We start from the raw sequence: 72,089 nt of genomic DNA, 5'->3' as shown, positions 1-72,089 counted from the left end.
CATACTGGTGTTATACATACTGGTGTTATACTGGTGTTATACATACTGGTGTTATACTGGTGTTATACATACTGGTGTTATACATACTGGTGTTATACTGGTGTTATACATACTGGTGTTATACTGGTGTTATACATACTGGTGTTATACATACTGGTGTTATACTGGTGTTATACTGGTGTTATACTGGTGTTATACTGGTGTTATACATACTGGTGTTATACATACTGGTGTTATACATACTGGTGTTATACTGGTGTTATACATACTGGTGTTATACATACTGGTGTTATACATACTGGTGTTATACTGGTGTTATACATACTGGTGTTATACATACTGGTGTTATACTGGTGTTATACATACTGGTGTTATACTGGTGTTATACATACTGGTGTTATACATACTGGTGTTATACTGGTGTTATACATACTGGTGTTATACTGGTGTTATACTGGTGTTATACATACTGGTGTTATACATACTGGTGTTATACTGGTGTTATACATACTGGTGTTATACTGGTGTTATACATACTGGTGTTATACATACTGGTGTTATACTGGTGTTATACATACTGGTGTTATACATACTGGTGTTATACTGGTGTTATACATACTGGTGTTATACTGGTGTTATACATACTGGTGTTATACATACTGGTGTTATACATACTGGTGTTATACTGGTGTTATACATACTGGTGTTATACATACTGGTGTTATACATACTGGTGTTATACTGGTGTTATACATACTGGTGTTATACATACTGGTGTTATACTGGTGTTATACATACTGGTGTTATACTGGTGTTATACATACTGGTGTTATACATACTGGTGTTATACTGGTGTTATACATACTGGTGTTATACTGGTGTTATACTGGTGTTATACTGGTGTTATACATACTGGTGTTATACATACTGGTGCTATACTGGTGTTATACATACTGGTGTTATACATACTGGTGTTATACTGGTGTTATACATACTGGTGTTATACATACTGGTGTTATACTGGTGTTATACTGGTGTTATACATACTGGTGTTATACTGGTGTTATACATACTGGTGTTATACTGGTGTTATACATACTGGTGTTATACATACTGGTGTTATACATACTGGTGTTATACTGGTGTTATACATACTGGTGTTATACTGGTGTTATACATACTGGTGTTATACATACTGGTGTTATACATACTGGTGTTATACTGGTGTTATACATACTGGTGTTATACTGGTGTTATACTGGTGTTATACTGGTGTTATACATACTGGTGTTATACATACTGGTGTTATACTGGTGTTATACATACTGGTGTTATACATACTGGTGTTATACTGGTGTTATACATACTGGTGTTATACATACTGGTGTTATACATACTGGTGCTATACATACTGGTGTTATACATACTGGTGTTATACATACTGGTGTTATACTGGTGTTATACTGGTGTTATACTGGTGTTATACATACTGGTGTTATACATACTGGTGCTATACTGGTGTTATACATACTGGTGTTATACTGGTGTTATACATACTGGTGTTATACATACTGGTGTTATACTGGTGTTATACTGGTGTTATACATACTGGTGTTATACTGGTGTTATACATACTGGTGTTATACTGGTGTTATACATACTGGTGTTATACATACTGGTGTTATACATACTGGTGTTATACATACTGGTGTTATACTGGTGTTATACATACTGGTGTTATACATACTGGTGTTATACATACTGGTGTTATACTGGTGTTATACATACTGGTGTTATACTGGTGTTATACATACTGGTGTTATACATACTGGTGTTATACATACTGGTGTTATACTGGTGTTATACATACTGGTGTTATACATACTGGTGTTATACATACTGGTGTTATACTGGTGTTATACTGGTGTTATACTGGTGTTATACATACTGGTGCTATACTGGTGTTATACATACTGGTGTTATACATACTGGTGTTATACTGGTGTTATACATACTGGTGTTATACATACTGGTGTTATACATACTGGTGCTATACTGGTGTTATACATACTGGTGTTATACATACTGGTGTTATACTGGTGTTATACATACTGGTGTTATACATACTGGTGTTATACTGGTGTTATACTGGTGTTATACTGGTGTTATACTGGTGTTATACATACTGGTGTTATACATACTGGTGTTATACATACTGGTGTTATACTGGTGTTATACATACTGGTGTTATACATACTGGTGTTATACATACTGGTGTTATACTGGTGTTATACTGGTGTTATACTGGTGTTATACATACTGGTGTTATACATACTGGTGTTATACATACTGGTGCTATACTGGTGTTATACATACTGGTGTTATACATACTGGTGTTATACATACTGGTGTTATACTGGTGTTATACTGGTGTTATACATACTGGTGTTATACATACTGGTGTTATACATACTGGTGTTATACATACTGGTGTTATACATACTGGTGTTATACTGGTGTTATACTGGTGTTATACATACTGGTGTTATACATACTGGTGTTATACTGGTGTTATACATACTGGTGTTATACATACTGGTGTTATACATACTGGTGTTATACTGGTGTTATACATACTGGTGTTATACTGGTGTTATACATACTGGTGTTATACTGGTGTTATACATACTGGTGTTATACTGGTGTTATACTGGTGTTATACATACTGGTGTTATACATACTGGTGCTATACTGGTGTTATACTGGTGTTATACATACTGGTGCTATACTGGTGTTATACATACTGGTGTTATACATACTGGTGCTATACTGGTGTTATACATACTGGTGTTATACATACTGGTGTTATACTGGTGTTATACATACTGGTGTTATACTGGTGTTATACATACTGGTGTTATACTGGTGTTATACATACTGGTGTTATACATACTGGTGCTATACTGGTGTTATACTGGTGTTATACATACTGGTGCTATACTGGTGTTATACTGGTGTTATACATACTGGTGTTATACTGGTGTTATACATACTGGTGTTATACATACTGGTGCTATACTGGTGTTATACTGGTGTTATACATACTGGTGCTATACTGGTGTTATACTGGTGTTATACATACTGGTGTTATACTGGTGTTATACATACTGGTGTTATACATACTGGTGCTATACTGGTGTTATACTGGTGTTATACATACTGGTGCTATACTGGTGTTATACTGGTGTTATACATACTGGTGTTATACTGGTGTTATACATACTGGTGTTATACTGGTGTTATACATACTGGTGTTATACTGGTGTTATACTGGTGTTATACTGGTGTTATACTGGTGTTATACATACTGGTGTTATACATACTGGTGCTATACTGGTGTTATACTGGTGTTATACATACTGGTGCTATACTGGTGTTATACATACTGGTGTTATACATACTGGTGCTATACTGGTGTTATACTGGTGTTATACATACTGGTGCTATACTGGTGTTATACATACTGGTGTTATACATACTGGTGTTATACTGGTGTTATACATACTGGTGTTATACTGGTGTTATACATACTGGTGTTATACTGGTGTTATACATACTGGTGTTATACATACTGGTGCTATACTGGTGTTATACTGGTGTTATACATACTGGTGCTATACTGGTGTTATACTGGTGTTATACATACTGGTGCTATACTGGTGTTATACATACTGGTGTTATACATACTGGTGTTATACTGGTGTTATACATACTGGTGTTATACTGGTGTTATACTGGTGTTATACTGGTGTTATACATACTGGTGCTATACTGGTGTTATACTGGTGTTATACATACTGGTGCTATACTGGTGTTATACATACTGGTGTTATACATACTGGTGCTATACTGGTGTTATACTGGTGTTATACATACTGGTGCTATACTGGTGTTATACATACTGGTGTTATACATACTGGTGTTATACTGGTGTTATACATACTGGTGTTATACTGGTGTTATACATACTGGTGTTATACTGGTGTTATACATACTGGTGTTATACATACTGGTGTTATACTGGTGTTATACATACTGGTGCTATACTGGTGTTATACATACTGGTGTTATACTGGTGTTATACATACTGGTGTTATACTGGTGTTATACATACTGGTGTTATACTGGTGTTATACATACTGGTGTTATACTGGTGTTATACTGGTGTTATACATACTGGTGTTATACATACTGGTGTTATACATACTGGTGCTATACTGGTGTTATACATACTGGTGTTATACATACTGGTGTTATACTGGTGTTATACATACTGGTGTTATACTGGTGTTATACATACTGGTGCTATACTGGTGTTATACTGGTGTTATACATACTGGTGTTATACTGGTGTTATACATACTGGTGTTATACTGGTGTTATACATACTGGTGTTATACTGGTGTTATACATACTGGTGTTATACTGGTGTTATACATACTGGTGTTATACATACTGGTGTCATACTGGTGTTATACATACTGGTGTTATACTGGTGTTATACATACTGGTGTTATACATACTGGTGTTATACATACTGGTGTCATACTGGTGTTATACATACTGGTGTTATACTGGTGTTATACTGGTGTTATACATACTGGTGTTATACATACTGGTGTTATACTGGTGTTATACATACTGGTGTTATACTGGTGTTATACTGGTGTTATACATACTGGTGTTATACTGGTGTTATACTGGTGTTATACATACTGGTGTTATACATACTGGTGCTATACTGGTGTTATACATACTGGTGTTATACATACTGGTGTTATACATACTGGTGTTATACATACTGGTGTTATACTGGTGTTATACATACTGGTGTTATACTGGTGTTATACTGGTGTTATACATACTGGTGTTATACATACTGGTGTTATACTGGTGTTATACATACTGGTGTTATACATACTGGTGTTATACATACTGGTGTTATACATACTGGTGTTATACTGGTGTTATACTGGTGTTATACTGGTGTTATACATACTGGTGTTATACTGGTGTTATACATACTGGTGTTATACATACTGGTGTTATACATACTGGTGTTATACTGGTGTTATACATACTGGTGTTATACTGGTGTTATACATACTGGTGTTATACTGGTGTTATACATACTGGTGTTATACATACTGGTGTTATACATACTGGTGTTATACATACTGGTGTTATACTGGTGTTATACTGGTGTTATACTGGTGTTATACATACTGGTGTTATACATACTGGTGTTATACATACTGGTGTTATACTGTACCTACTGGTGTTATACTGGTGTTATACTGGTGTTATACTGGTGTTATACATACTGGTGTTATACTGGTGTTATACATACTGGTGTTATACATACTGGTGTTATACATACTGGTACTGTATACTGTTTTAGAACACATGTCCCTTGTTAGTGATACAGCTTGGAGGCACTTCCTGTAAACAAGGAGGGTTATAAAATGACGAAGGTGCCGTGATGTCAAATGAAAACAAAGGATAAATAAACTGAAATGTTTCAGTTGCATGAATTTACAAGTAACCGGTTTCAGAATTTATAACCAGCCCAGTATTTCTCAACCTCTCTCTCTCTCTCTCTCTCTCTCTCTCTCTCTCTCTCTCTCTCTCTCTCTCTCTCTCTCTCTCTCTCTCTCTCTCTCTCTCTCTCTCTCTCTCGCTCTCTCACACACACAAGCTGCCGTCCTCTGTTCATCTCTGCATGTGTGAGGGCCGGCATGGATCTCATTCCAGGAGGTGGAATTAAAGCTAAAGACTAAAACCTAATCCTCACGTAAAACCCTCTGTCCTATTTAGAGAGGGGGGAAGAGAGGGGGGGAAGAGAGGGGGGAAAGAGAGGTGGGGGTGCAACTGGCCAGATAGTCAATGCTAGGGGTGGGGGCGGGGGGGGGGGGGTAAGTTACAGTAAGAGAAAGTTTGAGGGTGAGAGATAGAGGAGAGGGAGAGGGAGGAAGCACGTAAAGGTAGAAAGATGATGAGAGAGCTGGGCTGATAATGGTTTAAACATTTTAAATAAATAAATGTTTTCACAAAGGTCATTGATCCCAGTCTCTATTTACAGTAGGTTGGAGGCACGTGATCCTACCAGATCCCTCTAAATCAGCTTCCTAAATCCTCATCAAATGGTGTCCTGCTGTAATCCCTGCTGAATCAGCCACTATTGGACCGGTGCTAATCAGCGCTTAATTTAGCATTGTAAATATGCAAATAATATTTTATGATTAATTGACCCTTGTTGGTGGTACAGTCAAGCGGAGAGCCAGAGAGAGAGAGAGAGATAGAGAGAAAGATGGAGAGAGAGAGACAAAGAGAGAAAGAGAGAAAGAAAGAGGAAGAGAGAGAGACAAAGAGAGAGAGAGACAAAGAGAGAAAGAAAGAGGAAGAGAGAAAGAGAGAGGAAGCGAGAGAGAGAGAAAAAGAGTGAGAGAGAGACAAAGAAATAGAGAGAGAGGTTGTGTATTAGTGGGAGAAGTCTAGACAGACAGACACACACAGACACAGAAAACACAAATAAAAAACAGAGCCCCCTCGCAGCTCAAATATCAACAAGGAAGATTGGAAATGAGTAATTATTTTAAAGTGAAATAGATTGACTCTCATATATGTCCCTGAATATGACAAATTGATTTGTGGGGAGAGAGGTGAGTGCAAATCCAGCAGACGGTTTCTGCATAACACACTCCATTGTAATTGAAGTCCCTTCGCCGAAGGGGAGGTTTCCTCCTCCAAGCCTCTAATTTGTTCTTTTAACAGCCTTGAATTCCATTCAGTCAATAAAACGCTGAATTCCCCCCCCCCCCACTTACCGTATGAGAGAGAGAGAGAGAGAGAAAGAGAGATAGAGGGAGAGGGGGGGGGGGGGGGGGGGGGGGCGTTCAGAAAGGGCGTGCGAGAAAGTGATTATTCAATATCAAGCACTGGAGCGGCTGAGAGGTTCCTTAGCGATTAGAGTGTTACAGTAGCTGCTGAGAGGTTCCTTAGCGATTAGAGTGTTACAGTAGCTGCTGAGAGGTTCCTTAGCGATTAGAGTGTTACAGTAGAGGCTGAGATGTTCCTTAGCGATTAGAGTGTTACAGTAGAGGCTGAGATGTTCCTTAGCGATTAGAGTGTTACAGTAGAGGCTGAGATGTTCCTTAGCGATTAGAGTGTTACAGTAGAGGCTGAAAGGTTCCTTAGCGATTAGAGTGTTACAGTAGAGGCTGAGAGGAAAGCGAGTAGGTGTTCTTTGTGTACTGGACCCTGGACTGGCTGAGAATCTCCCTTGTGTACTGACCCTGGACTGGACGACTACCCTGAGTATTGAACCATCCCTTTTTCTGTCTGCGAGCCTGTTTTGTGTTTTTGACCACCGGACTGTACACCGGACTGTACATTTTCCACTACAATAACCCCAGCTATTAAAGACACAGTACAAAATAACTATGACCCAATAATGACAGATGTAGAAAATAGCCTTGAAAAATCGAGTAAATGACCAATATCAATGATACTGTAGGTCGAGTGAATATCATTAAAATGACAATATTGCCTAAATTTTTGTACCTATTCCAATCAATCCCGATTCCCTTACCAGAAACCCTTTTTCATAGATTAAAGACAATCGTCACACGTTTTATATGGAACAATAAAAAACCCAGGTTGAGACTGACACTCCTTTACCTCCCATACGACAGAGGAGGGCTTAGACTTAGATATGAGGCTATATTACTGGGCAGCACAACTCAGGGCAGCAATGTTCTACTTTCGATATTCAGAGATACCAGCTTGGATGGAGATAGAAAAAGAAGAGACAAAGATCACACTAGAGGCATATTTGTATTCACAACAGACTAAATTATTTATAAAACATACAAAAAACCCTTTCCTCAAAAATACAATAAGAATTTGGCACAAAGCACATTTATATTTAAATAAAAAAGATAGATTATCGGGATATACACTAATCTGGGGGAATGAAGAATTTAAACCAGGAAGAAATGATAAAGGATTTAAAATATGGGCAGAAAGAGGCTTAAGTCAAATTAAAAACCTATATATGGAGGGAGAATTGATGACCTTCGAACAGATAGTAAATAAATTTGATATACCAAGAATGCATATATTTAAATACTTTCAAATCAGGAGCTACATAGTCTCACAAACCAAAAACACAAGTGAACCACTCACATCCACAATAGAACAACTTACAAAAGATAATATGGAAGGAAGAGGACAATTATCCAAGTTTTATGATGTGTTAATTGTTATCAGGATTGGAAGAGAGCTCTTTGAGCAGTTTGCAGGCATGGGAGAGAGACATGCAGGTAGACATAACAGAAGAGGATTGGGAACAAATATGTGAAATGTCGCAGACCCTTTCAATTAATACCAGATGTAAACTTCTACAATACAAGTGGGTCCATAGAATATACATGACACCAGAGAAATTACACAGGTTTTATCCCATGATACCAGATGAATGCACTAGGTGTGGAGTAGAGGTAGGAACCCTGCACTGTATGTGGGAATGTGACAGGATGCAAAAGTATTGGAAATAGATTCTGGAGCTTATCTCCATGCTGACGGAGATAGAAGTCCCGATCGATCCTAAGTTATGTATACTACACATGTACCCAGAGAACTTTCCAGCTAAAGAGGAAATTGATAAATCTGTGTCTGTTACAAGCCAAGAGAGTGGTTGCTCTAACCTGGAAGGAGATACAGAGACCAGGATCTATTACAATGGTTAAAGGAAGTGTCAGAGAATTTGGCAATGGAAAAGCTGACCTACATACAAAGGGGAAAGACAGAGCAGTTTGAAAGGACGTGGGCGACATTTGTGAGGTTATTGAGGGGTGTGAGAATTTGAAGGAAAGATATAGGAGAAAGGAGAGTTTAGGGATGCGAAAGGAGGACAGAGGGTAGAGAGGCCGAAGAGGGTTTTTTATTTTTATGATTTCTTATAATTCATTTTACTGTGTTTTATTTTAATTAAAAAAATTGTTTATGTGAATGTCATTTTTAATTATAATTAGGGAATGGAGGGGGGTAAATGTATTTTTTTGTCATGTATTTCTGTCATATATGTATAAAAAATATATATAGATTTATCTTTTTTTATTGGAAGAATTAGTACATATTTATACATTTCAGTTATCAAAATTATACAACTTCCATTTCCTTCCTCATTCCTATCCCCTAATCCCACCCATCCCACCCAGTGAGGGCGACGACAAACATACATGAAAAAGAAAAAAATAGATATAAATAAAAAATAGACATTTAAATAATTAAACAAAAGTACAGATGTGGCAGACAAAGCTACGCAAAAGAAAAATGAAGTCAAATTAAAATAAAACAAAGATAAAACAGAGATATTTTTATATATACATACCGTAATAATAATATATAATATAAGTGTTACTCTCCATTTTAGTAGCGTAATTTCCAGATGGTAAAACAAATAAAATGGAGAGTAAATTTAACACCCTTAGCAGACCACCACAATGCCATCTCCCTAGCCATGCGTGGGCTAGCAGTGTCATGAAGGTAGATAGGGGGTGGAGGGGGGTCATGGGGTCCCAAGATTGGATGGAGTCATATGGGTTTTGAAATGGGATAGGAAGGGCTGCCATGTTTTGTGGAAGATATCCGTGTGGCCTTGTGTAGTAAATCTGATTTTCTCTATATGTATAAGAGACATGACATCCCTCATCCAGTGTAAGTGTGAAGGGGGAGTGGCTGCCTTCCAGTTGAATAGGATGAGACGTCTGGCAATGAGTGAGGCAAAGGCCATGGCATTGGATTGCCCAATAGATATTGTAGCGTTTTCCGGTGTCAAGCCAAATAGTGCAATAAGAGGGCATGGGTCAATGTTCATAAAAAATATGTCTGAATAAGATTTAAAAATGGAAGTCCAGAAAGGGGCCAGTACTGGACAATGCCAGAACATATGGATAAGTGAGCCAGGGGCTTGGTGACACCGGTCGCATGTGGGATCCATGCCAGGATTTATCTTCGCCAGTCTAGTCTTTGACCAATATAGACGGTGGAGGAGCTTGAACTGTATCAGTGAATGGCGGGCACATATTGAAGAAGAGTGTATTCGGGCAAGAGCGTTTTCCCATTCTTTGTCTGTAAATTGATGATTTAGATCGGACTCCCAGTTTTGTCTTATAGACAATACTGAGGAGGGTAGGGATAGGGATATGATGTTATATAGTTTAGATATTGAGCCTTTGATTACAACCTTCACCTCCAAGATGCGATCGATCAAAGTTTTTGGGGGTGTATGGGGGAACTGGTCAAATTTGCTCTTAACAAAATCACGTATCTGTAGATATCTGAAAAATTTTGTTTTTGGTAAGTTAAACTTTAGGGACAGTTGTGTGAAAGACATGAAAGAACTGTCTTGGTACAAATCATAAATGTTCAGAATGCCCTTCTTAAACCAGTTGCTGAAGGTTTCATCCACCATAGAGGGAGGGAAAAGGAAGTTTTTGTGGACAGGTGACGACTGTGACATGGCGTGGAGACCAAAGTGTTTTCTAAACTGGGACCAGATCCGGAGGGAGTGTTGTACTAAGAGGTTGTTGGTATACTGGGCGGTTGTGACTGGGAGCGAGGAGCAGACTAAGGATTGCAAAGATGTTCTAGAACAAGATGCCCTTTCCATGTCCACCCATGCCGGTACCCACTGACAGAGTCCGTAGTGGGAGTGACTCCAGTAGAGAATGCTGTGAATATTTGCAGCCCAATAGTAGACCAAGAAATTGGGTAGTGCGAAGCCTCCCTGTGATTTAGGCTTCTGGAGGGCCATTTTATTTATTCGGACTGGGCGTTTGTTCCAAATAAAATCTGATATTGCCTTGTCGAGGGCTTTAAAAAATGACGTTGGAATAAAGGTTGGAATATTTTGAAATAAGTACAGAAATTTCGGTAATGTGTTCATTTTCACAGTGTTCACTCTGCCAACAAGTGATAAAGGAAGTGATGACCATCTGATAAAATCCTGCTTGGTGCGCTCCAATAGAGGGGTGAAGTTGGACGCTATAAGATTAGAATGTTTATGTGTTATCGTTATGCCAAGGTAACGGAAGCTGCTTGGGGAAAGCTTGAAGGGGAACCTAGAGGGGGGGATATTTCTAGCTAAGGAATTTATGGGGAAGAGTTCACTCTTGTTTAAGTTTAATTTATAGCCAGAAAAAACACCAAACTCGTGTAGTATGTGAAGGACACGTGGAAGTGTGGCCGCTGGATCCGCGATATACAACAGGACATCGTCCGCATATAGCGAGATTCTTTGTTCCTGTCCATTTCTGATGATGCCTTGGACATGGCGGTCCTTGCGAAAGGAAATAGCTAGTGGCTCGATCGCTAGTGCAAATAGTAGCGGAGAGAGAGGGCAACCCTGTCTTGTACCGCGTTGTAGGGGGAAATATTCCGAAGTCACATAATTTGTTCGAACTGATGCCACTGGAGAGGAGTATAAAAGTTTGACCCAGGACACAAATTTCTCGCCGAAACCGAATTTCTGCAGAGTATAGAATAAATAGTCCCATTCAACCCGGTCAAAGGCCTTCTCTGCGTCTAGCGCAACAACGACCTCTGCAACGGGAGACTCGGTGGATGAGTAAATTATATTCATAAGGCGCCGCAGGTTGAAAAAAGCCATTCTATCCTTCACAAAGCCAGACTGGTCTGGATGGATAATACTTGGTATAACGGATTCCAGTCGTCGAGCGAGTACCTTTGCCAAGATCTTTGCTTCATTGTTAAGGAGAGAAATAGGACGATATGAGCCACAGTCTTTCGGGTCCTTATCTTTTTTTAAAAGCAGGGATATTGAGGCTTGATAGAGAGTCGGAGGAAGCGAGCAGGATTGAAAAGATTCCTCAAACATTGAAGCCATAATGGGACATAACTGGGTGGAATATTTTTTTTTAAATTCCACTGGGAACCCGTCTGGGCCTGGGCTTTTCCCACTCTGCATCATAGTTAAAGCCTGTTGGATTTCATCAGCGCTAATGGGCTCTTCCAAAAGAGTCATTGAATCATTGTCTATGACTGGTATATCCAAATTTGCGAAGAAACTATTCATGAGAGAGGGGTCTTTGGGGGAATCAGAGGTATATAGTGAAGAATAAAATGTTTTGAATTGACCATTTATTTCCAATGGGTCCGTATAGATCTCTCCAGTGGCAGAGTTAATTTGCGTGATCAAGTTCTGAGCGGTGCGGTGTTTTAGCTGTAGTGACAGCACTTTACTAGGTTTATCACCGAATTCAAAAAAGGACTGCCGTGATTTGAGTAGAAGCTGCTCAGCATGACTGGTGGAAAGGAGGTTAAATTCCGTCTGTAGGGTCACTCTTTCATTATAAAGTGCAGGTGTCGGAGAGACTGCGTATGAATAATCCAATTTAATAATTTGGTCTGAAAGTTCAGTGCGTCTGCTGTTGTGCAGTTTATTACGTCGAGCACAATTAGAAATAATTTCTCCACGGAGAAAAGCTTTAAGAGCTTCCCAAATGATGGACATAGGCATGCCAGGGGTAGAATTTACCTCAATAAAAAATTTGATCTTAGTGGACAGGAACGATGAAAATGAGTCCTCAGATAGCAATAGTGGATTAAGTTTCCACGGCCTGAATGATGGACATTTGTCCGGGAAGGCTAGCTCTAAGATTATTGCTGCATGGTCTGAAATAACAATGCTATCGTAAGAGCAGGAACGCACTTGAGATAGAAATGTGTTGTCAATAAACAAATAATCAATTCGAGAATATGTATGATGAACTGGTGAAAAGAAAGAGTACTGTTTGGCGGTGGGATGAAGGAAGCGCCAGACATCTGAAATACCGTATTGCTTCAGGAAGGACACTATGGCTCTAGCAGTCTGAGATTGTGGAGCTGGATTAGATGATGATCGATCTAAGGCTGGGTTAAGAGCACAATTAAAGTCACCTCCCATAATCAGTTGGTTAGAGTTCAGGTCGGGGAGTGAAGAGATAAGTTTATTGATGAAATGCGTGTCACCAAAATTTGGAGCATATACGTTGACTAGGACTACCTTTGTGGAATAGAGAGTTCCTGAAACTATAATGAATCTGCCATTAGGGTCAGAGATCACATCAGATGGAGTAAATGGTGTGTTTTTGTTGATCAGAATGGCTGTTCCTCTGGCTTTGCTCTGAAAACCAGAGTGGAACACTTGACCTACCCAAGCTCTGTGTATTCGACGGTGATCTACTCGCCGAAGGTGAGTTTCTTGCAGAAAAGCGATGCCAACCCCAAGCTGCTGTAAGTGAGTAAGGATCCTAGTACGTTTCAAGGGGTTATTTACACCCTTCACATTCCAACTAATTATGTTAGTATTGCCCCCTGACCCCCTATTAGGATTAAACACTGGCATAAGAAAGTGAAAAAATATTCATGACATTTGAGATGGCAAAGTGGTGGTCCAGGGTGCTTATAATTAAAGATGAAAAAAAGTCATAAGAATAGAAACAAAAAACAATAAACAAAAATAGACAAAGATATTCACTGTTAATATTACCAATGAAAAACAAACAAACATAAAACGCCCTCTCACGTCCCCGTGGGGCGTGACTACTCACAGCCATAGTAACACTGACTGTGCCTAGCATTACAGCTAACCTTGTGCACCCTGTGCTCTAAACGAGCACCCTGTGAGAACTGTAATTCTTAATTACACATGGCAAGAACCAAAAAAGAAAAGAAAAAAAGGGAAGAAAGAAAAAAATAATGAATAAATAAATAATTGCTCGACACGTGGCCATATATAATTATGTAACTAGCTTGGTTGGATAAGGCAGGTTTCTAACAATGTATACACCTAAACCCCTGTTTGGAATCTCATTGTAGTCCACCCCCTCAAGAGACAGGTACTGCCTATTTAGACCAGTAGAATGTGTTTTCCAAGATGGCGGAGTAACGACGCACATGAGAGTAGCTCCGTGAGAAATTAAGTTTTACTACAGCCCATTTGACTTGGCTCGAACTGAAAGTATTATTTTATGTTCTCTGACTAAACAGACGACACTATCAGACATTTGGTATGCCTAAAAAACCAGCAACAACCAGCAACAAGATATATGCAACAAGATATATGCGAAAGACAGAACTTGAAGAGTTAGAGGAAACGGGCTCGAGTACAGGCGACAAGATGGCGGACGCCGCGGAACCAACAGAGCTGACGCCAGCGATAATGAAAGAGCTGATTACCTCTACAATTCGTGCCGAGGTAGCTTCCCTCCGTACAGAATTCCTGGCCGAGCTCCGTACCTCCCTCTCGGTCCTCCAGGCCTCGATATCCACACAGACGCAGAAAATACAGCACGTGGAGACTTCATTGGCGGATATGGACGAGAGGTTGTCCACAGTAGAGACACTGTGTGCATCCACAGTGGAGACACTGTGTGAATCCTTAAGCGAAAACACTAACCTACGACTCAAAATTGATGACCTCGAAAACCGTTCACGCAGGCAGAACGTAAAAATAATTGGAATCCCTGAAGGAATCGAGGGGCAGAACTCTATTACATTCATGTCCGCCTTTTTCGTGGAGCTGTTCGGTGAAGAGGCCTTCGACAAGCCGGTAGTCCTAGACCGCACACATCGCCTAATGGCACCCAAAACGCACCAGAAGGCCCCTCCTAGAGGCATGATGGTACGGTTCCATTATTCCCAGACGAAGGAGCTGGTCATGCGGCTCTCGCGTGAGCGGGGACGGCTAACATTCAGGGGCTCCACGGTACACATTTTCCCCGATCTTTCTGCGGATCTATCCAGACGCCGAGGGGCATACAAAGACATCAAGAACCTGCTCCGCGAGGCCAACATCAGATACGGCTTGCTTTACCCGGCTAAGCTGCGCCTGACATTCGGTGGGGAAGGCTACACATTTGACTCTCCAGAGCTGGCAGCCGATTTCTACAAGGAAAAAATCATGCCTACACTAAAAGACTAATAACGCTTGGATATGATACACATCAGTTTTTTCCCTCATACCTCCGGCCGAAGTGGATCTGAAGGATCATTCTGGCTGACCGGTAACGTTCTTCACGGTCCTAGCAACTAGCTAGACCGTTGTTATTATTATTATTAGTACTATTATTATTATGATTTATTTTACTTGCATCTGTCTACTATCAGGTGAGCCACTACTTTTCGTTTTTTTTTTTTTTTTTTTTCGTACTGGGATTACCTAGGAGGTAATGGAACACTATCCAAAAAACAATCCGTTATTATTCATATTATATACCATACTGTTGACGATAAATCCTGCTTACACTAAAGGACTAACAACATTTGGATATGATACACACCAGTGGACTCAGGGTTTTTTCCCCTTACACCCCCGGCTGAAGTGGATTTGAACATTTTGGCTGACTGATAACGATCCTTACGGTCCTAGCAACTAGCTAGACCGTTATTATTATTATTACTACTATTATCATTATGATTTCTTATTCGCATTCATCTACTATCAGGGGGGCCACCACTTTTCGTAATTTTTTGCATTGAGATTATCTGGGAGGTAATGGAAGACTATATAATCTGTTATTGCTCCTATTTATAATTACATAATGTTGAAGAAATTGATGTGGGTAACAACACGGTATGATTGTCGCTATGCAATTGCTGTGTACATCGGCCAACCTGCTCGTTATAACCGGCCGACTAGTCTTAATTTACTAAAGCTCATTTGTTACTACTATTTTTATTACGTAGAATACAAGCCGAATGTGAACCTGCCGGTGAATGTCGCCTATTTTTTTTTTATTATTATTTTTGTATTTCTTTTTCTTCCGGGTCACTGCCGGGTTTGTTCGATTACGTCACTTACTATAGACTGTTGGCTAACTCGGTTCACTGTGAATTCATTGTTACTATTATTATTACTTGCTAAAGCCAACTTATTATTATTATTCTTTCGTTAAATACAAGCTGACTGTCATCCCGCTGGCGATTAACATGTATATTCATCTTCATCCGGGTCACTGGTGGCTGACTTGATGACGTCACTTACCACAGCTAGCCGCCTGGCTATTGCTAAACTTTCAGTCTCAGTCTACGTTGGGTACAAGCTGACTGTTTACTCGCCCATATCCCACACTGGTGATATCGTATTATTTAGTATTATTACATTATATGCGCCGAATTGGCTGCAGGCTTGCGATTTATCTTTGTCATACTTATTCAAGTTAACCATAGCAACATACGTGGTGTGTGAGTGCGTGTGGGTATGTGTGTGTCAGGGCGGTGATCAATTGGCCCCCGCCCCCGTGTGTGTGTGTGTGTGTGTGTGTGGGTGTGTGTGTTAGTTATATGGAAAAGGCAGGTTTGGTGCCACTATGCACCTTTATAAAACAACATACCCCATGGCCCAAACATTTGGTGTAGAACTCTAACCAAAGAGAGATATCTTACATTCTACTGGTCTAAAAAATATATATAAATAAAAAATGTCACTATCACACTACAGAAGGTTAATCCTTTCACTACCACACTACAAAGGGTTAACACTTTCACTACCGCACTACAGAAGGTTAACCCTTTCACTACCACACTACAGGAGGTTAACACTTTCACTACCACACTACAGAAGGTTAACCCTTTCACTACCACACTACAGGAGGTTAACACTTTCACTACCACATTACAGAAGGTTAACTCTTTCACTACCACACTACAGGAGGTTAACCCTTTCACTACCACACTACAGGAGGTTAACCCTTTCACTACCACACTACAGCAGGTTAACCATTTCACTACCACACTACAGAAGGTTACCCCTTTCACTACTGCACTACAGAAGGTTAACCCTTTCACTACCACACTACAGGAGGTTAACACTTTCACTACCACACTACAGAATGTTAACTTTTCACTACCACACTACAGAGGGTTAACCTTTCACTACCACACTACAGAAGGTTAACCCTTTCACTACCACACTACAGAAGGTTAACTTTTCACTACCACACTACGGAAGGTTAACCTTTCACTACCACACTGCAGAAGGTTAACACTTTCACTATCACACTACAGAAGGTTAACCCTTTCACTACCACACTACAAAGAGTTGACACTTTCACTACCGCACTACAGAAGGTTAACCCTTTCACTACCACACTACAGAAGGTTCATTTTTCACTACCACACTACAGAAGGTTAACCCTTTCACTACCACACTACAGAAGGTTAACTTTTCACTACCACACTACGGAAGGTTAACCTTTCACTACCACACTGCAGAAGGTTAACACTTTCACTATCACACTAGAGAAGGTTAACCCTTTCACTACCACACTACAAAGGGTTAACACTTTCACTACCGCACTACAGAAGGTTAACCCTTTCACTACCAAACTACAGGAGGTTAACCCTTTCACTACCACACTACAGAAGGTACATTTTTCACTACCACACTACAGAAGGTTAATCTTTCACTAACACACTACAGAAGGTTAACCCTTTCACTATCACACTACAGAAGATTAACCCTTTCACTACCGCACTACAGAAGGTTAACCATTTCACTACCACACTACATAAGGTTAACCCTTTCACTACCACACTACAGAAGGGTAACCTTTAACTAGCACACTACGGAAGGTTAACCTTTCACTACCACACTACAGAAGGTTAACCGTTTCACTACCACACTACAAAAGGTTAACCTTTCACTACCACACGACAGAAGGTTAACCCTTTCACTACCACACTACAAAGGGTTAACCTTACTACAAAGGGTTAACCTTTCACTACCACACTACAGAAGGTTAACATTTCATTACCACACTACAGAAGTTTAAGATTTCACTACCACACTACATAAGGTTAACATTTCACTACCACACTACAGAAGGTTAACATTTCACTACCATACTACAGAGGGCTAACTGTCTGTAGTGTGGTAGTGAAAGGGTTAACACAGTATCAATACATGAAGACAATTAAAGTTCTTATTCCCCCCCACCACCCAACCTTCTCTCTTCTCCCATTCGTGGAGGCCTCTCAAGGCAGGCGTGGCCTGTGGGATGTCCTGACTTCTCATTCTCCTGTTTGATTGTCCAATTTCCCATCCCTTCATTTTCTCCATTGTTACCATAATTCCTCCATTCCATCCGTCGAGTTATCTGGCATAAATGTCCTCTGTTGTGTTCCCTCCCTTATTCTCTCTCTTTCTTGCTCACTGCTGTGGGGGAACTCAGCGTTTTATGAACTTGGATGATTTTTGCTTCTAAAATGGCTGAAATTGGTCTGTGAAAATAAACTCCAAATTGCAGGTTCTCCGTCTTCCACACTGGTGCCCCTACTTGTTTCAACCCCCTCACACGCACACGCACACGCACACGCACACACACACACACACACACACACACACACACACACACACACACACACACACACACACACACACACACACACACCTACACACACACACACACACACACACACACACACACACACACACACACACACACACACACACACACACACACACACCTACACACACACACACACACACACACACACACACACACACACACACACACACACACACACACACACACACACACACATGCGAGCGCACATTTCCACCTTGCAGTCCTCTACAGTGGGGTGTTAGCTGGTGACACGGGTTGTGTTCACGCTTAACATTATCCTTCTGCTCATTAACCCCAGATGGGCCGTCCATTCATCTGGATAGCTTCTTCACCTCTCTCTCTCTCTCTCTCTCTCTCTCTCTCTCTCTCTCTCTCTCTCTCTCTCTCTCTCTCTCTCTCTCTCTCTCTCTCTCTCTCCTGTCACCCCCACCCACACCCCCTCCCTCCCTATTTGTCAACTCGCTCACCCAGAAGAGACAGGAGTCTTTTTAAAGGTCTGTTGACGCCCGGTGCCGCTCCGCATCGGCGATCCACTTATCCGCACGATTTATCCCAGAGTCGCTCGACACTAATGACATCGCTGGGAAAGTTTTCGTGCTGAAGTTACTGCGCCAGGATGCGCGTTCGAGGTCACGGGACGACAAGCCTGTGATAAAAGAACAGGCAAAGACCATTACTGACCCACTGGTACTACTACATGTACGTATGACCTGCCGCGTCTGCATCTCCGGCGGTTTGTCTGAGGACTTCTACCCAGCTGGCACAGCAGCAGGGACTGGTTTTCCCTGAATCATCTCAGCACTGAAAGCCCATTAGCTTCATTGATTTACAACGGGACAACGATGATCCATGTTGCTCTGAGAAACTATAAGCCCAGTTCAGATCAGGCCCTATAGGTTCCCGGTTCGATTCCCGCTCCTCCTCATTTTAGCATTTTGTACTTCATTTTGTACTTTAGGTTGTACTTTCGTTTGTATATTGTATATTTTGTATAGTGTTTAAACTTTATTCTTTTAACTTTTTTACTGTATGAAGCACATTCTCAGGGGGCTCATACAGAACCAAGCCTTTCATGTACATGTACTTTATACGTGACAAATAAAAACAAAACTTTACAACTTTAAATTATATAACAAATAAAACAAGAACTTGAAACTTGAACTTGACATCTTGGCTGGAAAACAACAGGTGATTGTAATCAACTAGCAGGTGATTATCGTTCAACAACAACCGCCTGTTTTCTCGCAGTTGTCTCCCTGCCGCTTCTCGGTGGCTTTTGCGGTTATGACCATGGTCATTATAATTAGTTCTAATTAGTGTATATACTTGACCACATCTTGCCCAGTTGTACAGCCCTGGCCTATTCTTATTAAATGTTTTACTTATAAATTGTACTGTATTCTATTGTGCTATATTTAATTTAGTTTATATCCCATTTTATTTTATTCAACCTCTTTATTTACAGCCCTGGCCTATATTTTATTTCATAATTATATTATATTATATTGTGCTTAACTTAGTTCATATTTCATTTTATTTTACTCCACCTCTTTATTGTATTATCTGTCTGTTAATGTCTGTCCGCTAATGTCGCACCAAAAACGACCAAAGCAAATTCCTTGACTTGTATGTGAAAACTATTTGGCCAATAATATCTGATTCTGATTTCTGATGAACATTCCGGCTAAAGGTCCCATAAAATGAAACACGTTTTACAACATTTTCCCCTTTTTATCTGCACCTAGTTCTCATTTGTCAAAAATTATTTCCTTCTTATTTTCGTGTAAAGAATTCCACTTTCTCTCCCTGGAAAACACAGCTACTCCGTGAGTGACGTCTCTCTGCACACGAGGGTGAACCCCTCCCCCTCAGAGATTGTCCAGTACATTTAGATTTTAAATGGTGGAGGTTTCTGTGGATCTTTAATGTTAGGGGCTTAGGAGGTAGAGCGGTCGTATGGTAGTCGGAAGGTTCCCGGATCGATTCCCGCTCCTCCCGGCAGAGTGTCAAAGTGTCCTTGAGCAAGACACTTAACCCCTAACTGCTCCCGAGTCCCGATGAGCAGGTTGGCACCTTGCATGGTCGCCTCGGCTGTCGGTGTGGGAATGTGTGAGTCAGTGGGTAAAATGTGAGGAACCAAATTGTAAAGCAGATTGGCTAAAAGCGCTATATAAAATGCACCATTTACCATTTTAGCTCAGGGTTAGGTTATGGTCAGGGTTAGGTTAAGGTTAAGGTTATACGACCTGGGAGAAGTTGCCCACTGCTGAACTTAGATCCATCGTCCATCAACAGCCGGGCAGATGTCTGTTTCTACATTGTTTCCCTACCGTCGTGACAACAGTTCTGGAAATAGATGTTCTACCTGCCGTGACCAACACGGCTGGAGTGGAGCATCAAATCAAATCAAATCAAATCAAATTTATTTATAGGGCCCGACAACACACGTTAATGTCCCCATGGGCCGTACAGGTCTTCTTTAAACAAGTCAAGAAGACAACATAACAATAAGTCAAGAACAGAACAAGAACACCATAGGGTCCAAACATTTTTTAGATGAATGCAAATAAATGAAAGAATGCAAGCACTCCCAGACATACCCCACGCGAAGGTAAGGAAAAACTCACTAAAACCTAACAATAGGGAAAAAAAGCTCCACAGGCAATGTGGAGGAGAGAAACCTTAGAAGGGCCGTTCAAGGGGGGATCTCCCTTCTTAGATGTCGGTGATAGTAGTGTTGCAGACAGACAGTTGGTAAGCATGCACTCATGTGTGTGGTGAAACACAGATGAGTGCATGCAATAGCAACTGTACATTTTGAAAAATTAAAGATAGAGCTAATAGCGATAGCAACTGAACATTTTGAAAGATTAAAGATAGAGTTGATAGCGGATCTATTTGAGGCACAGGGGCGGCGCAAGAGGGTCACGTCCTCCCCGTCTTAGTCACGGGACATTCACACTCCGGTCGTTGCTCAGGGACAGCCGGAGACAGGGGGAAGGGGGGGTGGCGCAGGGGGTGGTTCTTCGACCAGGATGGAAGAGACGTCGACAGAAATAAGCGGACGTGGTCGACTTCACTTCAGCGTATATTTGAAACACATGAGGCGGATCACTCCTGTCCTCTCAAGATGACGTCGCTTGTCATGAAAAATTCAACGAGTGAAATGATCTCACCCGATTGGCAGATTTCTTTCAACACGTTTCAAGAAAATGCACTGTTCTTTTTTTTATTACTGGTTTTTGCAGCGTATTGGCTAAATAAAGAGAAAGCTACATAAACCAGCTTGGCTAATTGTTATTTCAAGTGCTTTCATAGCATGAGGTGAAGGATGTAATACAGCTGAGTGCCGGGCTGCTGTGTTGCAGAATGCTCGTGACACTGAGTTGTAATTCTCTTCTCAGTAGGGGAGTCTCTATCATGTTTCAATTATTTTTCCTCAAGTGTTTCAATTATGGTTTTCCTCTCCTCTGTGTTTCCTGCTTCCAGAGCGCACGGTTCAAGATGGTGTTGTCATTTTTCTCGCTTGGTGATGGCAAGACCTACCGTGTGAGATGTGGCAGAAAGATAACAGACTATTGTAAATGTTTCCTTATTGTTATGTCACATTTGAACCATTACTCCTGCACCCACACCCCATACCCTAAACCAGGTTTGTATCCTATTCCCTACACATACACCCCTTACCCTGAGCCAGGTTTGTATCCTATTCCCTACCTCTACACCTCTTACCCTAAACCAGGTTTGTATCCTATTCCCTACACATACACCCCTTACCCTGAGCCAGGTTTGTATCCTATTCCCTACACATACACCCCTTACCCTGAGCCAGGTTTGTATCCTATTCCCTACACATACACCCCTTACCCTGAGCCAGGTTTGTATCCTACTCCCAACCCCTACACCCCATACCCTAAACTGGGTTTGTATCCTAAGATCAGAGAAGTACAATATCCAATGGCTCAATCTGCTTTGTCTCAATCCCTCACCTGTCGGGATATTAATGACGAATATGTATTTACTCCACATTTCCCCTTGAAGTGACACTTCAGTCCTTCCCGTCCTGACGTGGCTGAGACGGAGACAGGCTACTCGGCGGCCGATGGGAGAACCTGAGTGAAGTGAGTTTCTCCCCCGACCGGAGCCACGCTCCAGAACGCTCCCCTCGGCGGCGTCGACATTATCATAACCGGTAAGTAGCTTGTGCGCGTGTGTGACTCATTTTGTCTTGCTTAAAAGGATACCGCTCTCCGACAGACACAAATTATAGCGACTATAAAAGCCATTCGCTCTGCATAGGCTGGAGAAATAGCAGAGCAGGGATCTAGGAGGAGGTGGTGTGTGTGTGTGTGGTGGTGGTGTGTGGGGGGGGGGGTAGGCAGAGGGAGGAGGACATAAACTTCTCAGACGACTGATTTCTTTCTTTTTCTTTTTTCCCCTCCGTTCTTTTCATTCCGCTCTGGCCCCCGCTCTGGGAAGTGGCCAGTCAGCAGAAAGAGTCGTGGGACGGCTTTGTGGTGGATGTGAAAGAGAGGGAGGCCGGGGTGGGTTCGGGGGGTGGGCATAGGGGGAGTGTCATGTCAGACATAAGTTCTGCTTTCTTCACTCAGCCGACAGATATGAGGCAGGCTGGGAATGATCGTGTCTAATATTTGTGCACAAGCCACACTCCTCTGTACACACTCAGACATGCACATGTGCATGTTGCACACACACACACACACACACACACACACACACACACACACAGTCTCTCACACAGCCCTCCCTGTACGGGAAGTCTATTGATTTCACCCCCTGGTCGTTTCAAAATGATTTCGGGAGTAGCGTTTCTTCTCTTTTTTTTGCAAACCCACTCACAGCAAAACCAGGAAGGGAAAAATGCAATTATAGCTACTTTGGGTGGACCGCTGTGGCCTTGCATTATTCAGTGATCAGGCATTGGCCTTAAGGATGCTGTCCATGTTTTATTGACAAGCTGCGCTTTCAGCCATTCCGGGGCATTAATTACTATGAGGTAGTTTATATCCTTACGGTGTCCAGCTGACCAATCCTCCATAAAATATCATTGACCCGTGACCGGAATAACAAATCACGTCACAATGAATAACCACAATAAGAATTCAAATCACAATTTCAACCAGAAGTCTTTAGGTCTGACAAACACCATAGAGCAATGGGAAAAGGTTTTAGGTGTAAAAACAAAAACTTAAAGGACGCAATCTGCTGTGTTTCTGCTGAACCTCTTCCTCCACTGATGAAGGCTTCTTACACGGTGGGTCCATTCGTGGGAATTTATTTGCCCATTGTCTCTGTTGTGAAGGGCCAGATTAAACCGAATATATATATTTATTTATATATATATATTTAATTGTATTTGTATATTCTCTAATATTCCCTGATATCCCTTGTATATTCCTTGTACAATATGCATTGAATATCCATTCTAGCCTACTGAACATCCCATAATAGTCTCCATTCTACTATTGGTCGAGACCTTGGTGCCAGGCTGCCATACCCCTCAGACCCAGTTCAAACGTACCGCTCCACATGTACGAACAAGTCCTAGTTCCGCGTAGGAATCTGACTACCGCACCACTAATGGGACTATTTGTTCATAGTGCGTATATATACTGCGCTACTAAAGTAGGACTTCCTTTTCAGTCCAGTTTCTTACCCTCCAATAGAGTCACAGACGTAAAGCCTCCCCGCGACGCCACGTGTGGGAGTAAGGCCAAGTTCGCCTACCATCGGTATTGAGACATCGTGTATATTAATATTTGAATAGTCATATTTGGCACTATATCGTCGAGTTGGACGTAGTCTATTAAGCTAATAATAGTCTGTTAATATAGTGCTTCGTGCGGTGAGAATACTACCGTAGTCAGTACCCCATCGTTTCGGGCAGAGAACTGGCTGCTTATCCAGGGTGGTTGACCCCACGTGAAGCTGCACCCGAGGAGCCCCAGAGCCGACGAGCGAGTGGACCTGTATACCGTATTATTCTACCGACGACAGCCCGCCTTCCCAGGCACGGATTATGCTTTGTATACTTTGATTATTCCATGGATAAAGACCCCCGACACTGCCGTGTGTTGGAACCCCCCCCCCCTGGAGAGGACGCAAGGTGAGGAGACGCTCTGCAAGACGAGGTCGCTTCACGTCTCTCCCCCGTGGACCGGAGAGAGCCGGCCCACAAAGAGTCCACCTGCTTTCATCTGTGGTCCAAGGATCGCCGGCGCATTGAACGGCACTACAGTGGGTTCACCTGGGATACCCTTGGCCGGATGAGGCAGCCGGATTCTACCCCCCCCCCCCCTCCTACTCCTGTCGGCTTACAAGCGACCGGATTAACCCCCCCTAGTGTGTCCAGTCTATAATCATTAAAGTATCATTGCTGTTATTCCTTAACTATTCCAGGTCGTATATGTACCACCTGCGCCTTCAGAGATTGGACATTCTCTATTGATATACCGACGAATACTCTTGCCATAAAAGTGCATACTAATTCCCATTCATAAATGTGATTGATTTGATTAAGTGCTTGCTCTACACACCATCGCTGTGTAGAAATAAAGACCTATTTCTAATTCGTACATTTGTGTTGGATCCGTTTCATCTACGTGACAGTGTTCATCATAATATATTTATGCCGAGTACTGGGTGGCCGAATATTAAGTACAAAGGTAGTGGTAGTAAGTATCATATCTAGTAATACAGTCAGGGAATTGTACCCCTCAGTTACAATTGGTCCTTCGAGCCGGATGGTAATTAGTGTAATATTAATATAGTGTTATTAATATTGAAATGGCCTATGATGAACACTCCACGAAACGATCCTCCTAACCAACGCCCGCAGCGCGAACGACGGCTCCCTCAGTACTTAGAGGCTTACGCTGTCAGTCAACAACCTAGTCTTCTACTAACAGTAAACGCGGTAAAACTAGAAAGTAAAAGTATGTCTAACCCCAACGCCCAGACTACCCCGACCATAGAGGCCCCTACGGGCTCTAATGTAACTGACCAAGTTCACGGTGGGGACCAGTGGGAACCAGACATGACTTCACACCCCGCCAGTACTGAAGAAGTAGTCCCCGATGAGTCCCGGGAGGAATACAACGCTACCGAGAGAGAACTCGGCACGGAAGAAGACGGGGAGAGCACCGTGGAGATAGAGCTCCAAGGCTCCGCAAGGAGTACCCCGAGGGAAGGCTCCCCTATACAACCGCCTTCCCCCAGCGAGGCAGAGAGGACCCTACAGCAGGCCTTCCTCATCAGCCTGAACGCCGCTGCTGAACGCGACCGACTGAAGATCCAGCAGCGGAGCGAAGAAGAGCATATACGTCTAGAACTAAGACGCATTCAGAGAGAAGAGAATGTGGCCCGAGACCGAGCAGACAGCCAGCGAGCAGCTGCTGGTGCTCTACGGGACGCAGAGCGCGACAGACAGCAAGCGCAACTAATAGAACAGCTGATCAGACGGACAACACCCTCTCCCTCCGCCAGAGGCTCCAGGAACTCGTCTAGACACACCTCCAGGGCGGCATCCCCTAGCCGAGTAAACAACCCTGAACTTGACCAACAGACGAGGTCTATACCCCCCACAGACCACCTCCCCCCACCGGTCCAAGCGAGACCTAGCAACCGGGAAGGAGCAGCATATCCTGTGGAGAGGCTAAACCAGAGACTACAAGCACTGGATGACCTAACTGAAGACGAAGAGGAAGAGGAGGAGAACCACGCCCGACGACAGCACAGTACTCTACCGGACCAGGAGGTCCGGTACAGCCCAGGCTATACTCCCGCGGAGCTGCGCTACAGACCCCCGACTCTATACACGGGTGAGCACGACGCACGACCCGCACCGAGGAACAGCACCTGGACAAGCGGGCCATGGTACACTGCCGGTACCAGCCCATACCAAGGAGCGGGAGGAGACTCGCCTAGGAGGCCTCTCCCCCAACGCTCGCCGATGTATCCACAGTCAGCGTCATACATTGGCACGCCTATGGTACCCGACTTCACCCAAGAGAACCGGGCCCAGTATACGGAACTCCGCATGTGTCTGGAGACCATGTTGGTGGATGTATTGGATGAACGCCATAAATACGCCATCCTACTGAAGCACTTAAAGGTGCCCCGCGCACATAATATAGCGCTCGCCTACGCGACTTCCACCACCCCATACACAGCAGCGCTGGTAGCATTGGACCAGAGGTATGGGCGCATATGGGATTACGTGATCCAGGAGATCCGACACATCGACCGCTTACCCCCAGCAATAGACAATCGAGCACTGGACGACCTGTCCATCAGAGTGCAGTCCCTGGTAGGGATGTTGGGAGCGCAGAGAGAGAAGGGGAGGCATGAACTTTACGCCAACTCAAATGTGGAAAGGATCTTGGAGAAGCTGCCGCCCGCTCGACAGGAGCGTTTTAGGCGACAGAGGGACCACCGAGACCCGAATGGCCCCGAACCGAACCTCCTCGATCTAGCAGACTTCCTGGCGAGAGAAGTCAGCAGCCTACGGCTAGATACATTCGGACGGAGCACCCCTGGCTCCAGAGAAGGAACCAGACGACTAAATGATGGAAGAAGATCGGTGACTGTGATGCACCAATCGGAGTCAGTACCGAGCAGCAGGAGCCACAGTACCCCCTCCAGAACGGAGAAGTGGAAGATAGTGTGCCCCTACTGTGAGAAAGAACACTGGCTAGCGCAATGTGACTCCTTCCCCAAGCTGAACGCGGAGGAAGCAAGTCAATGGATAAAGTCCAACAAGCGCTGTTTTCGCTGTGCGCGCTCACACATGGCAGCCGAATGCCGCTTAAAGAAAAGGTGCACCAAGTGCGATGGAGCCCATCTGGACATACTTCACGACAGTAACAGACGGCGCCCGTCACCCGCACCATCCAGCAGCAAAGCGAGCGTCATGTACATCGATCCCGCCAGCAGCAGTGGAGCCCGAGTACTCCTAAAAGTAGTGCGTGTGACACTAAGCTACCAGAATAAAGTCCTGGACACTTACGCCGTCCTCGATGACGGGTCAGAGAAGACCCTGCTGCTCGCCTCCGCTGCGGCCCAGCTAGGGCTGCGGGGAAGCGAAACCCAAATGACAATTCGGACAATAAGACGAGATTTGAAGACGATAAAGGGCGAGAATGTCTCATTCTCTATCGCAGCAAGCGGCCAGCCTGAGCGACGGTACCAGATTACAGACGCTTTCACCAGCCAAGAAATAGGACTGTCGCGGTACACATACCCCGTCGCCAAGCTGATGGAGAAATATGCACATCTGCGCAAGTTACCGATCCCGCTCATAGACAATGCTATGCCGACCCTGTTGATAGGCTCCGACCATGCAGACCTCATTGTCCCGATAGACCGGGTTCATACCGGACCCCGAGGCTGTCCTGCAGCAGTCGAGACCCGTTTGGGATGGACTCTCCAAGGCCCGCTCGCCAAATCTCTCAACCGAAGTACAGCCACTAGATGTCTCCACTCCCGAGTCACGGAGGGAGAAACCGCACTCCTGCAACACGTAGAGCGGCTATGGACCTTGGAACAAATGCCCTTTAAGAACGGAAAGAAAGACATTCGCTCTAAAGATGACATTTACGCCATTCACCTCCTCGAGACAGGGACCAAGAGAGTCCCGGTCAACGGCGTGTTGAGATACGCCACGCCACTCCTGCGGCGAGAAGGAATGCCTACTTTCCACGCCAAGACAGACGCCACAGAACGGTACCTGCTGAACACGGAGCGGCGCTTAGCCAAGAACCCCGCCCAAGAGAGTGTATACCGCGCTGAGATTGAGAAGCTCATCACAGCGGGACACGTCACAAAGATGGACATTAAAGAGGCTGACCAGACCACTGAATCGTGGTACGTGCCTCACCACAAGGTCCACCACAACGGTAAAGACCGCATAGTATTTAACTGCAGCTACCAGATCGGATCCCAAAATCTGAATAAAGAGTTACTGCCCGGTCCCACACTCGGCCCCTCCCTACTCGGCGTTCTACTCCGCTTCCGCCAGGAAAAGGTGGCCATCAGCGGGGACATTAAAGGAATGTTCCTGCAGGTGAGATTAGTAGAGGCGGACAAGCCCCTGTTACGGTTCCTATGGAGAGAGAAGCCAGGAGATGAGCACCCAGCCATCTACCAATGGGAAGTCCTCCCCTTCGGAACGACGTGCAGCCCCTGCTGTGCTACATTTGCACTACAGAAACATGTAGCAGAGGACCCAGCAGCGGACGAAGAGGTCCGACACAGCGTAAAGAACAGCTTCTACGTAGACAACTGTCTACAAAGCCTTTCAACCCAGGAAGAAGCCGAGGCTCTCCTGATTAAACTCCGCGCCTCATTGATCAAAGGCGGCTTTGATCTCAGGCAGTGGGCCAGCAGCGATCCGCAAGTACTGCGCAGCCTCTCCTCCGAGGACAAGGCAGCCAGCAGCGAGACCTGGATGGCTACAATCCCGGGAGAAGCCCAGGAGATGACCCTGGGATTGGTGTGGCGATTCAAAACAGATTCGCTTCACTACAGACACAAGCCCCTGACTACGGAGCAGGGAAGGCCGGCGGCGGCGCCGACCACCAGACGGAGTGTGTACACAACACTCGCCCGACAATATGACCCGCTAGGATGTATTCTACCGTACACCACCAGGGCAAAAATGATTGTACGAGCATTGTGGGACAAGGACCAGGGCTGGGACGACCCCATTCCCGCACACCTTGCATCCACCTGGAGAGAGTGGGAGATGGAGCTCCACTCACTCCCAGGCGTTAATATGCGCCGAAGCTACTTCCCACCCACGGTGAGGCCAGAGACATGTAAAATGGACTTACACGTCTTCAGTGACGCCTCAGAGGTCGCATACGGATCAGTAGCCTACTTGCGGGCCCAAGAGAAGGGGGGAGAGATCTACACAGCATTTGTCCTTGCCCGCTCGAGAATAGCCCCACGCAAGCAACAATCTATCCCACGTCTAGAGCTCTGCGCAGCCCTAGCCGGAGCGCACCTAGCCACGCTCATCCAACGTGAGCTCACCATACCGGTGTCTAGAACAATCCTGTGGTCAGATTCCACGACGGTACTCGCCTGGATCAAATCGGACTCATGCAAGTACAAAGTCTTCGTGGGAGTCAGAGTCACCGAGATTCAAGACTTAACCGAAGAGTTAACCGGAGAAACAGAGTGGCGCTACGTTGATACAAAACAGAACCCAGCTGACGTCATCACCCGGGGGATGCCCCTGGATGACCTCACCCGTCGCAATGTCTACAGTGACGGCCCCGCATTCCTAAGACTCCCGGAAGGACAGTGGCCCATGCCTATCCCGAGGGAAGCAAGTCCAGAGGAGGTGGAAAATAAGAAGTCTGTGTTCTGTGGATTGAGCACCGTAGCCTCCACCGACCCTAACATAGACGATTGCACGTCCATAGAGAGTGCACAACAAAGAACATTCCTGCGGTACCACCCGGAGTGCAAGTCCCCCACTGATATGTCAGCAGCTAACTACGAGGAAGCAGAATTGCTTCTACTGCAGCGAGCCCAGAGAGACAATTTGACAGAAGGAACAGTCGTCATGATTATTGATCAATCACTGCCCAGAGCTATGTGGCCGGCCAGCCGCGTAAGCAAAGTGATCACCGGTGCCGACGGCAAGGTCCGAGCAGCTGAAGTGCTCGTCCAGGGTCGCACTTACACCCGTCCCGTGGCGAGGCTCATAGAACTGCCCCGACTCCCAGACACAATCGATGATGACCATGACCCTATAACCCTATGACTTTGTGAAGTTGACTGACCCCTACAGCAAACCCTTATGTGTAAATAGACAACGCGATTAATCTGTCTCTGTTTAACTGATTAGGTCTGGGACCAATCAGGGGGTGGCTGTTGTGAAGGGCCAGATTAAACCGAATATATATATTTATTTATATATATATATTTAATTGTATTTGTATATTCTCTAATATTCCCTGATATCCCTTGTATATTCCTTGTACAATATGCATTGAATATCCATTCTAGCCTACTGAACATCCCATAATAGTCTCCATTCTACTATTGGTCGAGACCTTGGTGCCAGGCTGCCATACCCCTCAGACCCAGTTCAAACGTACCGCTCCACATGTACGAACAAGTCCTAGTTCCGCGTAGGAATCTGACTACCGCACCACTAATGGGACTATTTGTTCATAGTGCGTATATATACTGCGCTACTAAAGTAGGACTTCCTTTTCAGTCCAGTTTCTTACCCTCCAATAGAGTCACAGACGTAAAGCCTCCCCGCGACGCCACGTGTGGGAGTAAGGCCAAGTTCGCCTACCATCGGTATTGAGACATCGTGTATATTAATATTTGAATAGTCATATTTGGCACTATATCGTCGAGTTGGACGTAGTCTATTAAGCTAATAATAGTCTGTTAATATAGTGCTTCGTGCGGTGAGAATACTACCGTAGTCAGTACCCCATCGTTTCGGGCAGAGAACTGGCTGCTTATCCAGGGTGGTTGACCCCACGTGAAGCTGCACCCGAGGAGCCCCAGAGCCGACGAGCGAGTGGACCTGTATACCGGATTATTCTACCGACGACAGCCCGCCTTCCCAGGCACGGATTATGCTTTGTATACTTTGATTATTCCATGGATAAAGACCCCCGACACTGCCGTGTGTTGGAACCCCCCCCCCCCTGGAGAGGACGCAAGGTGAGGAGACGCTCTGCAAGACGAGGTCGCTTCACGTCTCTCCCCCGTGGACCGGAGAGAGCCGGCCCACAAAGAGTCCACCTGCTTTCATCTGTGGTCCAAGGATCGCCGGCGCATTGAACGGCAATACAGTGGGTTCACCTGGGATACCCTTGGCCGGATGAGGCAGCCGGATTCTACCCCCCCCCCCTCCTACTCCTGTCGGCTTACAAGCGACCGGATTAACCCCCCCTAGTGTGTCCAGTCTATAATCATTAAAGTATCATTGCTGTTATTCCTTAACTATTCCAGGTCGTATATGTACCACCTGCGCCTTCAGAGATTGGACATTCTCTATTGATATACCGACGAATACTCTTGCCATAAAAGTGCATACTAATTCCCATTCATAAATGTGATTGATTTGATTAAGTGCTTGCTCTACACACCATCGCTGTGTAGAAATAAAGACCTATTTCTAATTCGTACATTTGTGTTGGATCCGTTTCATCTACGTGACAGTGTTCATCATAATATATTTATGCCGAGTACTGGGTGGCCGAATATTAAGTACAAAGGTAGTGGTAGTAAGTATCATATCTAGTAATACAGTCAGGGAATTGTACCCCTCAGTTACAGTCTCCATCTCGGCAGTGAGCAGTACAACATGCCTTCTCAACAGGTGTAACAAGACATCTTAGTTTAAAGTGAAACATGGGGTAGTTATCATTTTAACACTCGAGTCTTACTCAACCTTGCGTGAATGTTCAATGAAGCTTTCACATCAAGCCTTCATGAATACTGGATAATAACCACGGTTACCAGAATCTTTTACATCACCCTGATAAGATCTATTGCGTCATCCTGGAGGTCTTCTGAAAGGGAACGTGGTTTCAGAAGGAAGACTTTATATAACCCATTTCATTGCCCGCCAGTATGGATTCAGATGCTCTGTCTTTCTGGACTGGGGGCGTCCTATTCTCATTAGTTCCATTCATTACCCATTGGTGGAAGGTCTAATGTATCTTCTCCCCTGCCTCCCTCATAAGCCTCAGATTGGTTCTGGGTGGCCAGTGGACCCGTACCCTGGTGCAGAGGCAACATATTGAGCTTCTCCAGAACTTTTATTTTTTTACACTTCGGGTCGTTCCGTCAAGGGAGGGGGGCTCCTGATTAACTTTCTCTTGGCCTCGTTGCTGTGAGTGCCACGCAGAGACTCCGCGGCTGCGTGTGCCAACGCTTCTCTCTGTTAACAACATGCCCCCTGCTTCATCATTCACACCAAACAGAGTTGCACTGAAACCAAATTATTATTCTTCACTATGATTTCAAACTGAACTTCCAAAAAACTAACTGACCTTCCAACAACAAAAATCTGTAATTATCTCAGCTCTCTGCCTCCTCGCTGACAATCAGAACTTTCAGCATTCTCACATGAATCATCTATTAAAGGTATAGATTCAAGAGGTTTATTCATCACATACATTCACTTGACATATAGTGAAATGTAGGTGGCCACGCCCGCTTCGATTGTGCAAAAAATACAAATAATAATAATAGAATAAAATAGAATAGAAATAAAATAGACGTGATAAAAATACTAAGATAAAATACAAAAGGCAATGAGTCCTATGTACACTACTATACAATATACAGGTATCCAATAGAGTTGTCTTGTAAACAGCTCCCACTGGTTTGTTTCCCCTCAAGAAAGTAAGTAAACCTTTAAAGTAAACCTTCAAATTGTACAAGTGTTTACAATGTGCAATTACATTTACTATTTGAATAAAATCCTCTAAAATCCCATTCCGTTTTTTAGTTTCTTCTTGATATTTCACTGTTATTACACAATACAATTATATCATACAGTAAAATAAATAAATAATAATAATAATAATAATAAAAAAATAATAATAATAATAATAATATTGAAAGACAAAGTAATAAGGAAAAAGGGGCAATGGCACTTACACCTAGGACATTCTTTGACCATTTTACAGCCAATAATACAAGAAATATCCTATAATATACTATAATTGCAGTGCTAAAAGGGTTTTAACGGTAGTTTTCTTGTAAACGGCTCCACTTTTGTAAATATTCACATTATTCACAGTGCCACATAAGGTGCAGTATGCCTAAGGTAGTGTTATAATTTACTATCTACTGAGTATACATTATTCACAGTATCACGGTATCCACTGAATATACATTATTCACAGTACCACAGTATCACAGTATCCACCTAAGGTGCAGTAAGCCTAAGGTAGTGTAGGTTGTCCTCCTTGGGTTCCTATAAGTCCCAGGTAAATGTCTGGTAGCAGTCGCTGTTCTATAGTCTACTACAAGCTCAATAGGTTTCCTACCTCCTATAACCCGTTGTTATTCTATAGTCTACAAGCTACATTTTTACCTCATAATATGATATTGATAACATAATATATTACATCATATATACTTTGGTCATGACATGCTTTATTGGGGTGTGTGTCTTGTCTTGGATGGGGATGTGGTGGGGATTGATGTGTGGGGTGTTTGGGGGACTGGCTGTTCCGGGGGGGTTCACATGCCTTCGAGCAACATTGTATTTTTAAATGTATGCATTGTTTTTATTCTGTGTGCTGATTTCATGCCCATGTTCATTTTATACAAATTGCTGTGGGGCACTCTGGACTGCGGTCCATGTGTGAAAAGTGCTATAGAGATAGAGTTATTAATATTTATTATTATTATATTGTAAAAAAAATTATGCATTGAAATTATCGTCTGTAAAGCCTCGACGACATTGAAAATGAGGGTGACCTCAATTGTCCTTTCGAGAATAAATAAAGGTTTGAATTAATATATATGATAACATAATATATGATAACATAATATATATAACATAATATATATAACCTCCACAAAGTCCATTTACGCTGTTTTCTTTTCTCAGTGTTTATATCCCATTCCTGTTCGGTTTCACTTTCGCTGTGCTGCCCACTGTTGGTGGACATCATTGTAGCACATTCCATTGTTTTTCTTGTAGTTATTTACTTGTGTTATTTAGGTAGTTTATGTAAATGCTTATCTAATAATTTAAACTAGCTGTTAAAAGGCTAAATAGCACCAAGCTAATCAACCACATGGTGGTTTTGCTAGCTGCATGGTATTTGATCAGTCTATGTTTTTGCTGGTAGCAGTTTGCACTTATGTATTTAGTCATTTCTGTTGCATCATGTTGTGATTATATTTAGGGCGCGTTCATACCTATCTCGTTTGGAGCTGTTGTTTCGGAACCTGGAGCGTTTACCCCCTAGATCGGTTTGTTTGGGCATTATGTGAACACAGCAATCGCACTCGGATGCGGAACAAAACAAGCGGGCCGAGACCGCCTAGAGAGGGTGGTCTCTGCACGCTTCCAATCGAACCCTGGAGCGGTTCGTATGCAGTGAGAATGCAATCGACTCAACAAACCGACACAACTCACTTGCTGTACTGTATACGCGTCTTCTCCTACAAAGGTATCGACGTGAGGCAGCGCGTCTTCTTATCAGATGCATCATTACATTCTTTTCTAGTCGTAGCCTTGATGCTCGCTGAAATTGAATATTTTCTTCATAGACTGAACACTGAGAATTCAACCAGAGAATGCCAAGTAAAACAATTAACCAAACACGCTGCTGATGCTCCATTTTTGATAATCTTTTGTGATTTGTGTATTTGCGAGTTAAGAAAAATCCGAGGGAAGACTGTCAACTGTCAAACATTTGACCAATGAGAGAACAGTTTGCTCGCGTGTGGCGTTTGTTCACAAGTTTTGGTCCGCTGCTAACACAGCCGTGTGAACACAAACTAACCAAGGGGCAAGTGCAACATTGTATCATATTAGTCCCTGAATCGCAAACAAAGCAAACAAACTACAGGTGTGAAAACGCCCTTAAATAGCACAAGATAAGATAAGACAAGATAAATTATTCCTTTATTGATCCCCTTGAGGGAAATTCAGGATTCAGGATGTAATTGTAACATCTCCATCCAGCTTTACCCACGTGTCAATAAACATCCTTGACTTTACATCGGCTTTCTGTTCACTGGGAAGACAGTTCGCTATCTGCCAAACTAGCCAGCCAGTTACACCTAGGGGGGGGCAGAATATTCAGGTTTTGGCCCTCCTTTCATCGACAGGCAGTTAGCCTATTGGATTTCGAGGAAGATCTGACAGACCAATCGATTTGAAGCACAAGGGCATGTTTACCCGCCTCCAGTGGACTCTTTTCATGGAAGAACACAATTCTTCGGGGGCTCCCTTTTCTCCTACGGTGCGCTACAGCGCCAATTTAAACAACTAGCGGCCGGAAAACTCCATTGGATTCCATTAACAAGTCACGGCAGGTGCTGCGATTCCTCCTCCAGTACAAACACAATGATGCTTCCCAGCGTATCATGACGCTCCCTGCTTCATCTCCACATGAGTTGCCTTTTGCAACAGCGGTAGGTGGGGTGGTTCTTCCTGTTCCTCCTGGGTGTCTCGTGCATGCACACACACATACACTCTCCTTCACACACACACACACGCACACACATATTGTACATGCTGTACATGGCCCATAGATGGTGGATGTATAGTAGGCATGTGTTACCTTTCTGCAGGGTATCACCAAGCACTTGACAGCAAATGGTGTCAGTCTTAATTGGAACAAGCAGAACTTAATGGAGCATGGCAGATGGCCTCTGCTATGCCTGAGAGAGGTATGGCTTATAGGTTGCCTATGGAATGAAAGCAATGGAAGAGTAGATGCAGAATGGAGTATACTGTATGTATAGATATAGGGAAATTGTGAATGGGTGGTAGATATATTTGCGGAGATGGAAAGAGTGCTGATATATATTACTCAGCGATGCGCTAAAAAAGTAATGACGTTTTGCAAGTTTTTCCATTTTGCAAGGGTCCGAAAACAACATTTTGATGTTTCTCGATCTGCACTGTCCCCTATTTTTTCAATGTATCCTTTAGGTTAGGTTAGAGTAAGTTAGTTTAACTGTATTTGAAAGTAAAAGACTAAATAAATTGTTGCCAATGATGAAACAATAGCGTTTGTTTCCCAATCCCATTGTTGAAAACATACTGTGGCGATCGGTGAAGAATGAGGCAGTTCGACTTCTCTTCAGGCACTTTATTGACCACCTGGACAATTATTCTCAACAGAAAGTTACCACTGGGTTATAATAAAGACAAGATTCAAGATTCAAGATTCAAGATTCAAGAGTTTTAATTGTCACGGTATACAGGTATACAATGAAATGCGGCTGGTCTTGCCCGCGACGATGTGCAATACAGTGGTACAACATATAATAGAATCCAATAAAAATACAGTGGTACAACATATTAATAGAATCCAATAAAACAGTGCAATAAACAGGTACATGGTGTGCCATCTCGGTATCTGTACATTAGTATTTACAGAGCATATAGGACATGCTAGTTAGCTTTAGTAGTGCAATACACTGTTCCTGAAGTTATACTACTTTAAGTGGCCTTTCCTCTGGCCATAAGTGTGCGTGTGTGCGGCATGAGTGTTAAAGTGGCTGCTAGTGTGTGAGCGTGCTCAGCGTGCGTGTCGTGTATGTACTTGTGTGTGGATAGTTCAGTTTCTGTGTCTCTCAATGTTCATTGTTCAAGGCTCTGATGGCCTGCGGGAAGAAGCTTAGCCTAAGCCTCTCCGTCTTAGTCTCTAGAATTCGCAGGCGTCTGCCTGACCTCAGCAGCTGGAACAGGCTGTTATTGGGGTGGTGGGGGTCTTTCATTATCCTGCAGGCTCTGGATTTGCACCTCTTGTTGTATAGAGCCTGCAGGGGAGGTAGCGCAATACCCGTGGTACGCTCGGCTGAGCGCACCACACTCTGTAGGGCCTTCTTGTCCTGTGCCGTGCTGTTCCCATACCAGGCAGTGATGTTTCCGGTCAAGATGCTCTCTACAGCTCCTGAGTAGAAGGACTGGAGTATCTTCCCCGATACTCTGAACTTCCTTAACTGTCTCAGGTGGTAGAGGCGCTGCTTCGCTTTCTTTACTACTGTGCCTATGTGTGTTGACCATGTCAGGTCCTCTGAGATGTGGACCCCCAGGTACTTGAAGCTGCTCACCCTGTCCACGGTAGCCCCGTTAATCCTCAGTGGTGTGTGTGTCTCCCGCTGTCCTCTCCTATAATCCACGATCAGCTCCTTGGTTTTACCAATGTTCAGGAGCAGGCTGTTGTCCTGGCACCAACGTTCCAGTACCTCAACCTCCTCCCGGTAGGCCTTCTCGTCGTTGTCCGAGATCAGCCCCACCACCACCGTGTCGTCGGCGAACTTCACAATGGAGTTGGAGCTGAACTTGGCCACACAGTCGTGTGTGTAGAGTGAGTACAGCAGGGGGCTTAGAACACAGCCCTGGGGGGACCCGATGCTCAGGGTGATGGTGTTGGAGGTCTGACCCCCCACCCTGACCGCCTGGGGTCTTTCACTCAGAAAGTCCAGTACCCAGGCGCTCAGGGCGGAGCTCAGGCCTAGCTCGATCAGCTTGTCCACCAGTCTGGTGGGGACTATGGTGTTGAACGCTGAGCTGTAGTCAATGAACAACAGTCTCACATAGCCCCCCTTCTGACGGTCAAGGTGGGAGAGAGTGCTGTGCAGTACCTGGGAGACCGCGTCATCAGTGGACCTGTTTGTCCTGTATGCAAATTGCATAGGGTCCATATCACTGGGGAGAGAGGCACAAATGTGGTCCTTGACCAGCCTCTCGAAACATTTCATGACCACAGAGGTGAGTGCCACCGGTCTGTAATCATTTGGACATGTTGGGGAGGGTTTCTTCGGTACAGGGATGATGGTAGACATCTTGAAGCAGGCAGGGACTACTGACTCCGCCAGGGATTGATTAAATATGGCGGTGAACACCGGGGCAAGCTGGTTTGCACAGGACTTAAGTATGCGTCCTGTTATACCATCTGGGCCTGCAGCCTTCCTGGTGTTCACCTGCATAAATGCTCTTCTCACACTGTGTTCCGACAACGAGAGAGCGCCCCCGCCCCCCCGCGGTTGCCCCCCCCCCTCCACAACAGCCGGTGCGCCAGTGACGTCACTAGCCAGAGGGCTAGCGGCGACACTGTCTACACCGAACCGAGCGTAGAAGGAGTTGAGTTTGTCCGCTAGAGAGGCGTCGTCGCTCCCCATTGCGGGGGCGCTGACTTTGTAGTCAGTTATTGTCTTCAGTCCCCTCCACAAGCCTCTTGTGTCGTTTTGTGCCATTTGTGTCTCCAGTTTCTCAGCATATGTCCTCTTAGCAAGTTTAACAGCCTTGCGCAGAGTGTAGACTGAAGCCTTGTATTCTTCCATATTTCCTGACTCTCTGCCCAGGTTATAAGCCGTGGTGCGTGAGTTTAGGGCTGTTCTTATAGTGCTGTCCACCCAAGGTTTCTGGTTTGGGAAAACCCGCGCCGTCTTTGTGGGGACAATGCCGTCTGCCACTGTAGTTATGTAGCTTACAACGGTATCAGCATACTCGCTGACGTCACTGGCGCTTCCTTCAAACATGTCCCAGTCTGTATCCATGAACGCGTCACGGAGCTCGGCCTCTGATTCGTCAGACCACTTTTTTGTCTCACGTGACACGACGACTTCGTGTGATCGCTGTTTGTATGCTGGGATTAAAAAGATGGAGTCGTGATCGCTCGCGCTTACAGAGCCCATCAGTGGCGGAGCCGCTACAGCCTTGTAGGCAGCTCTGAACGGGGTGTAGCAGTGGTCGAGTGTGTTCCCCCCTCTTGTGGAGCAGGCGATGTGCTGAAAAAAAGTCGGCATCACTTTTTTCAGGTTTGCCTGGTTGAAATCACCAGTCACTATCGTCGCGGCTTCCGGGTGCTTGATCTGCTGTTTGTTGATGTGGTCGTGTAATTCCCCCAGCGCTTTGCCGGTATTTGCCTGTGGATGAATATACACGACGGATAAAATGACCGCGGTAAACTCACGGGGTCTCACAACAACAAACTGCTGGCTAACACTAACACTCACTTTGTATGGCAAGTTAACTACTACTGAATTCACACACTAGCTCCCCTAAGTAACTAGTTAGTTATCTTTCATTAACGTAGTTATAGTAACTGTCAAGGGTTATAGTGCAGTTATCACAACTGAACAGCCAGTTCTCTTGCTCCACCCTGCACAGCGGCCCGCGCACGTGCGCACTTAACGTAACAGTTCAGAATGCAAGGCATGTTGAGAAGCTGAGGCACAAAGTCCAAGCATGCTGAGAACTTGAGGCACAATGTCCTCTGAGCAGCCCCGTCACTACAATACTATTCCATCCATTTAGGGTTTCAGTTTTATACACAACCCCTCTCGAATGTTCAGACGTCAGAGATGGCTTAATGCTGCATCCTACTGCTGTGTGTGTGAGGTAGGTAATACAGCAAGCTTTCTTTGAAGTTACAAAGATTGAGTTTTACCAATGATGCATTACTAAATACTATATACACTGCAAGTGCTTTTATTGATGGCTAGCTGTAGGCTAGCTGAATTACTACAGTAGCCAACTAAACAGGTACCTTGCTTAGCTGATTCTATGCTAACCTGTGTTCTCAATTTAGAAATAAAGTGTAAAATGTTGGATAATTTGCACAAAATATACCCATAGCATTTTAAAGTTCCGTGTGAATTGCTTTTTAAAGCTAACTTAAGAGTGTTAGTAAACTTAATGCAGCAATGGAGAGCCAGCGCATACTGTACAAATCTGTCCATGCTGCTCCTGCAGCAAGCGCCCAGTCAGCCTTCCTCGCCGGTCAGCCTCCCCAGGTCCTAAAGCTGAACACACCACCTTAAACCAATATGTGCCTTTAATGGCACATTTTCAGTTACAGTAACAGTCATGTAATCTAATGTTGGGTCGTAAAATCATATTTTTTCACATAATTTTCTTGAATCAAGAGTAGCGTATAGCATGAAAATAACATATTTTCTTTGAAGGTGTTTGTGAAATAACCATTTTAAAGGTGTATTGTTCCCTCTGTTTTTATCATAGAGGTGTGGTTATACTTTTAATCTGGATTGCCTAGACTACATGTTAATCTAATGTTAATCTTAATCAAGGATGAAGACTATTTCACCATACATAATATCTTTTTGCTCGCTGATGGGGTCCCATGTTGTGCAGTAGGTGCCCTTTTTTTCTTTTCGCCCCTGACCTTCAAACTGCCTGAGTCCACCACTTTGGTCTTTGCCGATATTATATAAATGGTAAATGGCTGCATTTATATAGCGCTTTTATCCAAAGCGCTTTACAATTTGTTCCTCACATTTTCCCCTTTCACTCACACACTGACGGCGGAGGCAACCATGCAAGGTGCCAACCTGCGCATCGGGAGCAATTAGGGGTTAAGTGTCTTGCTCAAGGACACTTCGACACGCTGCCTGGGAGGAGCGGGAATCGAACCGGGAACCTCCGGATTACCAGACGACTGCTCTACCTCCTGAGCCACTGTCGCCCCCTCAACCAATTTGTTTGGTATGATTTTTCCACCAAAGATGTTCAATAAACTAGTGAAAAGGTCTTAGCAGCTTCCCTGCACCTTTGCCCTAATTGAGAATGCAAGGATCTGTGAACGCCCCTCCCCTCTCACATCTTTCCTAAAGCAGGTTAACTTCACCTAAACGGTTCGCCAAATATTTGTTTCACCCAAACACAACACTTCTTAGCTACACAATCTAGTTATAACTAAGAAGAATACATTTTAAAAATGTTTTACATGACTTTCATTTCATGACTTAGCATTTCATGTTAGCAGTTAGCACTTCATGTTAGCAGTTAGCATTTCATGTTAGCAGTTAGCAATTCATGTAAGCAGTTAGCATTTCATGTTAGCAGTTAGCACTTCATGTAAGCAGTTAGCATTTCATGTTAGCAGTTAGCATTTCATGTTAGCAGCATGAACAGGCTGTTGTTGGGGTGGTGAGGGTCTTTCATTATCCTGCAGGCTCTGGATTTGCACCTCTTGTTGTATAGGACCTGCAGGGTTGGTAGTGCAATACCCGTGGTACGCTCGGCTGAGCGCACCACTCTCTGTAGGGCCTTCTTGTCCTGTGCCGTGCTGTTGCCATACCAGGCAGTGATGTTTCCAGTCAAGATGCTCTCTACAGCTCCGGAGTAGAAGGACTGGAGTATCTTCCCAGATACTCTGAACTTCCTTAACTGTCTCAGGTGGTAGAGGCGCTGCTTAGCCTTTTTTACCTAATTGTTGATGCTGTGTTCAAATGTGATTACGGGGGTGCAGAGAGCCTGATCAGCCAGTATGCAAACATACTCAACATCAACCCAAAACTCACACTGACTGAGATGACAATGGTGTCAACACAAATCCAAAACGGATCCACTGAAAACATCAGAAGGGAACTTGTGTCTGGACATTATCCAAATTATGAAAAGCTTTTCCGTTTTGGCTCTGTCATTGCCCGTAGGCACAGCAACATGTGAACGATCTTTCTCAGCAATGAGACGCATCCGGAACTGGCTAAGAACCACCATGGGCCAGGAGAGACTGACAACTCTGAGTCTGCTTCACATCGAAAGTGATCTCACACACACACTTGAAGCAGAAGAGATCATTGCTGCCTACGATGCCAAGACAAAACGTCGCATATTGCTGCATTAAGGTAAGACTGATTGATTGATTGAAATCATAATGGATGCCTTAATTTGAACACTTAATTTGCACTACAGTATATGAAATGAGTGGGGCTCGCTGTAGTAGTAGTGTGTGTGTGTGTATAAATTCAGGACCATGGACAGTAATTAATTTGTGTCACCGCTTCCCCCCCATTCTCTCCCCATTACAGCAACACAGACCAAAGACGAGGGAAAAGAAGAGAGAGAGAGACGGACGGACGAAGAGAACTACCGCTTCATACGCGCAGCCCGCTACTGATTAAATTTGCAAATTAAATTTGCAATATTGACTGCAACTACTGATATTATTATTATTATTATTATTATTATTATTATTATTATTATTATTATTATTATTATTATTATTATTATTATTATTATTATTATTATTATTATTATTATTATTATTATTATTATTATTAATATTTCATAATAACCTACAGGTCTGGTCTTAAAGGAAAACTCCAACATTTTGGGAAATTTGCTTATTTAACATCTTCCCTGGAGTTAGACAAGAAGATACATACCTTTTTTGCCTCTCTGCATGCATTAGGCTTAGGGAACGCCTGCACCGTTAGCATAGCTTAGCTTCATCACTGGAAGTGGGTCAGACTTTTACCCTGAAATTTCCTACAGTCACGAAATACACTCCAAATACAACTCCAAAACGTTCCTGTAAACATGTTGTGACCTGTGTATTTACCACGTGGAGAAATTAAAAATAATTGAATTCGGCATTTTCGTTTTCTAAGCAAATATACTCGGAACAATTTGTTGCCTAACCACTCCTCTCTGGGCTCAGTGATTTCACGCAGCGCAGTGCTACTTTCTAACGCTAACGCCAGTGTTTGTTTACATTTTCATTTCATTCAAAGGATCCGAACCGATTGAAGTTTATGGATACCATGACTGTGGTAAGTTTTCATTTATGTTTTTAGATGGAAGGCTGTATTCCATCTGTCTAACGTTAGCGAATATTGTGAGATTGATGAATAGGACAGTCACAACGTTGCTGGACTATCGACCTAGTTAGCCCCTTTCATGGCTGCGATGCACGGCTACAGGGATTGGGCGAGTGAATCCACATTCGTGGTATTATTATAACTCATTTATTGTGTAACGCTAGGCCCTTAAAACTTACCACAGTCATGGTATCCATACACTTCAATCGGTTCGGATCCTTTGAATTAAATGAAAATGTAAACAAACACTGGCGTTAGCGTTAGAAAGTAGCACTGCGTTGCGTGAAATCACTGAGCCAAGAGAGGAGTGGTTAGGCAAAAAATAGTTCAGAGTATATGCTTAGAAAACGTAAATGTCGAATTCAATTATTTTTTATTTCTCCACGTGGTAAATACACAGGTCACAAAATGTTTACAGGGACGTTTTGGAGTTGTATTTGGAGTGTATTTCGTGACTGTAGGGGACTGTAGGGAACTTCAGGGTAAAAGTCTGACCCACTTCCAGTGATGAAGCTAAGATACGCTAACGGTGAGGGCGTTCCCTAAGCCTAATGCATGCAGAGAGACAGATGTGGTTCTTCTTGTATAGTTTAGTTTAGATAAGTATAGCATAATGACAGAGTTAAAATTGTATATTGTATAGTGTATGAACCAGTGCCTTCTCAGGAATTTAGCATGTCTATTTTTATCATGCACATTATGTCTTCTTAATACCGTTTTTTTGGTCTATTTTATTATTGTATTTTGCACAATCGATGCGGCATGACCACCCGCATTTCACTGTATGCCCTGGTATGTGTGACAAATAAACCTCTTGATTCTTGATTCTCTAATAAATGTCCTTGAATTTGAAACAAACCTTGTTGTGTTGTTATTATATATCCTTTCTAATACTATTACAATTGCATAGTTAGTTCATATTTTATGATCAGTCGCTACAATTTCATCCTGGCGGTGGCGGTGTGTATAAAATTGATGAAATTATGCAAAATAACTCTTTGTTATGCCATTGTGTGGGGGGGGGAAATCCCTCGCGTGACTCCCAATTATAGCCTACCCTAATGTTCGGCGCACCCGCCGCCTGTGTCTGTAGGCTATAGTCAAATAAAAAACACGTTTTTGAGTGGAGGGGACCTTTAAATTCAATCAATGAGATATAAAACAACTAACCAAAATGTGATCTCATTGGATGTGCCCTGACAATTAATGCTTGTATATCTTATCGTGTGTTGTCATGTTTGTTTATATGTTTGTTTTAAAAAAGAATAAAAAAATAAAATACAAAAAAAAATTCAATCAATGAGGTTGATGCATGAGCTCTAGAATGTTGGGACAGGGCATGACCTGAATAGCAAATGGTTTGAATCAGGGACTGTCTGCGCGCCTTTGAGGTATTACGGCTCTAAATTGTGTCGGTAAATGAAATTGACATTGGAGTGTTCAGGTTGAAAAACTCCAGATTGTTAGATTCTGACTAGAGTGTGAAATCTCGTAGGCAGAAGAAAGAAAGCGAGGAGAGAATGTATATGTTTCCACCGTATGAACAATATTCCTCCAAGGCCAAACAGTCTAACCACGGACGCTCTTACACCAAAGAAGCTCAGATCGAACATTACTACACGTCTCTCACACTTAGATCTCACATTTTCCCAAATGCAACATGCGTACAATCTTGAATAACGCATTGAGCTGGACCTAAAACCCCAAGACTAGGAACAGATCAAAGTAAGGGATTCTACGAATCCCTAATTGATATTTATGAATTCCGATTGGTAGTAACTGACGAGATTGATACCGTATCGTTGCATCATCAGGGCGGTGGTGAAAATGTCTTGGCCAACGGAGAAACTGGAGGAAGAGGTCCAAGAAATGCTAATTGGAGCGGCGCAACAAGGACACAGGCAGTTTGTGAGAGCTGGCGTAGAGATCACTGGTCCTTAAAATGTATCTCTTGTATGCATTTATGCATCTTTTAATTATTATTCCTGCAGACAGATGGGGCCCTGTGCTGTGATTGGGCTGCATGTCTGCACTTTAACTGCTGCTGTGACCCAGTGTCACCTCAATATATTTATATTTGTAAACACTACTTGATCCTACACTGAACGGAACGTGCAATAATGTTAATGTTACTCACTCGTGTCTTGTATATATCTTATTTATTTATTTTTGGATATCCTTATTTTTTGCATTCACTTTAAGTATTGTGTGATTGTGTGATCTCACCTCACCCCTGCCCACTTTGACAACCTAGGATGGCTTAGAGTAGACAACAGAGTACAGCAACTTGCAATGGTCCTGGTCTACAAGATACACTACGCGACCAAGGTACCCATGTACATGTCAAAATACTTCCCAAAGGTCAGTAAATACCACGATCACAACACCAGGGGGAGCTCCACAAATCATGTTAAACCCAGATTCGGCTCAAACAATCAAATGTATATACACTCTTTTTCTGGACACTTTTGTATCACAAACAGTACTGTATTTGCAAATCTGATATGTCATAAATGTATAGATGTAGCAGTACTGTCTATCTGTATGTCATGTATGTCATGTTATGATGAATTGAAAATGGGGGACCCTGATGTAAACAAGACGAAAGTCTTTTTCTGGTCTGCATCCCCTTAACAATTGTATTGAGCTGTACTGTACTGTACCCATTCTGCAATCTGTTAATAAACTTTTCAATCAATCAATCAATCTGTGATTTTCTGTGAAGGGTGGACTAGCAAAGCACGTTTTTCATTGTACGGCAATGTTTAACTGACTCATCTTGAGTCTTGAAGGGTCACAGACCCTTTCTTGCGATGTGGAGAGATTTAAAAGACAGTTAGTTCTTTTTATTTTTTTTTACCCAGGGACAGTACCCATTAATTAACATCTTCAGTTTCCACATCAATGTAAATGTGCCAGAATTAGCTAATGAGCTAGTTTTCATTTGTAGTCCCTGCCTACCATGCATGTCTTTATGGTGTGGGAGGAAACCAGAGTACCTGGAGGGAACCCACGCAAACACAGGGAGAACATGCAAACTCCACACAGGTTAGAACCCAGGACCTTCTTGCTGTGAGGCAGCAGTGCTAACCACTGTACCACCGTGCCGCCTAGACCTCCCAATCTTCTACTGGACTGTAACAGAACTGCATGCCTTTGTCAAATAGTTTTACAAACAAACAACTTGTACTGTTCAGGTAAGTTGGAGTAGTCTGTGCACACTGTTCTCTCTCACTCCCCCCCCCTCTCTCTCTCCCCCCCCCTCTCTCTCTCACCCCCCCCCCCCCCCTCTCTCTCTCTTGCGTACAGAGGCAGTGTGTTTAGCCCCTGGTTCTCCTGCGTACAGAGGCAGTGTGTTTAGCCCCTGGTTCTCCTGCGTACAGAGGCAGTGTGTTTAGCCCCTGGTTCTCCTGCGTACAGAGGCAGTGTGTTTAGCCCCTGGTTCTCCTGTGTACAGAGGCAGTGTGTTTAGCCCCTGGTTCTCCATGTGTACAGAGGCAGTGTGTTTAGCCCCTGGTTCTCCTGCGTACAGAGGCAGTGTGTTTAGCCCCTGGTTCTCCATGCGTACAGAGGCAGTGTGTTTAGCCCCTGGTTCTCTTGCGTACAGAGGCAGTGTTTTTAGCCCCTGGTTCTCCATGCGTACAGAGGCAGTGTGTTTAGCCCCTGGTTCTCCTGCGTACAGAGGCAGTGTTTTTAGCCCCTGGTTCTCCTGCGTACAGAGGCAGTGTGTTTAGCCCCTGGTTCTCCTGCGTACAGAGGCAGTGTGTTTAGCCCCTGGTTCTCCATGCGTACAGAGGCAGTGTGTTTAGCCTCTGGTTCTCCTGCGTACAGAGGTAGTGTGTTTAGCCCCTGGTTCTCCATGCGTACAGAGGCAGTGTGTTTAGCCTCTGGTTCTCCTGCGTACAGAGGCAGTGTGTTTAGCCCCTGGTTCTCTTGCGTACAGAGGCAGTGTGTTTAGTCCCTGGTTCTCCTGCGTACAGAGGCAGTGTGTTTAGCCCCTGGTTCTCCTGCGTACAGAGGCAGTGTGTTTAGCCCCTGGTTCTCCTGCGTACAGAGGCAGTGTGTTTAGCCCCTGGTTCTCCTGTGTACAGAGGCAGTGTGTTTAGCCCCTGGTTCTCCATGCGTACAGAGGCAGTGTGTTTAGCCCCTGGTTCTCCTGCGTACAGAGGCAGTGTGTTTAGCCCCTGGTTCTCTTGCGTACACAGAGGCAGTGTGTTTAGCCCCTGGTTCTCCATGCGTACAGAGGCAGTGTGTTTAGCCCCTGGTTCTCCTGCGTACAGAGGCAGTGTGTTTAGCCCCTGGTTCTCCTGCGTACAGAGGCAGTGTGTTTAGCCCCTGGTTCTCTTGCGTACAGAGGCAGTGTGTTTAGCCCCTGGTTCTCCATGCGTACAGAGGCAGTGTGTTTAGCCTCTGGTTCTCCTGCGTACAGAGGCAGTGTGTTTAGCCCCTGGTTCTCCATGCGTACAGAGGCAGTGTGTTTAGCCCCTGGTTCTCCTGCGTACAGAGGCAGTGTTTTTAGCCCCTGTGCCTCCTGCTTGCTCGCTTTGCACAACCGCTATGGGGATCACTCCCTGGGAGGGCCTCAACACCCTAGAGACCTACTGTAACACTGCAGAGCATCGCAAGTCGACGCAGGGTGTGTGTGTGTAGTGTGAGAGAGAGGGAGAGTCGGAGAGGGAGGGGTGAGGGGGTGGATGGAGGATACAGTACATGCTGTAGTTCCTGCAGACAAATCACACCAGGATATTTCAAATTGCTTTATTTTTTTTTCTTGCTAAGAGCTTGCAGCTGCTGAACACTGTGGGGGTTTGAGAGCAGAAGTGTGAAAGGTGGGGGTTTGAGAGCAGAAGTGTGAAAGGTGGGGGTTTGAGAGTAGAAGTGTGAAATGCCAAGTTTAGAGATTGTTTTTAATTATTGTTTTTTAATTAAAAATGTTTTTTGCTTGACAATCCCATTTTGCTGCAATAAGAATGATTGGAGTTTTCCATTGGGGACAAATGCTTATTGCAATAATGTTATACCCAATGCTTAGTATTTATTGTCAACCAAAAGAGTTATCATTTGTAATAATTAATGTTACATTACCTCCACTCTGTCTGCGTGCACTGCAGCAGCTATCTCCACTCATGGTGTTTTGGTTTACAGCCAGGACGGCACTAATGTTCTCCTACTGTGGACTGTAGCACAAGCTAGCCACAACTTTAACGTGTCCACCCGTATGAATAGTCTATGAAAGCTACGCGACATGTTGTTGGCTCAACAAACACAACCCATTGTTTAGATAACCCTAAGCTAGCTGTATTCCAACGCAACAAACGTTTTGTGGTAATGTTACTTTAGTCCGTAGAATCCTTGTTTGTTTTCCTAGTTCGCACACACAGACACACACACACACACACACACATGTCGTGAATCCAGCTGCATTGCAAGGTAACCACACACACACACACACACACACACACACACACACACACACACACACACACACACACACACACACACACACACACACACACACACACACACACACACACACACACACACACACACACACACACACACACACACCAAATGAAAGCAAGAGGGACAGGACAAACGGCCTCTTTGCACTGCTGCGGTCAGGCAAGCGCTACCGGAGGCTGACTACTACTGGCCAACAGCGTACTAGTAATCCTACTCCTACAGCTAAAGTCCAATGCACACGGCGGGCGACCGACATTGCCTGGCGATGCAATCGTCTGTTGCTCAACGACAATCGCTTAGCGCCCCACACCAGACCCGACCGTTCACCGGTATAATAAGCTATTATGTGTCGCTCTGTTCAGCTGGGGGGGTGTTGTTTCCCCCCGGGAGATATGGGAGGACGGACCGGACGTTGTCGTGAAGCGAGCATTTTAGCAGGTAGCTGTGTTGTGCATTACGAGGGAAGTATTAACCTGTAAAACCCATATTGAGCTGGAATTAAACCACCATATACGAATACAACCTCACCTCATTCTTCCTGACATTACTGCATGACTGATCGCTACAATACGTTCACTACCACCGATTGGACAAGTATTGTTATGCACCTGCTGAAAGATAATGTTTTTTCACGGAAGACGCTGTTCTGTTCTCAACCATCATTTTCTTTGGACAATAAACCTTACAAACTACACCAGCTGCAGCCTGGACATTAAACTCGCCTCGCAGGGAGGAGTCGGACTGTCGGAGGATACTGTGATCGCAGACATACTGTAGCCTGTAGTAGGCCTTGTGTATGTATGTATGTGACAAATAAACCTCTTGAATCTTGTCATATATTCAATCAGTTTCAGTAACTACAGTCTACAGAACACATATTGTAATAGACTCACTTGTTGTTGTTGTGGTCCGGCCGTCTGGACGGTCTGGGCTTGCACAGCACATTCCATGATAAAAAAAAGTATCCATTTAGTTAGATTGGAGATCTGTTACCCAAATTACCCCCATCTCCAGCTTCTTCTCTCTGCCTATCCTGTGTTCTGATACGACCGCAGGCGCCGGCACGGTCACCGGGCGTTGTCAGAGACATAACAGCAGGTGTAACGGCGTCGCCTGTGGATGATCCCGCCTCCTGCTGCTCTGTCAAGTCGATTGGCTGCTTCACCTTCTTCGTGAAACCAAAATTGGTTAAAAGGCTTACTTGTTGCATTTTTCGTTTCGACATTATCCATTCCTGAGTGATTACCTTATTTACCTGTCAAACTATCACTGTCAAGTCACAGGTTACAACGTGGGTCAAGTTTGATTTGTGCCGTGCGTGCCTGCAGGCTGCAGCGCCGCCGCGCTCCGAATGGTAATTGCAAGAATAGCATGCATGTTGCCATATTACGGTGTGTGTGAATTAGTGCGCAAATCATTAATCATACATCAAAATAGCCTACGTTTATTATTATACACGATGATGATACAGAAAATTACAGAAAAATTAGAAATGCATGGCAAAAATTGCATTTATTTTCAGTAATTTAGAGACCCCCCAAAAATTCACAAATCATGTTTTCAGGGGAGCTGATGGCTCACCCAGCTTACCCATGGTTCGCACCCTGGTCGCCTCGCAAAAAAAGTCGGTCGCCTGGCAAAAATCGCCCACTGTGTGCGTTGGATTTAAGACTTGTACTAAATGCTGATAAAACAATAATGATGATCTTTACTAAATCTAAAGTCCAACGCACACGGCGGGCGATCTTTGCCAGGCGACTGACTTTTTAAGCCAGGCGACCGACAAAATTGTATCGCTTCCATTATTATGAATGAGACAACCCACACGGCAGGAGATTTCCGAGCGACGATCGCGCAGCAACTTCTGTCGGCAGGCCAAGGACGATGAGGAAATAACATGACTTCTACAACTGGTGTATCATTTGTAATATAAATTAATTTATCAATTGATCAATTGATCAATAACCTACGTATTATTACCATGCTACTTATGTTAATTATTAATTAAGAGGAACAATTTAAATAAATAACGTTAGTTGGAGAAGGTATAGTGGCCGCTTGTCATTAACTAATAAATTGACAATGCGCCACTTAGATGTTTTTTTTTTTTTTTAAGATACATTTTTTAGCGTTTATCACTTTATACTACTGGGCAGTCCAGTAGAGAGAGAGAGAGGAGGAACGAGAGACAGAGTGTGGGGAAGACATTCGGCGAATAACGACGGGTCCAGGAATCGAACCCGGCTCGGCCGTGCCGCGACTCAGAGCGTTATGTGGTTCGCCACTGGGGCGCCCCTACTTAGATGTTTTTATACTCGGGGAAACAAAATAAGTTGTGGATGTTGAGTTGACAGAGTTGAATGTCCAGGCTGGAGCTGATGTAGTTTGTAAGGTTTATTGTCCAAAGAAAATTATGGTTGAGAATAGAACAGTTCTACTAATACTAGTATTCTCACAACACGTCTTCTAGAACTAATACGTTCGCTTCACGACAACCTAACATCCGGTCCGTCCTCCCATATCTCCCGGGAGAAACAACACCCCCAGCTAAACAGAGCGACACATATAGCTTATTATACCTGAACGGTCGTGTCTGGTGTGGGGTGCTAAGCGAGCGACAGCCGATCACATCGCCAGGTGATGTCGCTCGCCTGCCGTGTGCTTTGGACTTAAATCTAAAGCCCATTCCCATTTTGTAGTGTGTACACAACTCAAGGACTTCTTATTCAGACCGTCTCCACTTTTAAATATCTGGGTTTTATTCTATATGATGACTTGTCTTTTAAACACCACATTGAAAATCTGGTTAAGAAATAGACATTAAGCCTGGGCTTTTACTTTAGAAACAAGTCCTGTTTTTCTTTTCATTCCAGAAAAAGGCTTGTTGCTGCCACTTCTTTTTGCCAGTGCTCGATTATGGTGCTGTATTGTACATGAATGCCTGTTCCACCTCATTGCATGTGCTTGACTCTACTTATCATGGTGTCATAAGATCTATTACTGGCTGTCGATCACTCACGCATCACGCATACTTTATATGCTAGGCTGGCTTAAAGCTATATATAACTCTATGTTGGTGGGAGCTGTGCTGTTAGATTTTAGTGCTGCATTTGATGTGCTGGACCATTCTCTACTGGTTGATAAACTTAAATGTTATGGTTTTAACTCTTCTGCTTTAAAGTGGATACTAAGTTATTTGTCCTCTAGATCACAGAATGTGTATCTAAATGGCAGCCTGTCCAGTAGCAGAGGTCTAGAGTGTGGCGTGCCGCAAGGAAGTTGCCTAGGACCTTTGCTCTTCTCTGTATTTACTAATGACCTATCTTGGGCTACCAAATGTGCTACAACAGTTCTTTATGCAGATGATTCAACATTGTATTACGCTGCACCATCATGCAATGTACTTAATGAAGTTTTGAGTAGAAAACTTAAAGTTGTGCATGACTGGGTAGTATGTAATAGACTTGTCCTTAATATCTCCAAGACTAAATGTATTGTGCTGGGAACAAGGCACAGGTTATCTACAAATCCAAAGCTTCATTTAAACTTGTGTAATTCAGCAGTTCAACAAGTTGAAAGTACTAAACTCATTGGAGTGATGCTGGATTGCACTCTGTCTTGGTCTCAGCATATTAATTATATTGTTTTAAAAATGGGAAGAGCAATTGGTATTTCCAGGAAATGTGCTTCTTTTGTTGCCCGTCCCCTTTTATGTCAGATAGTGCAAAGTTTAGTTTTATGTCATACCGGAGTCTCATGGCCAGTACAGAGAGACTCAGAAGAAGCTTCTATCCCCAGGCCATCGGGATGCTCAACGAACAATAACACTATGTATCAACCATCAAATGCACTCACAGCACACACATCCACACGCACACACTCACTTTAAACATACAACTCACTGCAGCACCCACTTTAACCACTTTAGTACACCTAAGCACACTTTATATTTATCTGTAAAGAATTTGCACTACAACCCATACCTCATTACACATTACTGTAAATTATATTGTACCTAAATTGTACCTCATCCCACTTCTGCTTTGCACTGTATAGTATATTGTATGGTAACTCAGTTACTTCTACTCTACATAGAGCATTGTATGTATGTATATACTGAAATTTTTTGTCTACGTACTTGACTTCTATTTTATACTTGTTATACTTATTTTATTATCTATCTTTGCCTGGCACAGTCTCTGGAGCGAAACAGAAAGAAGCATTTTGTATAAAAGTATTCTGTACTTCTGTATGACAACTAATAAAGAAACTTGAACTTGAAACTTGAAACTTGCTCAATTTTCTTATTTCTTTTCTTTTATCCTTTTGTCTGTCTGTGTTTTGTCCTGTATGTTGTATCTTGTTTATTATTTTTATTGCTGCCATTTTGGTCAGGTCTTACTCGTAAAAGAGATCCTTGATCGCAAGCATTTTAACTGGTTAAATAAAGGTTGAAAGAAAAATAGTAGGATGTGTACAGATATAGATATAGTAAAGGACTATGTGCAGGTAAGTACAGATAGGTACTAAATATATATAAATAGGGCATATACAGTACAGCATGATACATGCTATCATACAGAGCTAAGGGTTATGTGCAGGTGTTCAAACAAGTATATAGAGGGGTTATTTGCAGGTATATTCAAATAAATATGGGTATATATATATATATATATGCGGTAGTAATAATAATATATAATAGTGATACAAACGTAAGAAACAAATGAAAAGACCTTGATCATAGCAAACCTCTCCGTTACTCACAACGTACGTACATGACGTGAAATGATGTCCCTTTGTTTTTAGCTTGTGCTGAAACTTGTTAGACGTCAGCTCCATTTACCACACAGGGGGTTGAAGAAAATACTAATAATTAGACACTTAAAGTGTCTTTAAGCCAGCCTTGTGTAGTCGAGTGTTACTCAGGACTCCATTTGAAATATAATTTGCTTGTCAGGGAATCTGAGTAGTGACATTGATTGCCTTTTGAAAGGAGACACACAAGACCATTCAGGTTCATGAAGGTTGGCAGCTAATAGCGACTGCTATTTTATTATGAGCACTTGACGCTTGAACAGCCATTCTTGGCTGCCTTGGAGCTCACGTATCTGGCTTGTTTATTTATGCCTGAGTATCCTTTTATGCTGCGTATCTGCTTATAAGTACACGTCTGTGTTATGACTATATCTCTGAATATCTCCTTATGGCTCTGTCTGAGTTATGACTCAATATGTTTAAGTTATGACTCTCTATGTCTGAGTTTTGACTCTATGTCTGAGTATCTCCTCTGTCTGTCTCTGAGTTATGACTCTGTCTCTGAGTATCTCCTTTATGACTATCCTGGCCGCTTAGATCACACAATGTGTGGATATATTGCTGTTGTACTGCTATATTTGCACTCTGGTTGGAGTCAGCCAGCAGCCTCTTTTCACCTGGCAGCGAGGACTCTCATTGGTGAAGTGTAACACGTGGGAGGATCACACTACCTTCACCATTTCCCTCCCTCGCTGTGCAGGCGCCCTGACCGACCTGTAGGAGTCGCTGTTTCCAACGACCAGATTACCACCCACCGGCTTCCCTCCCGTTGACACTGCCAATTGTGCCAGTATGACGACCGGCCAAGCCGGAGGCACCGCTGACAGCCGGATTCGATACCAGACGCTTAGTCCGCTGTGCTACCCGGCCTACCTATCTTCTATGACTATAATAGATCAGTGTTTCCCCTGTCTCAAGGAGCCCGTTATGAGACCCTCCCGGCCAGGGGTTCTGCCGGGTCTCTCAAGCCAATTCTCCTGGGTTGTAAGCTAAATAAGTAAGGGATAATATATAGCTACGAGGTCATTGTCGCAAAATAATTTACCGACACGGAGATTAGAACACCGAGGCGCCTTGCCGAGGTGTTTTAAACGTCAGTGAAGGTCAATTATTTTGCGACAATGACCGAGTATAGCTATACATTATCCCGCTTATTACATGGCTAACTTACTAACAATATACCTAATTCATTGTACACCATCGACAATCATACTTATCTTGTCTAGCACAGTCTCTGGAGCGTAACAGTAAGAAGCATTTTGTATAAAAGTATTCTGTACTTCTGTATGACAACTATTAAAGAAACTTGAAACTTGAAACTTGAAACAAGACGAGATCAAATGCAGATGCAGTTGTTCTGTGGCTCTGTCAGCCCAAATAAAGTGATTATTATTATCGCCGGCAGCCGGCAGGTGTGTCTGATTGCACTGAAACAGTGTGTGTCAGTGGGCTTGATTGCTCCAGCTTGCGAAAAACAATAATCACCAGTGGTTATCGAAAAATAATTCACTGTTGTCAGGGGCTATTGACCAATCACAATCAAGCATTTCGGCGAATGTTAAAACGCCATGTAATAAACTTTGTTAACTAACGTCTACATTTTGTCTGAGTACATCCTTACTCATGTTATATTCCTCTACGAGTCAAAAGCCAAACCGTTCGTATGTTGACGTGTCATAACAGGGTAAACACAGCTGTGATTATCAGGGCTGTCATGCAAGTCAGCATCTTGGTCAGGCACAATTAGTGCGGGGGGTCTGCGGATCCTCCACCAGGAAAGACTAGGTGAGCTAAACCGGACCGGCCACAACACTCACACATGCGTGTTTCAACAATGTGGAAATTATGGACATTTGCTATTGTAATACACATTTTTAAATAATAACAATGCAATTTTAACATGTAGATTTAAAGACTTTGGAGGAATTATTATAAGACTCCATGCAATCAGTTTCTGTAAGTAAGTAATCTCCTACTTTACATTAGGTTAAATACTGTATATTTATTTCGATTATTGTGGTTATTATGGAACATTTTCACTTATTCACTCACATTTTCTATATACACTATAGTTTCTACACTGATGAAAGAGCTACGTCTTGTCTGCTTCACCCAAACTCTTTAAGGGGCATGAATCATGAAAAGGCTACCTCCACAATGCAAATGACATTGAGAGAACAAAATACAGGAGGACCTACAGATGGATGGAACCTATATCACACCATACGGTAATAACATGGTAATGGCAACCTATCACACCATACGGTAATAACATGGTAATGGTACTTATCACACCATACGGTAATAACATAGTAATGGTACTTATCACACCATACGGTAATAACATAGTAATGGTACTTATCACACCATACGGTAATAACATAGTAATGGTACTTATCACACCATACGGTAATAACATAGTAATGGTACTTATCACACCATACGGTAATAACATAGTAATGGTAATTTTATTGTCGCAGCTTTTTTAAATGTACATACATTTAAATTAGATGCTTTTCCCCCCCTCAGCTCCTCAACCATAGTAGACAATATACAATCTATACAAACAAGGTAAAAACTGTGGATAAATAATTAAAAAAGAAATAATTCTACAGTGTAAATAGCAGCAAGTGTCTCCTTCATTCATTCTAGTGTCTCCTTCATTCAGACTGAACATGAATTGAACTATATGAATTGAAAATGGGGGACCCTGATGGAAACAAGACAAACGTCTTTCTCGGGTCTGCATCCCCTTAACAATTGTATGTATTGAGCCGTACTGTATTGTACCCATTCTGCAATCTGTTAAATAAAGTTTTCATTCATTCATTCAACAGTATAGTAGTAGCCTGTTTTCCATCTGCTCAGCCTCCTTGAAAGATCCGTCCTCACCGCGTGAACACTTAAGGTAACGCACTTGTGCTTCCGCATTGCTCTGATTGGCCAGCGCTCTCCCTTCGTGAATCGCAGCGGGCGAAAACGAGCGTAGCGTCACGTGGGGTCAGTGGGCCAATCAGAGCAATGCGGAAGCACAAGTGCGTTACCTTAAGTGTTCACGCGTCCCGGCATGGAGTTAATCAGCGTCCCCGGTGACGGAGCAGAGCGTTCTCGTCACACTTCTTTTGGGGCGATCGTGCTCGGATTCGACCCCGGATGGCTAGTGAGAAAGCCCTCTAATACTGGGTCAGCTCTGTTTAGGTGGATCGGTGCCAGCGCCCTGGTATTCTTTATGCTGGCTCACTGGAATTGCTCACTGGCAATTAATTAATTCATTCATTCAATCTTTATTTAATCTAGGATCTAGGATCATTGCGAGCAAGCTCTCATTTAGAAATGACGTTGAGAAATAGCAATTGTTTGAGTCACATGTGTTTATGCCTAGGACGTTACAAACTACATATTTTAATTTAGCATTTTCCTGATTCCACATAAACAACTCCCTGTTCTATCCTCAAAACACACACTGACACCTGGATAACCCTTACAGAATAAATATCATGGTCATTTGATGGTAATTTCAGTTATACCACGGTACTGGTATAAATAATGTACCTATTGCCAAGGTAACACTTTAAAATAAGAGAAGATAAAACGAATTTGTTTTGTACGCAAATTGCAACTTATGCAAATGTAAATAACTTTGGTTATAGAGAGATATTATTTTGTTATATAAAATAATATAAATAATACTTTTCTATCCATACAGGAGGCATACTTAAAATATATTACAATTATAAGGCATCTTTGAGTAAACTTCGTATAATTTAAGTATCTTTTGGCTGGGGGCAGAGTGTCCTCTTTTTTTGGAAATCCTCTCTCTCTCTCGCACTCATAATAATAATAATAATAATAATAATAATAATAATAATAATAATAATAATAATAATAATAATAATAATAATAATAATAATTGTCTCAGACCTGTCTCAGAGGTCTTTAATTGGCATGCAATTATCCTTAATGTTAGCGGTTAGCACACACGGTTAGCACACACACACACACACCGGAACACACACGCATGCATTGTTTTTGTAGGATCGCCGATGCGATACTCCTCTGCGCTTAACCCATCCCGTCGTCCTTCCCCCCCGAGGGCAGCCGGGAGCAGACGAGGGGACCGCCCGTCTTCGTCACGGACGTGGCAGCGATCTGTTGTTTTGTATGTTTTTCCATTGGGTTTCTCTTATCGGGGGGGGGGGGGGGGGGACCCTTGCGAGCACGGGGAGATCATGCAAACTCCACACAGAAAGGCTCTGGTTGATACCCCACCTGGGTAACTGGCATCGTGGAAACCTGGTCCCCAAGCGGGAATCGAACCCTGGACCTTCTTGCTGTGAGGCGACAGTGTTAACCACTGGACCACTCGCACTCACTCGCTCTCTCTCTCTCTCACTCACTCACTCACTCACTCACTCTCACTCTATCTACCTGTTCTAGTCCTCATTCCGCGGCAGTTGGTATTTTCTCCCTGCTTGCAGACAATGGACCATTCGTTTGTCGAGTGCGGGCATTAAATTGCATTGGGCAGGAGGCCCAGATCTCCAGCCTCCTCTCCATGTCGACCAATCAGGGCAATTGCACAAGACCCACTGAGCAGCGTGGATTCAAGAACACCGACCAGAGATAGTATTCTAGCCAGGAGGCCAAGCAGCAGTAAAGCCTTACCTGAACAACGCAGCTGGACCTGACCGGTAACAGAGACGCCGTAGACACTGGGGCCATTACAATATCGCTAACTACAACCACCACCAGCGACAGGATTCATTCGCTTTCACGTGGCATCGCATTTTCGCCTATGTAATATTTCACATTTACAAGCAATTTCGTTTGCCACGCTGGTTGTAATCCTTTTCAACCCTTACGTGTTAGAAAATTACCATAATGGACGAGCGACGGGGCAGGCGGTAACACGGTGTAGAGGAGCAGAGAAACGCATCTGGAATACGAGCAGGGCATTTTCCAGGATTAAAAAAACACGCATGCATTCTGATCCTGTGATCACGTCGCCGCTGCCAGGGCCGCCTGGTGACCTTTAACGGATCGTGTAAGACAAGAGATTTGAATGTAGACAATGCGGTAGTAGGAATCCTTTCCGTTTAGGCTGCGTGTCACTTCCGACCGCTTTGAAGTGACGCCATAAGCATGATAGCGGAGGGACTGAGGATGGCTAATTAATGAGTGCATTATGAGTGTGTGAGGGTATATGCATACTGTATGTGACAAGGACAGTGCACTCACACAATCTACAACCATGTCTTAGCCTGATGATGAGATATGTTGGCATTTTGAGCTATTTCTTCTGTGAGCTTGCCCCTAGACTGTGTGTGCGTCAAAAACTCAACAAACCTCAATAAACAACAAAACTCTTAACCCATTCCGTGCCAATCACGATGATAGTCGGGTTAACTCGCCATCGCTTGCGTGCCAATCACGAGTATACTTACTTACTTACTTACTTAGGCCTTTAAATTCCCAAAGGAACATAGGCCTCTGTAGCTATAGGTTTTTTTTACGGGGTGGGGTCGCTGGCCGAGTATAGTCGGGTTTTAATCGTTATTTATTTTATTAGCGATATCCATTCATTTTCATCCATCCAACCTGATGTTATCTGGGGATGTGCATCAGAAAAAAAACTCCGGCTCGGGTTTCCCTTCTCGGGCATGCAGTATCGTGTTACCACATTGACTGGGGAGGCTGGGAGCAGCGTGGATTATGTGTTTTGGACTATAACGTTGGATCAATGGACGCGATCGATATTTGGAATGGCAATCAGGAATCTTTTTGCAGAACATCTGATGTGAGGTAAGGACTCTATGTTACCAGTCTTGGGTTAATCAGATGTTCCTTTCACCGCCATCGGAGCGCGCATGTGTGCGTGCCATTGGCGCGGAGCAAGACACGGATACGCGATTTTTCAGCACGCTTCTCACTTGTTTTGTGTATTCCACTAAAGGGCTATTATCGCGTCTTTATCTGGAATTACTAGAAATCTCCAAAACTATACTCGTATTCAAAACGGTATAAAACGGAAATGTACCGATGAAAAAACAATCTGTTTCGTACATGTTGACTGCAAGCAAGTCATTGATAAGCGACGGGTGTATTAGACCCATAGCCATAATTTAAGATATAGTTTAAGCGTTCGCAAATATCCCCTTCCTCCCATTGATTAAAGCGCTGGCCTATACAAGCCATAATTTGGTCATATCCGGCCGGCTCTGAATGTGTTAATAAACTCACTTAAAAACTTGCTGTGTCACTTGCAAAGCGTGAATAGAGTGAGTTCAGCCAGAGAGGCGCTCACCGCGGTGGAGGGTTTATTTTTTCTCACCACATAATATCGATCCACACATTGTCTGTATTTACCTGCACATAGGTTTTTACATATCCGTATACTATATCTATATATCGCTGCTGGCGGGACAAAACCTCATAACTCCAAAAACCCAACTTTTCAGCAGATGAAAAAAACGAACACAGATTTGAGGGCGAATAGAGTTAAACTTACGTCGAGGTTTAGACAGATGATTGGTTTAATGCTTTCCCATTGTGTAGACTTTGTAAAACCACACACACATGGAGGATGATCTACTGAGTTGATAAAAAAATATGTGTTTTCAGGTCCGGTCTGGGGACCGCTCAGCAGCGCCCCCCACCCAACAGCTGAATTGCCAATGGCTGAATTGGAGTATTGCACAGTGCTGATGACAATACATTTTAATCTAATATTTCAGCAACAGAAAAATTATGGTGTGGTTTGATTCACCAAACATTGGGGAGAGATTGAGCTTTGTAACCACTAGGGGTGTAACGATGCGACCTCACAACGATTAATTTCTATTGCGATTATTCAGGCAACGATTCAATGCATCATGAAATCTCTTCATTTGACCACGATTTGATAAATGTTTGATTAATTTTCTATCAGTTAATTCCCCAAACAATTTTGAATACACAAATGTGGCTGGGGGAACTGATTCACTCAGCATGAATGGACTATAGGTCAATAAAAACAATACACACAAAAAAAACATAAAAAATTAAATAAAATATATATTTTTTTAATTTAGATTAATTTAGATTATAATCGATTCTAACATATTCAAATCGATGCAGTTGAATCGTCACATTAGAATCGATGCATTTCGATTAATCGATGCATCGTTACACCCCTAGTAACCACCCTTGAATTGCAAGTGACAGTGATCCGGGCATGTGAAGTATTGGTTCTCAAACATAAACATAAAGACGGACAACACGCTCATCACAGACAAGCTGGATGTAGCCAATTACTTAAACACTTTCTTCACAAACATAGCCACAACACTGGTAAACAAACTACCCTCCCACTCAGGGCAGTATGGGGTAGAACACATAGTAGCATACTACAAGAACCTAGGCGTCCACAAAGACGACTTCAAACTGGAAATGGTAACTACAGATGAGGTACTCAAAAAACTGAGCACCCTCCAACCGAACAAGGCCACTGGCCATGACAACATCCCCTCCAAATTCCTCAGAGACTCAGCAGCCGCCATCACCCCAGTCATCACACACATAATAAACCTCTCCATAAAACAGGGACACGTCCCCAAGGACTTCAAAATTGCGAGAGTAACACCCCTGCACAAAAAGGGCAGCAAATTAGACCCAGGCAACTACCGCCCTGTTTCTATCCTTACCTCCATCTCGAAAGTCATGGAAAAAAGAGTATACGAACAGGTCGAAAAGTACCTCGCGGAAAAAAAACTAATCTACGAATTCGAATCTGGTTTCAGAACATCCCACTCCACTGACACATGCCTTCTCTATTTGAACAACCACATCAAACAAGAGGTGGACGCGGGCAAATACTGCGGCATGGTCATGCTGGACCTACAAAAGGCCTTCGACACTGTCAATCACACCATTCTGATTGACAATCTAAAAGCAATTGGTTTTGATAGTCTATCATGAGCTGGATACAATCCTACCTGGAGGGGAGAGAACAGATGGTGGAGGTAAACGGTACCCTATCCCCCCCCCTCACAGTGAGCTGTGGTGTTCCACAAGGAAGCATACTAGGACCGCTACTGTTCCTAATTTATGCAAATTACATGTCGTGAGCTTGTGACTGCAACTTGTTCCTGTTTGCGGACGACTCAGCCCTGCTGGTCTCTGACAAGAACAAGTTACAGGTTGAAAAAGCCCTCAGCTCGGAACTAGGCAAAATCTGCATATGGCTCGCCGACAACAAACTATCATTACGCAAAACAGAGTCCATTCTCTTTGGTTCAAATAACAAACTCAGCAAGACCGACGGCTTCTCAGTTATAGTGGGTGACAATATTGTCACAAGGAAAGATGAAATTACCTACCTGGGTTCCATCCTAGAGGCTAATCTTTCCTGTGACAAAATGGCATCCAATGTAATAAAAAGAAATCAACCAACGAACTCGATTCTTGTACCGGATCTCCTCTCTGGTAAACAAGAATACCCTGAAGACTCTGGCAGGAGCACTCATTCAAGGGTACTACGACTATGCTTGCACCTCATGGTACCAAAGCACCTCAAATGCACTAAAAAACTAATTACAAACATCTCAAAACAAACTAGTCAGACTACTGCTTGACCTGACTCCTAGAACCCACCTCACCCCTGCCCACTTTGACAACCTAGGATGGCTTAGAGTAGACGACAGAGTACAGCAACTTGCAATGGGCCTGGTCTACAAGATACACTACACGACCAAGGTACCCATGTACATGTCAAAATACTTCCCAAAGGTCAGTGAATACCACGATCACAACACCAGAGGGAGCTCCACAAATCATGTTAAACCCAGATTCGGCTCAAACAAGGGACTAAACACGTTTAGCAATTATGCCACATCAATGTGGAATGCCCTACCCAACCCCACCCCACCTACCCAACCTCCTCCAATGTACAGTTTCTACGTCAAATGTATAAACACTCTTTTTCTGGAAACCTTTTGTATCACAAACAGTACTGTATTTGCAAATCTGGTATGTCATAAATGTATAGATGTAGCAGTACTGTCTATCTGTATGTCGTGTGTGTCATATATGTTATGATGAATAGGGGCGGCTACGTGGCGTAGTGGGCAAGGCGCTCGCCACAAAATGCTGGAGACGCTGGGCTTGTCAGTTCGAGCCCAGCGCTCCACATTTGCTTTCAGTTTAGCTGGTCGTCCGTACTAATACACATTGGCCGTATTAGGGGGTGGGAAACTGATGGGTGGAGATCGGGCATTGTGGACAGCGACTCCTACAGGTCGGTTGGTGCGCCTGTGCAGTAGAATCAGGAAGTGTCGGGGGCAGCGTGAGCCTCCCACGCGTTACTCCTCGCCACTGAGAGATCGAGCTGCGCAGGTGAAAAGATGCGACTGCTGTTACCTCAAGTACCGGAGGGGACTTGTGCTATGTATGACTTACAGTAGTCCACATTGCAGCCGGCTTGTGGGAGGCAAGAAACAGCGTCCGTGACAGGGGAGGGTTGAATTGGATGATACAAAATTGGGATGGGAGAAAATATAGAAAATGGGAGAAAAAAAAAGTGGATCAAAAAAATGTTATGATGAATAGAAAATGGGGGACCCTGTAAACAAGACGAAAGTCTTTCTCTGGTCTGCATCCCCTTAACAATTGTATGTATTGAGCTGTACTGTACTGTACCCGTTCTGCAATCTGTTAATAAACTTTTCAATCAATCCATCAATTGGTAGAAGTAACAGTGATCCGGGTTCATGTGATGTGTTGGTAGAAGTAACAGTGATCCGGGGCATGTTGGTAGATGTGTGATGGTAGAAGTTCAGCGGTACCCTTTTCGAGGTTGGCCCTGTTAACATCCCCAGCCTCCAGGCATGTGAACTGATGTTTGTTTATCTATTCGTACTGCAGAGAGAGAGAGAGAGAGAGAGAGAGAGAGAGAGAGAGAGAGAGAGAGAGAGAGAGAGAGAGAGAGAGAGAGAGAGAGAGAGAGAGAGAGAGAGAGAGAGAGAGAGAGAGAGAGAGAGAGAGAGAGAGAGAGAGCACTGTCACTGTGCTTGGGGGGTAGCTGTATGAAGCACTGATGGTGACTGAGGTGAACTCCCGGGGGAAGACAGAACAGGTGACATTTAATCGACAAATACTACCAAGTTGGGCGAGCAGTAGCCTGATAGCGTCTCCACATTCTTTATGTCACACCGGTTGCTGTTGACTGTGAAACACACGCTTCCTCCTCCCCTCCTTTTTTAGATAGATACATTTATTGTCCTTGTACAGCACCAGTACAGTACAACTAAAATAAATTGGCATCTAACCAGATTGCAAAGTAAGAGTAAACATACTTAAAACAACCTCTTAACTCATTCTGCGCCGAACCCGAGATTTCTCATGTTTTTTTTTTTTTTTATTTTTTATTTTTTTTCCATTCTAAACATAGACCTGCCTGTGTCTCCCTGGCACCGTTGCCTATGTAAAATTGCAATGGCGGTCGAATCCCGACGGGTGGCAGTATCGCCTACCTTTTGAACTGGGTCTCTAAGGTGTCTCTCAGTGCCTCTGTGCCTCTGGCTGCAGGAATCCCCTCCCCCTCAAAGTGAAGCGGCACACAGCCATCTGCCGTGGATTTGCTCGCCTGAAACCTATTGTTTTCCGTATTCTAGCCAGGCCCAATGCACACCGGTAATGACGATCGCGATGGAAAGATCATTTTGGAGTACCTTCTTACAAAGGTAAGGTCTATTTTAGGTCTATTTTACCGAACCTAAAACCTGCTTTTGGTAACGATCGCAGCTTCATAAAACAACCCCACCCCCCGCGCTTGATGACTTTGTGAAGACACATCTATATGGCATATACCTTTGATTTGTAAATAATATAGGTTTGAGGCGAGCAACCCGAACGATTTGCGCATATGCATATAACGCGTCATATCTCGCAATCTAGAAAACAAGACTGGATTATTTTTTAAACAGGGCGATGTTTAGCGTGGAATAGCGCACAAACGAAAGTATGTAGAAATTAACTGGTTTGTCAGTGTTGGACTATAAATAGTGCCTGTCAAATGAGCCATACTATTGTCTCCATAGCTATAATATAGAATATATGATGGGTCCGCAAACATTGTGAAAATGTTCAATAACGCTGGCGCCAGGGAGTAAAGATGGGAAAACAGCGTGACAGTCCTGCAAATTTTGCATAAAACGGCTGTCGGTTGCATACTTAAAGTAAATTGGACAATATTCTGTTACACATCTTAATGTAATGGTATGTTTAGGCCCTTTTTCCAAAATGTTGTGAGATGAGTCAACACCTACCCTCTCCCCCTCCCCACTAAACTCTTGTCACATACACCACCCCCACCCCTTCTCACCGCCTTCTCACACAATAACAGATCAGCGCAAAAACAGATCAGCACAATTTGCGCTCGGGAGAGACAGGCGCACATTCATTCTCTTGCGTACGGTACGATTTTACCACTTTTATTGTTTCTTTGTCTCAGAAAACCAACTCAAGTAAGATGTCATTTCATTGGCTACACAAACGGTCAATCATTTTCAGCACCCGTGGTGATTTGCTCTTGACTTTTTGTTTATAATTCCTTTATTTTAATGTTTTTTTAATGCTTTTACATTTTTTTTATGTTTTTTTGTTGTTATGATTGTTCGGTTTGACGGAGCTAGATACCGTGATTTTTTTTTTTTTTTTATTATTACTTAACATGAAAACAAGACAACACAATACAATAACCATAATAACAATACACAGAACTTCACAGGGAGATAACCGAACAATAATAATAAAAGAAATAACAATTTATAAAAACAGAGTACAACATTTTAATTTTAAAGGGGTACTATCTTACAATTGGCCTTTCCCAGTATTCAGTACCGTTTCCCGGCCGTGTGGCTCTATATCAATAAGACTTATGTCTCTAATTCTCATATTGGCGCACTCTTCCAATTCCCTTCACATCCCTCACCCTCACCAAACTGAGTCATCTCAAAACGTGCATATCAGTGATGTCAGAGATTTCCAGCTGCATAACAATGTGGCAATTGTCACCAGGCCACACAGTGGTTGGAGCCCAGCCTCAAAACGGCTTAAGATCCTGAGGTAGAAAAACGCTGCCCCTGAGTACCCGACCAGAAATACAAAACAATGAACCTTTTCGAAAAACAAAAACCTACAGTGTTCCATAGACTCACAGTAGATACCGTGATTTGTTTGGAGGAATATGGAGAATACATGTTCAAAAATAAACGTTTTCATTCATTCATTCATTCATTCATTCATTCATTCATTCATTCATTCATTCATTCATTCATTCATTCATTCATTCATTCATTCATTCATTCATTCATTTGTCCGGTCATTGAGAGGGGAAACCGGAGGTGGTCACTTTTTTTAAACTTAATGTTGGCTGTTGTTATAACCCGAGATTGGAAGCGCGTAATTTTTATTTTTATTTTTTTTTTGGTCTTTTTCCCCCTCCATTTTCCTCCGATTTTTTCCCATCCCAATGTTAGTCGTATGCCAATTCCCAGTCCCTTCCTGGTCGCTGCGCACTTACCCCCCACAGTCAGATCATCTGGGAGAGTGGAGGCTACCACGTGCTTCCTCCGACACACATCCAGCCAATCACCGCTTCTTTTCACCTGGCAGCGCGGATTCTCATTGAGAGGGCGTAGCGTGTGGGAGGACCACACTATCCCCCTCAAGTCCAATCCGCGCTTAGCAGGCGCCCCGACCGAACTGTAGGAGTCGCTGTTTACAACGACCCGGACCCACCCCGCCAGCTTCTCCCACCCTCTAATACAGCCAATTGTATTAGTGCAGACGGCCAGCCAAGCTGGTGACAACCCCGGAGCTGTGAGCTGGATTCGAATCCAGCTCACAGCTCCGGGGCTGGTGACGAACGCAATCTCCGCTCGGCCACCTAACCGCCTCGTACGACCATTTCTAAGCAAAGTGTGGGATTTATCAATTTGAACGTGAACTTGACTTTGTGCTTATATTTACGCACAGCTTGGAGCATGCGTAGCTGACGCCCCGTGGTAGAAGATCGTTACTGCAGACGGACGGCATTATGCGCTCCTCAGTTCATGCAGTTTCAACGCGGAAATAAGCTTTCGTGCATTACTCCCGACACTGGCGCGTGTTCTGTATGAACCGTAATTCATTATAGTTCATTGTGAAATAGCGACAGTAGTGTAATTATAACGGGCTCATGTGCGAACAAGAGGTTGGCTTGCTTGTTTGGCACGGGGGGCAGATGCAGAACACCCACCTCCAAACGCCATTAAATATTGTTTCAAATAAAAAGCGATATACTATTATTTTGTGTCATGTTTCCAAATAAGATTGGCCACAACGAAATGCTTTCTACTTCAATTTGTTGGTTAGAATAGATTACCTCGCTCCGTTGAAACTTCACTGAGCTCCGCGCACAGACGTGATAATAATAATAACAACAACAATAATAATAATAGCTTCATTTTATATAGCGCCTTTCAAGATACCCATGCAAGGTTGCTTTACATAGATAGGGGGGGGGGAAATAACAAAGTAATAAACATAGTGGACAGACTATGTAAATATGATGATGGGATTCAAGTTCGCGTTTTTATTGATCACATAGGCAGGCTATACATAGGCTACATGGCACGGTCCATCGTGATATTGTAGATGGATCGAGTAATAGACTGTTATTACTGTACCACCCATTGTGACAACAGCCTTGTGAGCTCCCGCACACAGACATGATGGAATTCAAGTTCATGTTTGTATTGATCACATAGGCAGGCTACACATGGCGTATAGGCTACATCATACATGGCAGTGAGATTCATTGTTCTTGTATATTTTGTTTATATAGGCTACCCAATACTGACATCAAAATAGATTGTATGCCTCTAGAAATCATATGCAGCAGGTAGAAAATTTACGGAAAATCCGTCGCGATTTGGAATAAAATTGAGGAGAACTTTAATCCCTGGGTATTAATCGAACAAAACGGAAAAAGGCAGTCATATTCCAGCACGGTCTTTATTAGTGTTTGCGCTGCCCAGGCAGCAATGGTTAATAGATATCATATCCGACATCACCGTACGTGTACACGTCTGTCAGCCTGTCACGTATTTCTCCATAACACGCTTTCCTCGGCTTAGTCCACTTTTCCACATTTCATGGGGGTGTTCCATTACCGTATATGGTTAATCGGGGAGGTTCTGGTATGCAAATACTTAAAACAGTGCACGAGCTCCAGCTTAGGAGCAAGGTGATATTTATCAAGACAGGTGCGCACGTGTGATAAATCCCGTTTCTTTTGTGCGTGCACACATTCTAAATTCTGTGCTTACGAACGGAAGTAGAATACTTTCTAAGAAAAGTTGATAAATGAGGGCCGGACTCTGCAGGAACCATGCCAGGATCCTGCTTGTGGATTTCAGCTCTGCTTTTAATACAGTAATCCTGGCCCTGCTACAGGACAAGCTCTCCCAGCTGAGCGTGCCTGACTCCACCTGCAGGTGGATCACAGACTTCCTGTCTGACAGGAAGCAGCACATGAGCACCTCAGACTCCAGCACAGGTTCTTCCTTTACACCAACAGCTGCACCTCCAGTCACCAGTTCGTCAAGCTCCTGAAGTTTGCGGACGACACCACCCTCATTGGACTCATCTTTGGTGGGGATGAGTCCGCCTACAGGTGGGAGATTGACCATCTGGTGACCTGGCGCAGCCAGAACAATCTGGAGCTCAAGGCTCTCAAGACACTGGAGATGGTTGTGGATTACAGAAGGACCCCATCCCCACTCAACCCCATCACCCTGTGTGACTCCCCAGTGGACACTGTGGAGTCCTTCCGCTTCTTGAGAACAATCATCTCCCATGACCTCAAGTGGGAGCTGAACATCAGCTCCCTCATCAAGAAAGCACAGCAGAGGATGTGCTTCCTGCGGCAGTTGAAGAAATTCAACCTGCCAAAGACGATGATGGTGCACTTTTACACAGCCATCATCGAGTCCATCCTCACCTCCTCCATCACAGTATGGTATGCTGCAGCGACGGCCAAGGACAAAGGCAGGCTGCAGCGTGTCATCCACTCTGCTGAGAAGGTGATCGGCTGCAATCAGCCATCTCTCCAGGACCTGTACGCCTCCAGAACCCTGAAGTGTGCAGGTAAGATTGTGGCCGACCCCTACCACCCCGGTCACAACCTGTTTGAGTCACTCCTCTCTGGCAGGAGGCTGCGGCCAAAACTGCACGCTACAAAAACAGTTTCTTCCCCTCTGCAGTGAGCCTCATCAACAAGGCTTGTGACCCTCACTGACACCCCCCCCCCCCCCCCACTGTGTTACATTAACCCTTTCACTGCCACACGACAGAAGGTTAACCCTTTACTATCACACAACCGCCGTCGATTGTGTGATAGTAAAGGGTTAACCTTCTGTCGTGTGGCAGTGAAAGTGTTAACCGGCTGTTATGTGGCGGTGAAAGGGTTAACCTTCTGTGTATTGTCGCAGTGAAAGGGTTAACCATTTCGGTAGTGCGGCAGTGAAAGGGTTAACACACCCCCTACTGGACTAAATACTTGCATTAACAACCAAACATACCTGTTCATACTTCACTGACTCATACTCTTTGCACATAACTGCCCAATTGCACAGCCCTGGCCTAGTCCTGTTAATGTCTGTCCTCTAATGTTGCACCGAAAACGACCAAAGAGAATTCCTTGTACTGTACGTGAAAACTACTTGGCAATAAAGACTGATTCTGATTCCGATTTTAACCATCCTGTGAATTTGCTCAGTCCAGAGGCTGATTGTAGACAGGTAAGGTAAAAGCAGTCAGATCAGTTACAGTTTCCTAAAGAACGCACACAATCGGATCGGAGAGTTTCTCTCATGAATTTGTGAGGTGCGTGGCGACTAGTGATGATGTCAGGGTGATGAATCTGTGAGGTGCGTGGCGACTAGTGAACACTAAGTCAGGTGAGTTACCCTGCCTTATAAGTATACCGTCAGGTATGAGCAGACATCACAGCTCATTAAAGGGCCAGTTCAGAGTCTTTTCTACAGTCACTGACAGCATATGTCTAGTTGTTCATTGACATTATATTGCATCATTACAGACTATCATACTACTATTGGACATTACTGAGTTACAATGTGGTTACAAACTGTAACCCAGACAACACAGTGCTGAGTGATGATCATCATCCTTGCGGTTACAAACTGTAACCCAGACAACACAGTGCTGAGTGATGATCATCATCCTTGCGGTTACAAACTGTAACCCAGACAACACAGTGCTGAGTGATGCGGTGTAACACAATAACATAATATTACATTTTCTGTTCTCTAACATGTTCACTCTGTTAACTCATTGGACGCCATGGACTTGAGCATATTTTGTTCATACCACGCCAACGCTCTAAGAGATAGGAATAAGTGGCAGTGTTTGCAGGGCTATATATTCTATATTATAGCTATGGATACAATACTATGGCCCATTTGACATCAACTATCTTATCTATTGTTCAATATGTGAAAAATAATAAAGTTTTCCATCCATACGTGCGCGTGTTATACTGTGGTGAATATAAGTATAGTTTTAGAGTGATCCTGTCTAATCCCAGAAAACGACGATATGCAGCAATACGTGAATTTCACTAAAAGCGTTGGCGTAGGGAGCTCCAGTAGCTCACCACGTACCGCGAGTGCTATTTCAGCGCCGTGGACAACCGCGCTCGCGCGGATCTGGGGCTGAGCGTGTTCGAATCCCGGACGGCAGCCGTGCCTTGCCCAGAGTGTCTTTCCCCCCATCTGAACCCTTTCAGCCTGCTTCTGTCGGTCGAACTTGACCAAGTATGAATGCGACGAAAAAGCGATAAACGCTAAAAAGAACCAGCTGACTGGTCAAAGTAAAAAAAAAAAAAAAGCGTTGGCGTTTCTCGCCTGGACACGCTACTATTTCCAAATCAAATGTATATAATAGGTATTATGTTTCATCATGAATGCATGAAAGGGGGGGAGGCGTTTTTTTTATGCTTTCGTCACGAACAAACGGCATACGTTGTGGAGTAACGTTAAAGACACACACGTTGCAATCGATGTGAAATCATGGTTGGATCAAAGCAGGATTGATATAATTTACCTTACCTTACCTTCACTAGGAGGTACCCCAAAAAGAATATTCCAATTGTCTCATCGCGAGTCCCAGTATTGGTGTCCATCGTGTCGCCAACATAATCCACCACAACAGATGCATCGGGGGCATTTGACGCTTCTCAATGCGATCGGGATAACCACTCGACTCGCCTGACAAAGAAAACTGCACCCGAAGACATTTGAACATTACACAGGTCAAGATATAAGGTTTCAAAGGGTGCTCGATACTGCCACCTGGGAGGATGCGGCCGGTATTGCACTTTGGCGATCTCAGGATGATTCCCCATGTTAACCCCGAGTCTGTGTGCCTGTACTGAATAGAAATATCGAATAAAATAAATAACGATGAAAACCCGACTATACAGTACTCGGGTCTGGCGCTGAACGGTTGGCGAGTTAACCCGACTTTCCTCGGGTCTGGTGATGATTGAGTTAACGATTATGTAAACATTGAGTGTTGACCAGCAATGCGGTGGAAGTAGGGCAGAAGAGCCCCCCCCAAAATGGTCTCTGACTGGGGCCCCCAAAATATCTAGCTCCTCCACTGCCTGGTAACAGGAGAGATGGACCAGAATAACCTCAGGCGTCATTGCAACAACACAAACCTTCAGCACTTGATAATATTGTAATTCCACCAGGCAGGGGGGCAAGGGGGGGGGGTTGAGTTCCAAAGGCTGAGATCTGATGGTCTTGCATTTTACTCTCCTTTGCCTTGTAAAAGGTTAGTGCTTGGCTGTTGCCCGTTGAAGTGGCTTTTGTCTATCAGTGTTTATAGTATAGGTGTGTATCCAAAATAATGCGAAGGGATGGAAATGTCAGAGAAATGTCAAATGCCTGCTGGCTTTATTCCGTGTTCCCTCTCTGGCTGAGATGTAGTTCTGGGCTGGTTCTGAGGGACCCCATGTCAGAACTACATTTATTCTTCCTGGTGATTCTGATAGATACATGATATGATATAGTACATGGGTGGGTGAATAGATGGGTAGATGGACAGACAGACAGATGGGTGGATGGATGAATGGATGGATGGAAATAAATAAAGTAACACACACACACACATACACTCTCTCTCTCTTTCTCACACACACACACGCACGCACGCACACACACACACACACACACACACACACACACACACACACACACACACACACACACACACACACACACACACACACACACACACACACACACACACACACACACACACACACACACACACACTCTGTAATGGGAAATATTAAAGGACAAAACGATGAGCCGTTTTATAAATCATTCTGAGTCATTATTAATAATAGAAAAGTTTATTTCACCGTGGCCACAATGAAAGGACAGTTTACAGACAGATACATCATGTTCACACATAAGTGTCTGGCCATAAAGTGACCAGGATGTCTGGGCAGAACATAGTTTATACACACTTGCAAGACGTAACATTAGAACAGATATGATGATGAAAGTAAATAAAAATGGTTCCCAGTTACGGGAAGTAATAATAACCTTGCTTTGGCTGGCTGGGGAGATAACTTTGGTAACTTGGAGTCTCTTAAAGAGACACACACACATTACACTAGCTGGTCACACTGAACAAGTCAAGCTGTAAAATGATAAAATGATATCTCAACCCAGATCTATAATGACATTATAATATATTCCACGACACTCCACCCTGTTTGATAATATAGATTACATAATCACTTATCATAATTACTAAAAATATTATCAGAAATAGGGAGGAAAAAAAACAATCTTTATTAGATCAACCAACCCCTAGAGGGAGACATTAGTCCACACATAATCGTTATTGTCACAAACACACACACACACACACACACACACACAC

Source organism: Notolepis coatsorum, assembly GCF_963971535.1.
Source record: "Notolepis coatsorum genome assembly, chromosome: 2".
Taxonomy (NCBI): Eukaryota; Metazoa; Chordata; class Actinopteri; order Aulopiformes; family Paralepididae; genus Notolepis; species Notolepis coatsorum.
Note: the sequence above shows the minus strand (reverse complement) of the source record.